Genomic DNA, 57,630 nt, shown 5'->3' with positions numbered 1-57,630 from the left:
ATGGTGGTACTAAGAAACTCTGTGTAAAGCTACATAATTTGTTGTTTCCACTCATAGTTTGGTTGCAGGAGCACTGAATGTCTGAGCTGAGTAATTTCAGGATGCTGCCCTCCTGTCCACTAGGAGGCTTCCACGAAGCCTTAAAGCCACCAGTTACACCAGCAAATTCATCACTTCCCATGGAACCATGGGAGAAAAGCACAATTTCTGCCTTTCTGTAGGCTGTTCCCAATCCCTCTCACAGCCTGGGGCTGTTCCTATTTCAATTCCATGGTCTGGGGCTGTTCCCAGTCCCTCCAACAATGTGGTGTTGTTCCTGTTCTCTCCCACCACCTGGGGCTCTTCCATTCCCTCCCACTACCTGGGGCTGTTTCTCCTCCCTCCCACTACCTGGGGCTGTTTCTCCTCCCTCCCACGGCCTGGGGCTGTTCCTATATTTCAATTCCATGGTCTGGGGCTGTTCCCAGTCCCTCCAACAATGCGGTGTTGTTCCTGTTCTCTCCCACTACCTGGGGCTCTTCCATTCCCTCCCACTACCTGGGGCTGTTTCTCCTCCCTCCCACGGCCTGGGGCTGTTCCTATATTTCAATTCCATGGTCTGGGGCTGTTCCCAGTCCCTCCAACAATGTGGTGTTGTTCCTGTTCTCTCCCACCACCTGGGGCTCTTCCATTCCCTCCCACTACCTGGGGCTGTTTCTCCTCCCTCCCACTACCTGGGGCTGTTTCTCCTCCCTCCCACGGCCTGGGGCTGTTCCTATATTTCAATTCCATGGTCTGGGGCTGTTCCCAGTCCCTCCAACAATGTGGTGTTGTTCCTGTTCTCTCCCACCACCTGGGGCTCTTCCATTCCCTCCCACTACCTGGGGCTGTTTCTCCTCCCTCCCGCGGCCTGGGGCTGTTTTTCCTCCCTCCCACTCCCTAGGACTGTTGCTGTTCCCTCCTACAGCCTGGAAGGCCCTCTCAGCACCACGGACAGCGCTGGTCTCACCCACAGGAATGGTCTCCTGAGGTTGACCGGTGGTCAGGTGTATCTCGTTGCCTTGATCAGGGAGTGCCTTTGGCCACAGTCTCAGCATGGTCCGTCTTCCTACAGACCCTCTGAGGTAGCTGCTAGGTTTTCCCCAGGTCAGAACAGACCCTCTTAGATGTAAGTCAAGAGCGACTTACAATAAGTACAAATACACATACACACACAGTCAGCGATGACTGCCAATAAAGAGCCTAAACAACCAAACTATACCCATGTCAAACATAAAAAGTTTAATCTTGACTTTTTCTCCAACAGCAAAGTGCTAAAACATACCAATAACAAATATTTCACAGTTGCTATGCAAACTCTCCACTACAGTAGTTCTTTCACTTATTCTCAACACATTTTTTCCCACTGAGCATGTGCGAGGGATTGTTTTGCTCGTGCTCATGTAGTTGACACAATAGCCCCCTGAGGCTGGGAAACTGTCAGGCCCAACACACAACACCAACATAGGCTGTTAGTGCAGTTTCAGATGTACACCCACACAGACACACACCCACATACATACACACACAAACATACACACACACAGACACCCACCCACCCACATACACACACACACACACACACACCCTCATACATACACACACAGACACCCACCCACCCACATACACACACACACACACCCTCATACATACACACACAAACACCCACCCACCCACACACACACACCCTCATACATACACACACAGACACCCACCCACCCACATACACACACCCTCATACATAAACACACACAGACACACACCCACATACATACACACACAAACATACACACACACAGACACCCACCCACCCACATACACACACACACACACACACACCCTCATACATACACACAGACACCCACCCACCCACATACACACACACACACACACCCTCATACATACACACACAAACACCCACCCACCCACACACACACACCCTCATACATACACACACAGACACCCACCCACCCACATACACACACCCTCATACATACACACACAGACACCCACCCACCCACACACACACACCCTCATACATACACACACAGACACCCACCCACCCACATACACACACACACACACACACAACCTCATACATACACACACACACACACACACACAAACACCCACCCACCCACATACACACGCACACCCTCATACATACACACACAGACACCCACCCACCCACATACACACACACACACACACCCTCATACATACACACACAGACACCCACCCACCCACATACACACACACACACACAACCTCATACATACACACACACACACACACACAGACACCTACCCACCCACATACACACACACACACCCACAGACACACACACCCACACCCACAGACACGCACACACACACACACAGACATGCACACACACACACAGACACACACACTCACAGATACCCACACACACACAGACACACACATACACACACACACGCACACCCTCATACATACACACACAGACACCCACCCACCCACATACACACACACACACGCCCTCATACATACACACACACACACACACAGACACCTACCCACCCACAGACACGCACACACACACACACAGACATGCACACACACACAGACACACACTCTCACAGATACCCACACACACACAGACACACACATACACACACACACGCACATACACAAAGCAGTATTTTTCAAGGAAATGGCATTATGATTGTGGCAGTAGAGTTTACTTCATTGAAAAAGTTGTAAAATGTAAAATTGCCCCATGGACTCAATGATGCCTTTTATTTATTTACTGTCACCATTTGGGGAGTGTGTTTTTTAGTCTCCATTTTCCCTTGTTTTTCTGTTTCCCCCCTGCTGGCACTGTACAGGGGTTTTAAATAATGTATTTGTGTATATTTGATCAGCTCAGAGTGGTGGTGCAATAGGGGAGGGTCTGCTGCCAGCTTTCAACACCAGCTGTGCTCCAGAACAGAGACATGATTAGCCTGCCAAGCTAAAGGACCAGGGGTCCCCAGCTAAGGGAACTAAACACACTCTTATTGCCTCTCAAGGAGTGACAGCACATTTTGTAGCTGATGCTCATTTGTTAACACGCCTCTGAACGTTATTCTGGAGGACGGTGGACAGCAGGGGGCAATATTACAGGGTAGCAATATTATGGCTTACTGTGGGAGGCTGCTTACTATGGGAGGCTGCTTACTATGGGAGGGTGCTTACTGTGGGAGGATGCTTACTATGGGAGGGTACTTACTGTGGGAGGGTGCTCACTATGGGAGGGTACTTACTGTGGGAGGATGCTTACTATGGGATGATGCTTACTGTGGGAGGATGCTTACCATGGGATGATGCTTACTATGGGAGGGTGCTCACTATGGGATGCTTCCTGTCGTTAACAGACACTTTCTGCTGTCATCCAACAAATCCTGCTGTCAATAGGCACATCTCGCTGTGACACGCCCTCTTAAACAAGATGCAACAGCTCCATAGTGTACAGCTCAACCAGCAGAATTTAGAATTGTGTCTTAGTTTTCATACTTAGCATGATTTTTAAAAATTCACAATAGATGCATGTGATGCTGTGGAAAATTCGGCTGATTATTATTATTTATTATTTATTTCTCAAGACATATATTCTTGAGATGGGGAATGAGATCTGGACCTTAAGGTATGGATTTTACTTTTAGACTGTTTAGGTTGAAGGTGCAGCATTGTTTATCTATTGTCCATCCTTTCATTATCTACTGTATACCTGCTTATCCTGAGCAGGGTCGCAGGGGGTGCTGGAGCCTATCCCAGTGTGCATTGGCCTGTCTATTGCTGTGCACACAGACCATTCACTGACCATTCACCCACACACCCATACCTACGTGCAGTTTAGAGTCTCCAATTAGCCTACTAGCATGTCTTTGGACTGACTGTGGACGAAAACTGGAATACCGGGGACATGCAAACTATACACAAAAAGGCCTAGGCCTCATTTGAACCCAGGACCGTCTTGCTGTGAGGCCACAGTGCTACCCACCCTATTTATCTAATGTAAAAACTGTTATCTAAATGTTAAAAATATGACTTATTTTACTTGGATTATTTAAGGTTTAATTATACAAGGCTACACAGCAATGTAAACATTTCTAGATGAAAGCAAAAACTGACCTGGGTGAGTTGTTTTGTGTTCAAAAATAACTCACTGTTACGAAGGGCTCCATGCTATGAAAATTGACTGACCAAAGATTTATACATGTATTTTGGACTATTTAAAGTCTGTTGGGAGTTTGTTTTCTTTTTCCATTTATATTAAGAACATTTTCTTTTTCTTTTTCTTTTCTTGACTGACAGTAGGGGGGAGGCGGGGGATTCAATTTGTTTTGTGAAAAAGACAGGGCGGTCTGCTTAAGCTAAGCAAAAGGGACACGATAAAGTTCAAATGAACAGCTCGCATCGGAAACCGTAGGGCTCGCGTCGCGGTCCTGCCTGCAGTCGGAACAGGAGGCATTCCGTTCAGATGGTGGTTTTATGAGGATTTATCAGGCAACAGACCCCCGCACTCCGCAGGTCTCCCACAGCCCACAAAACCTGTGAGGCTGAGAGAACAGAGGCCCCCGCGGCCGATATGACAGATTAATGTTTATTTGTTAAACACTGTCGGGCTCCCACAGTCGCCGTTGTGCTTATCTTAATGTGCCCGAACAGCTGCGGTTAGCGGGGGTACAGAGGAGCTGAACTTGCTTACACTGAGCAGAGCGCTACAGGCTAATAAACGCCCACAGCCAATCCCAGAGCACCTCCGCCACATCCATTTATTGCGTTGCAGGAGTGATACCAGGCTTTGTATGTTTCTGTGGCAACCAGGAAATAATGGGGTTATGATTGATGTGTGTGTGTGTGTGTGTGTGTGTGTGTGTGTGCATTTCTTTTTTTTTGTTTGCTTGTTTATGTTCTATGAAAACTGGAATTTTTGTTCTCTGACTTTTCTTTATTTGTTGTTTCTTTAGTTTTGAGAGAGTTCGCTTGTAATTAACATTAGTGGTGAAGGAAAATGGACTAGACTATCAGTTGCAAGAACGTTGTCCCGTTGTACTAAATGCATGGAATAGTTCAAATCTATTCCTGTATCTTACCTTGAGAAACTGTCACCAATTCTATTTTTAGAGTGAACTCCATGTACATGCTTAATCCCCACCTCCCCCGTTTCATGTACTCAGTTCTGTCAGTATCTAATAAAAATCTCTGTGTGAAATTACCGAGGCTGCAGTTACTGTGCTCATATCTCCATGCTCATTAATGAACCCAATGAAAGCAGCTAAGTGGGTGTTGAGGTGTTTTTGAGAATATCATCTGCAGCTAACATACAGCAGTTCCACAGTTAACGCCAGACTAGCCCCATTGACTCTTTCATCTTTGATGTAGGTCTGCTAATTAAGGACAGGATGGTCTCTTTCCCTAAAGTTGAGGCTGCTCAGTTTATTGCAGCTGATCTTTTACTGTGTGTTCTGTGCAAATACAAATGGCTTCATAAAAATGTGCATTTCAAAGCCACTTCAAAGGTTTAGCCTAAGTCTAACCTTGAAGTTTTTCAGAACAGAACAGATTCAATCCATGATCTGTGAGACCCCTATCAAATTAAATACATCTATGGTCTGTAAGTCCCAATTAGATTAAATACATCTATGGTCTGTGAATCCCCCATTAAATTAAATACATTTCCTTTTCTGTAGGTTGGGATTCGCACGCACCCATCCTGTAGCCGTCCAGTCCTGCTCTGATTGGTCTCATTGGCTGGTCTGTTTCGTCCAATGCTGTACTAATGTGCTTTTTGCAACTGATAAAACCTGCAAGCTCACTAAGTTATACTGGGTGAAACAGTGCCCTCTGTTGGACAGCGTTTGTACCATACCCCTAATTCCTCCTTTTTGCAGTTCAGTTGAATTTACAGTAATGTCATTAGTGGTCAGTCTTTTCATTGCAACTGTGCAGCAGAAATAATTCTGTAAATTTGTTTGTCTAAGAAAGAGGCCATGTTCCAAAACATGTGTTTTAGGCTTGGAGAATATGGAGCACTTTGTGTGAGTGATTCAGATGTGTGAGATCGGGAGACTGTGAGTCAAAACCAGTTGCACAGATTAGAACTAGTATGACATCATGAGCTGCAGAAGGTGCTGACAGACCCATTTCTCTGCATGCTGGCTACCTGTCTGTCCTATAGCCTGGGGAATCATGGTCCAGAAAATGTATTCTGCTTGAATTCATATGAATTCCAAACAGAGAGGTGCACAAACACCTGTGCTCAGAGTAACATGCAAATTCCACACCACAACTGAGTCAGAGAACACAGAAATCGGTGCCAATGCAGCAGGATGCAGGCAAACGAACCACCATCATCTCCACTTTGTAGACCTAGCAATGGTGTGAACTCTGTGTTGGCATACTTTAGAAATGTTATGAACCACAGCACATCAGAACCAGGATTTGTGATTTGTATGAAAGGACATCTTGATCTGCACTAACCCTAACCCTAACCCGACTGGCTGTCCACTAACAGTGTTTTTGGATCACTGCCATCCAAGGACTTTCAGTGCTCTGATTTTGAGTTTTACAAAACACCCTTTCACCAAATCATCATATATAACAAATTGACCAGCAATTATATTTATAATAGCAATCACAGAGAAAACCTGGCTCACTGCTCTGGCATGTTAAGATCTGAAAATTTTAGTGTACATTTACAGAGGATGGTCTTATCCATTTTCATCAACGTTAATTTAGACGGCATAAATCAAAGATAGGCTACGTTTGAATTTTTTACTTCTTACATTTTTCGACATTTTTATATAGTTCTCCCTTTCAATTTTAAATAACCTATTATCATGTTTGCCTTTTATATCTGAATCTGTCGTATGAAGTTACGGTGAAATGACCTTGCACGTCATAAAGCCAACATCCGGGAGCCTGTGCGAGGGTGTACACGCATGCGCTGTAGGCTGCGCTTCGACCTCTGTTAACAGCAATTCAGAGAAGAAGGGGAGGTAAATGGAGACTGGAAATTGTGAATATGCACATATAATCCACTCTAATCGACCACTATAAAACCTTTAAATATATTCTAAAAGCACGAGCATTGAATGCTTATGTATTTGTGCGATCTTTCAGTATGTTAGGGTTGCTGTTATGTAATTTGATTGCTGAAATGTTCATTGACCTTAACTGTGTCTTGTAATTTCAGAGAAAGAGCCCGGTGTTTTATAAACTTTTATAATAGCCGGTAATACAGCAGATATAATGTATGCCTGTGCGAAGTTCGTCTCCACGCCTGCACTGGTGAGTTATTCCCCAGATATATTAATGCATATGTGTATTTGCACGGGCCTGTTATATAAAAGCTAGCTATTTGCTAACGAGCGAGCCATATTTAACTGTAGGTAGCGAACATTTTAACTATAGCTGGAAATTATGCAAACATTTTAACATCTATTTGTTGGGGCTTGAGAACATCTACAGCCAAATTGAGTGGAAATAGTTTTACAGTCGGTCTGTTGAATTACAGTGCAAACTATCGCTACTGTCATTCAAACTAATTGTAGCTAGCTAATTGTAGCTAACTGTGGCTAAATAGATGCGGTTTTCGCGATTCCAAGGTCATGAATCATGATCAGTCGTTATGTTCTCTAGAAAGAGGTATATATTCAGAGCAATGGGTGAATGCAGCTCGTTTTTCTCGTTAGATTTTGACCTTGTTTGTAATGGTATATACAGTGCCCTCTAACACAGGACTTGGTTGTGTGGCGAAATTAAATCACTATCTATGACTGCAGTACTAACTAATATTTGGTAACCCTGGTTAATGGTCTTCCGTGTTCGTAAGTTCTACCAATGTCAAATGTAAAGAATATGCTGCAAGTCTGTGGTAGATAAGACATTGAAGGTCCTGACTGCCCTGAAGGTGCCTCTTACTTTTCACCAGTTGTATAACCAGGTGTCCAACTCAAACCAGCATATATGACCCTTAAGCACAAGCTGAACTTTGAACCCTTTACAGATGGATATATGCACAACTATTTTGTCCAGTAGTGAACAGCCTACTGTCAAACAGCAATTCTTTAGTTTTGTTTTGCTAGACTTAAACGTGACTGGTGGTTGATGTTTGGTATGGCTTACTGTGGGGGGCGTGTCTCTTGTTTCTGCAGGTGCGTGCTGGATCCCGGGCTCTGTACAGACCCCTCTCTGCTGCTGTGGTGTCACGGCCAGAACTCCAAGCTGGAGAGGTACAGTTCTGCCTCTTGCTTCACCTTTCCCTTCTCTGTCCCAGGGGGATGTGAGCTTGTTCCCCTCTCAGAGGGACATGGGCTCGTTCCCCTCTTTGTCTCAGAAGGACATGAGCTTGTTCCCCTCTCAGAGGGACATGGGCTCTTCCCCTCTATGTCTCAGAAGGACATGGGCTCGTTTCCCTCTATGTCTCAGAGGGACATGGGCTCTTCCCCTCTTTGTCTCTGAGGAACATGGGCTTGTTCCCCTCTTTGTCTCAGAGGGACATGGGGTCATTCCCCTCACTGTCTCAGAAGGACATGGACTTGTTCCCCTCACTGTCTCGGAGGGACATTGGTCCGTCCCTCTCCTGCTGTTAGTTGATTAGCTACAGCCATTGCATTGCTTATAGAAGGAATCCATGTGCAATTTCACTGTGATTTGTCAGAATTTTCTGACTGAAAAAGTTAAACCCCTTCTTTCACTCATTGCTACATTTACCGTCTGTCTAAAGGGATGTTTCCTTTTTTGTAGATGAGCCCTGTCCTGGGGCCGCAGAGCATGTCCCAGGTTGCACTGCGAGGCTTCCAGACCAGTGCTGTGACCCGGGACATCGACACGGCCGCCAAGTTCATCGGTGCCGGCGCAGCCACCGTCGGGGTGGCGGGGTCCGGGGCCGGAATCGGAACGGTGTTCGGCAGCCTCATCATCGGCTACGCCAGGTCTGAACCATGCCTTCTACTAAGGAAAAACAAAATGCTTCTTGTCTCCGGTTTGAAAACTTGTGCTTGTAAACCTTTCCCGCTTGTGTTTTCTGCGAAAGAAATTGCTTTAAAGGCATACTGTGCAGGATTTCTTAGCCTGTGTTTACAATCAATGGAGTCTCCTCCTCTGTCTTTTACCCCACCCACTCACGGCGAATAGGTTACCCCACCTAGCGTAGCTAGTTGGATAGCTAAAGGTGATGTCAGTAGTGTGAAGTGATCGACCGTGACCGTGAACAGTAAGAAGGCAGATTTGGTGGTGGTTTTATCATTTAAAAAAATTTCAGACCCTTGTGAAAGTCCTTATTGTCGCCAGCTTCACACTGCCAGTAACGTTATTTACAGGTCCAACAGATAACAAGCCAACTCCACGCTGCTTTTAATCCCCTTGGCGAACTTCAGCTGACGCCACAGAGGAAAAGCAATCCCAAGGTTAACTGGTTCTTGAACGAGCCCTGTTGGCTTGTCTTTTTTCACTGTATGTGGACTTCTTTGTTAGCGAGTTCACACCCACCCCTCCCCACACAGAAAAGAGTGCCACGCCCAGAAACATTCCAAACACCTGTTAGAATAACAAATACAGTTAAAGATGCACAAATTCGGTGAAAGTGCATACGGATTGCCAGTGCATCGTAGATATGCCTTAGCATGGTTATTTTATAATATTTTCAAGGTAAAAATCCTGTGTAGTATGCCTTTAAATATAGCACTCGGTGTTTTCTGTCGACGTTCTTTTGGTCGTCTGCAGTGAGCCCAAAGGATTGTCTGTCATCTGAAGTATTTGTTGACTCCATCTTTGTCCCCTCTCTTACAGGAACCCTTCTCTAAAGCAACAGCTGTTCTCCTATGCTATCCTGGGATTTGCCCTGTCTGAAGCCATGGGTCTGTTCTGCTTGATGGTTGCTTTCTTGATCTTGTTTGCCATGTAAAGAAAGGAAATAAAGACCAGCTTCACATGATGGGATTCTAAAGATGTATCTACAGATGTATCTACAAATTTTAGGGTGGCTACCAAAATTGTTCTGTGTTGGTGTCATGAAAATGTACATTTTCCTGGTTTTTTTTGTTCAGTTCTGTCAAAATAAAAAAAAACGTGTTGTACAAATGCAACCAATTACAGAATTAAAATACGTGTCTTTGACCATTTTAAAGATCTTATAGCGGGCATTTTTCTTCTGTAGGACTTGGTTTATATGATCAGCTTTCAAAGGGAAGTCAACTTGGGCATCCACATCAGAAGGTGACTCTGCAATCATCCTGAGAATGTGGATTTATGCATTGAATTTACATATTTCTTTCCATAAATGTGCTGGACTGTTGCAATTGGAAATTATAATAACACAATTTCATAATATAACATTTCCTTCACCTCATCTCAGATCCGCAGTGGATCAATTGCCTCTGTACCAATTATTAAGGTTGACAAAAAACAAAAATGAACGAATGGGGGCACTTTGCATAGATAAGGTTTCATGTGCATAGTTTAATATGTAAAGTGGTTTCTCCAGAGGATGTCCCACTTTAAACACCCCCACATCAGGTTGCTACAGCCAGGGATCGGGTGAAAACAACTGCTTACATGAGCCAACTGCAGACCAAATACATAAAAAGCAGATTACATATCCCAACTAATATTTAAATAAGAAATGCTGGTGTTTATTCTGTCACTAATCGGATGCACGGCGAGGCTGGTTCGGAAGTAGCAACAATGCATCTGAATATCTTTAATCTCGGTGATTAAAAGGGGTCAATCGTATGTCTGACGCGCTGTATTTGGCCGCGTGTCTACAAGCAGAATGCCCCGGTCAACGCATATTATTTGTTATGAGTAAATTGCTTGGGTAAACTTGGGTAACCAGCGAATTCTGTTCTCATTGAGCAGCCGTTGTGTTTTGAATACAGGATTTGTGAAAAAGATTCTGAACAACATGTGGCAACAAATTGTTCATTGTAAAAAAAAAAAGTAAGCTTTGGTATGTAGAATCTAATCGATTATACGAAAAATCTTTGCACATTCATTGTTATGCATTTCTAATTTTTCTTCAAGCAGTTCTACTGTCACCAGCTATACATTGGCTGTTGTGCCTCTGTTCAAAGTATTTTACCATAATTGCTTCAGTCACTATATACTCTGGTGTATAAATTAATAGTATTTAACAATTCAATGTCACTGGATACAAACAAATATGCTAAGCAAATGATATAAGCTCGTTGATTCTGTTCCATAGTATTATCCAGATATGAACGTTAATTTTCCGGAGCTCTAATAATTTTCCACGCTGTAAGACAGTGTGTTTTGAAGTTAGTACACCGACACCTCAAAGATTTGGCTGCAGTGTATCTGTCAAAACACACGTGTGCACAGGGAGATTGATTACGTAATGTGTCTTTACTCCACTGACGATTACGGAAGATGCCCACAGCTTCGAAGCACGCACGTCGCGAGATCTGGGGGCAGTCGTGGGGTTTTGCGCGTGGAAAGGTTGAGCCCGTGGGTAAGTGTAAATACTCCATTTAAATTGATAGCGGTTGGAAACAAAGATATTGTACACGGGTTAAGTGAAATCCTACAGATGTTCGGTATTATCATATGGTGCTCATTCTGAATGATTACTACACGCACGGGTCTGTAGTAATAATAATAGCTTATAATATGGCGACGGTGATTGCAGCCAGCTAGCGGTAACAGTGTGGCTAACATTACCCTCAGCCAAATCCAACCCGTAGGATACCTCAGCAAGAGAGGGGTGCTAACTGGCGAGTCAAAACAATCGATGTGTACGACAATAATTCGTGACATTGTTTGATTGATCGCTAGCATGTTTCCCCGTTAGCATTACCATTATTGCAAGAATGAAAATAATTTGCTTGGTAGTAATTATCAGCAGGCGTAAACGACAGCAGGTAGCTACATGGTTATCGTTGTTTCACCAGCTGACAACTTACCGTAGACAATGTTGCTATGATCTGTCAAGCTAGCTAATGCTAGCTGCCTAGAACTACCAGTATGGAACTGTTGAAACGTGCCATCAAAGCAGCTGTTTTCGCATATGAACAGTTAGCACAAGATCCACAGCAATGTAGCAGACACCTGCATTTGCTTGACTGTATAATTTTGACAGCTCGCACACCTGTTTTGGATGGCGGGCATAGCTAATCGTCGGTGAAATAGAACCAGTTACCTATCTCGCACAGAAAGCCGAATCATTTTAGCGACTCTAGCTGAGAACACTTATCATCCAGCGGGTTCTGAGTAATGTCCTGATGAATCTGGGAACAACAGCAATAAGAGGAAATGGGGGACTCCGAAATAAGATTGTGCGAGGACGATTCCGTAAAGCTGTGCTAATACTATATGTGTACTGCTACTGGCCAGAATGTTGGTCCTGGATCAGAAATGCCAGTTTGGTGAGTAAAGCTAAATAGAAGGCTGCTATGATAATAACGCTGCACATGCATTAATGTAATAACGAATATTGGGTTTATTATAGTTTAGCCGAGATCTGGAGCATACGATGGCCGGTGCAGTGTTAAAATGTGAGTAATAGTGTGCCGGTGTATACATTCACCAAAAAAAAAGAGATGTTGGAAACATGGAAAAGATTTAACGTCTCGTTTAGGAACGTCAATTGCTCTGCTAATCACTGTAATTTGATGAATTGTGATTCCTGTTCCCTTTGACATGTGTTTTTATTCAGGATATAAAACGGATTGACTGAATATGAGTGATGACAAACCCTTCGTATGCACTGCTCCTGGGTGTGGTCAGGTATGCAAGACTTATACATGTTCACGTTCCTTATGCAAGAACTTTTAACCGGACACATTAACTCAATAAAAAACGCACTTCGAATTTTTTATTTTATTTTATTTTATTTTAACAGCGGTTCACCAATGAAGACCATTTGGCCGTCCATAAACACAAACATGAGATGACACTAAAGTTTGGTCCAGCTCGGAATGACAGTGTCATTGTTGCTGGTAGGTCTTCAGTGTGGTCAATGGTTAAGCTGTTTTGGGTGTGAGAAATGAATTTAATTTAATTGTTTAATTTTTTTCAGACCAAACACCAACACCCACTCGCTTTTTGAAGAACTGTGAAGAAGTGGGACTGTTTAATGAACTTGCTAGTCCTTTTGAACATGACTTCAAAAAAGCAACAGAAGAGGACATCAAAAAGGTAATTTTCATTGTTGAGGAATGGCTAGAAATAAAAGCCAGTGTCCTTAAATGTATAAGAATATTAAGGGCTCCATTTTAAATTCAGAATTCCCAAATTCAGATGTATGTTTTGGAGCATTGCAGATTGATATTTTCATTATGATTTTTAGTGGTCGCACTGGTTGGATGAAAAGGGGGCGGGGTTCTTTGTTTGGGATGTGGATTGGTGTACATGGCATAATGTTATTCTGACAAGTTTAAGGAGTCTAAAGATTACACTCCCAATAACCTGGGGCCTGTATAACGAAGCAGGATTACTCAGTTAGCTGGATAACTGCACTGAGAACCCTCCTGAATCTGGAACATGGATTAAAGTAACAAGAGCTGTTCCAGGTTTTACAGTTGTCCAGCTAACTCAGTAAACCTGCTTTGTGAGGCAGGCCCCAGGTCTTAGCACTGAGTCAACCATTTGTGAGCGAGAGTCTTTGATAGGTGGCCTTTTTGCCAAAACATATTTGGCATCCACACATAGATCCATCATAGGACAATAAATAATTATGGTCTTTTCATTGTACAACCATTTTTAATGTTACATTGGGAAAGAAAAGGTAAATCTGTAAACATGCGATTGCAAAGAGCATCAGGACCACACAGGATCAGTCAGTTTTAAGTACAGGTGTGGTAATAATGTCAGTATAGACCTGCAGTTCAACACAGACAAGGTGGCCTAAATGCTATGGGCTCTATGTAGAGTACATAAACAGTAAAATGTTCTACTTGTGCAATATGATGACATGACGGCAAAACTTGTCTTTTAGAACTTGTTATCACTTCTATGTGATATGCACCAGTTATTAATAAAATGAATAAACCAGCAATGACCTCCGTGCCTCCGAGCATCCATTTCTCAATCGCTGGGTTCTGACATGTGTAACTTGAAACATTTTTGCATGATTTCACTTCACTGGCAGTGTAAGTGTGACAGAAGTTGCATTACTCAATACTGAATAATCCCGTTATTAGAATATGTAGAATCTGGGACGTTCCTGTGTCAGCTGGGCTGAAAGCATTTCCTCTCTCTCTGGTGCCCCCTGTGGTTGGCATTCTGAGCTACACACTAAGTGTCTTCCTCCGACTCCTGTCTATGTGAGCCTGACTTGTGAACTGTGATGTAATGTGAAGTGGCAGATGACATCATGTGCTTCAGCGAAAGACGTGTTTCGTTAGTGTCCTAATAATAGCTAAACTGATTAAGAGCTTTATTAATCCATGCCAGTGCTTGTCTTGTGTTGACTACCTATGCATTAAAATGGAGTCCTAAATGTATTACTCACTGTTTCTTGGCGACATTGTCAGTGCAAAGTTAATAACAGATTTTTTTCTGTTTTTCTGTCTTTTTTTCTGGCTTTGGTGTCCTCTGGTGTACCCCAGCTCCCCTTGGACTTGTCCCCACTTGCTACGCCAGTCATCAGAAGTAAAATTGAGGAGCCCTGTGCTGCAGTCTCCCAGCGGGACAGTCCCCTGCCGCACCCCGAGTCCACCACCAGTGATGACAGGGTAAGGTGGAGCTGCCGCAGTGTCTTTAGGGGCTCATGTGGTGGGCCTCCCGACTCTGACTGAAAAACTGACACCAGAGGGAATTACAGCAGCTGAATTTTTTTTTCAAAGTGGATTTACAATTTATTCCAAGGTTCAGGTCCATTTGTCTATGAGGAATTTTCAGGGCTGTGGGAGGTGAGGTGCTCCGGGTGTCAGTTTAGGACCTCTGCTTTTTAGTTAATTTACCTTTAAAAAGACATCAATGATAAGGTATTTACAATTGCGAATGACAAAAAACCTCTTATAGTTGTGTCAAAACATAATTCACAAAAAGGAGTAGAGCATAAGCAATTTCTGGTTGTCAGAGAAATTAAGTAGGCGAGCTTCCAGTCATGCAGTATGAATTTTATTTTAAACACATTTTTAAATAAAACCCACAAAACTCCTACTATTGTCATAAATACCCAAAGCTAATTAAAAAAAACACTGACCAGCATCTGAGACGGAGGTGGCAACACACACCAACAGGTTCCAGAAAGAAACTGTTTGGCGCATGCCATATCCTTCACTTCTAAGCCTGTGAAGAAAGTTAAATATTTGCCATTTTGCAGTACCAGAGTCAACCACAATCTGTCATCTGCTTTCCTTATTGAGTTGTTGGAATGGACTTTTATATGCAGGCTAAGCAAAGGCTGCTGCATAGATACTGTAACTGTTGCCAGGGGGCAGCACCTACCCTAGTTACTGGTTCAGCCGCAGCTGTGGTTCATGGTAATCACATTGGCAGTGGACAACTGTGCCTTTATTAAAGAGGCCTGAGTTTCAGGCCTAGGAGGACTGGTTGGCTGTAACCGGGAGGTATTCTGTGTGCTTCACTTTTGGGTTTCCAATTGTGGACCTTTTTCCTCCAATGGAGTGTTTTCTTTGAGCCTTTTTTCCAGTTCATGTGGGAAGGTTTCGGTGCTCCTTTGTTTGCGAGTTAATAAACTGCGAAACAAGCCAATTATCCCTTTTCGTGTTTCCGCCTGTTCACCACGGGATACAGCGGCCGCCCTAGCCATGACTCACGCTGTTCACTGTTAAAGTTTTCTGGTTCATTTTCATTTTAGTTTAGACTTATTTAAAACTGCTGCCCACACATTAGCTCTTGCTGCTACAGTGTCGTTATGTGGTGTTTAGGTGATTTAGCTGGTTAAGTGGCTAAATTAATGGGACAAATAGTAAATATATGGCTCATCCAAACAAGATGCCACAGAGCGTTTTTCAGTGGGGTAAACTGTGCTGAGCATTGACTGTAACATGTGTGTGCAGTGCTGTTTGGGCCTTCTCTCCTGTTTTTGTTTGTGTGTGTAAAGCAGGGGTGTCAAACTGGATCCCAGTGGGCGGCAGTGTCTACGGGTTTTTATGTTTTCCTTTCAGTCTGCTGCCAGTTAAGGCCTTGAGAAAGTGTGTGGATTCCTTAGCCAATTAATCACTTATGTGAAGCGTGTGCCAAAAACAGCACAGAAAACCGGCAGACACTGCGGCCCGCCAGGACTGGAGTGTGACACCTGTGGTGTAAAAGGAACTCTGGTCTTCCGTCCTTGTGTAGACTCAGCTTCCTCACAGTTCCTCGTGACTCAGTGTAATTGTGCAGTTAAACATTAAAGATGACCACTGCATGCTTCAGGGTACTCAAAAAAATACACTATAATGGCCATGAATTCACTCACTTCACTTATAATTGTTCTCTCTTTTGCTCCTTGCAACTTGAATAACTGAATGTGTAACTTTTGATTTCCCAATATCTAGCCTAATGGTCAGATTAGAGCACTGGTCCTGCAAACCTCTTCTTGGGTAATCCTAGCCAGATCCAGGTATTTGATGCATTCCACCTCAAGCACACCTGACACAACTGTAAATAAAGAATAGAATAAGCTCAGCTGTGCTGTGTTATATGGCTGAATTTAGCAGGGAACCTTGTGGTTTCATGGTTTAATTCCACTTAGCCTTTAAGGACCGAACGTTTTAGCTTTACAGCAGCCCGCAATGCTGCCCTCTTAAACATGGCGCCTGTGTGTTGTAGTTACCTTGTGGTCATTTTTCCGTGCGTTCGTTGGGTTTTTGTAATGGCTAACCTGCTGCTGATGTGTGGGGTAAAAGCTGAGTTTGGGTTGACCTGCCACCATAAAGGCTGCTTTGACATCTCCTGGATGCATGTTGGTGGGCCACACAGGGGGCGGTGGTGGGGGTGGGGGTGGTGGTGGTGGTGTGGGTCTTTATTATTTACATTTTTTTGGTTTTTGATTAGTTTGCATTTGGTCCCTCTTGGTTTAGGCTCAGATCTCTGGCTGGGTTTTTTGAAAGGTGCCTGTCCAACTGCTGCCTGCCTGTGTAGTTATATTGCTATCAGAACTTTAACATCGTAATAAAACACAAGAGGCAGTGATCTGTATTTTGTGAGTTGGAATGTTAATGCAGTTAATCCCCTAGTTAAGAGAATAAAGTTCTTTCATAGTTTAGACAAGTAACAGTCAGATTTTCACAGCTGGTTTAAGCTGCTTTTCTCATGTCTGTGAAAAAACTTGGCAGCAGTATTTATTCTTTCCCATGTTATTATGGTTGTATGCATTATTATAATGCGCTTTATTGAGAAAAATGTTGGTGTACAGATCTGTGACAATGCACAGACAGATATTTCCAAGTGTTTTCTTTTTGTATTTTTTTCTCTTTTCACATCATAACAATAATCATCCAGAATTATTCACAAATTCATTGTTTCGTCGTATATTATCTGGGGTTATGCTTCAGATTTGAACAACCGTTGTACGGATGTGAGAGTGTGTGATGGAGTGAGTTTTTTCTGTTAGTTGAGGCAACCATTATATCCAAAGAATAGAATAGAATAGAATAGAATAGAATAGAATAGAATAGAATAGAATAGAATAGAACTTTATTGTCCATTAAATATAAAATAAAATGGAAAATTTCCTTCAGCTCAATGCTCATTACAAGTGACACAGACAAAGGAATACATGGATTAAAAAACATAACAGCAAACATTGGACAACCATAAGGTCACTATAATGTCCTTCAAGTAACAACACCGTAAGAGATGAAGGACATCGCACTGGTCAGAATAAGATCAAGGTTTGTCAACAGGCCCTCTGACAGTGCATTTTATTTCCTTGCTTTAAACGGCATCAAATCATAAAGCTATTAGGGATGCATGTGTAGACGTTGATGATTTCCATGCTAATAGTGTTCTTGTCTGTTTCTAAGAGATCCTACTGTGTCCAGTTCTCAGAAGATGGTTACTATTGCCTTTGGTCGGAATTTTATGTTGAAAGCTTCTGAAAGCATGTACAGTAATAACAAGTAATAGACAGATAACCTGTAAACAGGAGTGCATACAGTACAGATAGATGGGGCAAGTCTGCCCTGAGGTCTACTACTCTGAAGAAAGCACTAAATTCTTGGCATCCTTAGAAATAAGTAAGGGTCCAAAAAATGTCAATTCTGGAGCCAATCTCAGTGATGAGTATTTATCTGCTCATAAGTGACTATAATTCACGGTTTATATCTTACATATTGGCTAATAATTATACTGATGCCTCCCTGTTTTTCATTAAAAGCACCCATGCAAGTTTCCTCATTCATGGAAGAAGTAGATGAACACAAACTTCAAATAACTCGTATGGGAACAAAATATTTTTATTTGTTTAGCAAATAAAGTTTTTTAAAAACTTTCTTATTTTATAATTAAGCAGAGGTTTTGAGTATAGAGAGCTACTGGGACTCTGCATAGCTTTACCCGTGAATTTGGCTGGTAAAGGGTAAAAAAAAAAACCTTTCTCTTGGTCCCAGGCTCTTTTTCACAGGCTTTTGTCTTGCCCTGGATTAGTTTCAATCTGGACTCTTTCACAAATGATGAAACTGCCCCATTTCTGTCAGAAACTGCCCCAGTGCTGTCTGAAACTGCCCCATTTCTGTCAGAAACTGCCCCAGTGGTGTCTGAATCTGCCCCATTTCTGTCAGAAACTGCCCCAGTGCTGTCTGAAACTGCCCCATTTCTGTCAGAAACTGCCCCAGTGGTGTCTGAATCTGCCCCATTTCTGTCAGAAACTGCCCCAGTGCTGTCTGAATCTGCCCCATTTCTGTCAGAAACTGCCCCAGTGCTGTCTGAAACTGCCCCAGTGCTGCCTGAAACTGCCTCATTTCTGTCAGAAACTGCCCCATTTCTGTCAGAAACTGCCCCAATGCTGTCTGAATCTGCCCCAGTGCTGTCTGAAACTGCCCAGTGCTGTCTGAATCTACCCCATTTCTGTCTGAAACTGCCCCAGTGCTGTCTGAAACTGCCCCAGTCCTGTCTGAATCTACCCCAGTGCTGTCTGAATCTGCCCCAGTGCTGTCTGAAACTGCCCCATTTCTGTCTGAAACTGCCCCAGTGCTGTCTGAAACTGCCCCATTTCTGTCTGAAACTGCCCCAGTGCTGTCTGAAACTGCCCCAGTCCTGTCTGAATCTGCCCCAGTGCTGTCTGAAACTGCCCCAGTGCTGTCTGAATCTGCCCCAGCTCTCGCTGCTTCTGAACCACGTGGTTATATTTCCAGGACGTTTCTCTGCAGCCCACGTCCCAGCCGGCTTCCACCATCATCCGCCCCGCGTCTCTGCAGGTGCCCAGCGTCCTGCTGGCGGGTCCAGACGCCAGCCTGGTGGTCCAGCCCACCCTGCCCTCGCCAACCTCCAGCTCTGTCATTACACAGGTCCCATCCGCCAACAGACCCATAGTGTGAGTAACTGTACACAGGTCCCATCCGCCAACAGACCCATAGTGTGAGTAACTGTACACAGGTCCCATCCGCCAACAGACCCATAGTGTGAGTAACTGTACACAGGTCCCATCCTCTAACAGACCCATAGTGTGAGTAACTGTACACAGGTCCCATCCGCCAACAGACCCATAGTGTGAGTAACTGTACACAGGTCCCATCCTCTAACAGACCCATAGTGTGAGTAACTACACAGGTCCCATCCCCCAACAGACCCATAGTGTGAGTAACTGTACACAGGTCCCATCCGCCAACAGAACCATAGTGTGAGTAACTGTACACAGGTCCCATCCTCTAACAGACCCATAGTGTGAGTAACTGTACACAGGTCCCATCCGCCAACAGACCCATAGTGTGAGTAACTGTACACAGGTCCCATCTGCCAACAGACCCATAGTGTGAGTAACTGTACACAGGTCCCATCCGCCAACAGACCCATAGTGTGAGTAACTGTACACAGGTCCCATCCTCTAACAGACCCATAGTGTGAGTAACTGTACACAGGTCCCATCCTCTAACAGACCCATAGTGTGAGTAACTGTACACAGGTCCCATCCTCTAACAGACCCATAGTGTGAGTAACTGTACACAGGTCCCATCCTCTAACAGACCCATAGTGTGAGTGACTACACAGGTCCCATCCTCTAACAGACCCATAGTGTGAGTAACTGTACACAGGTCCCATCCTCTAACAGACCCATAGTGTGAGTAACTGTACACAGGTCCCATCCTCTAACAGACCCATAATGTGAGTAACTGTACACAGGTCCCATCCGCCAACAGACCCATAGTGTGAGTAACTGTACACAGGTCCCATCCTCTAACAGACCCATAGTGTGAGTGACTACACAGGTCCCATCCTCTAACAGACCCATAGTGTGAGTAACTGTACACAGGTCCCATCCTCTAACAGACCCATAATGTGAGTAACTGTACACAGGTCCCATCCTCTAACAGACCCATAGTGTGAGTGACTACACAGGTCCCATCCTCTAACAGACCCATAGTGTGAGTAACTGTACACAGGTCCCATCCTCTAACAGACCCATAGTGTGAGTAACTGTACACAGGTCCCATCCTCTAACAGACCCATAATGTGAGTAACTGTACACAGGTCCCATCCTCTAACAGACCCATAGTGTGAGTAACTGTACACAGGTCCCATCCTCTAACAGACCCATAATGTGAGTAACTGTACACAGGTCCCATCCGCCAACAGACCCATAGTGTGAGTAACTGTACACAGGTCCCATCCTCTAACAGACCCATAATGTGAGTAACTGTACACAGGTCCCATCCGCCAACAGACCCATAGTGTGAGTAACTGTACACAGGTCCCATCCTCTAACAGACCCATAGTGTGAGTAACTGTACACAGGTCCCATCCTCTAACAGACCCATAGTGTGAGTAACTGTACACAGGTCCCATCTGCCAACAGACCCATAGTGTGAGTAACTGTACACAGGTCCCATCCGCCAACAGACCCATAGTGTGAGTAACTGTACACAGGTCCCATCCGCCAACAGACCCATAGTGTGAGTAACTGTACACAGGTCCCATCCGCCAACAGGCTAATAGTCTAACTGCTTTTCATATATGAAATGAAATGATTTATCTGTGTAGTGTGTCACCTTTACATAGATGTTTCAAATCTTATAGTTTTCCTTTTAAATAAGATGGGACAGCTGCTTGTCAGTATTTTTGGGTGATATGAATCATATGAGTGTTTTTTCCTGTTTTGTCTTGTGAGTGGTGGCTGCATAATTTATTTGTGTAAAGAATATGCTCTTATTTGTCTGTAGCCCCGTGTCTGGAACCTTCCCCGTGCTTCTGCAGCTTCCCAATGGACAGACGATGCCTGTCGCTATCCCAGCATCCATTGCAAACCCAAGTGTGCATATTCCCACTACCATGCCTGTAAGTCTGACTTGTTTCTGTCGTGCACATGCAAGGCCTGTCAAACTCCGACCTAGAAACTGTTTTTATTTGAACCTATATCGCATTTCCTTTCATTACACAGGATTTGGTGGTACTGGAATGTACTTCCAGGAAGAAAAAAAATTGCTCACTTTGATGTGTTCTCTCTCCTTGTGTCTGTTAGCAGCTGGTCAGACCTGTCACCGTAGTGCCTAACGTCCCAGGAATCCCAGGCCCCTCATCACCACAACCCATCCAATCAGAGGCCAAATTGGTAATGCTCCTTCCTCTCGCTGAGCGTGTGTGTGTGCTGGCGGGGCGCGGTGATTGTCAAGTTCGGTTTCATTCACATCGATTGACAGTTTTCATTTAGCAGCTAGAGTTTAAAACTGCTCATACACAGCTATAATATAGAAAGTTCCCTGCTAACTAGCCACTTAACCTGTTTCTAATATATTTCTAGTATATCCGCATTGAATCGTCAAATGAGTCTGCATACTGTGTGAGTAACAGCTCAGTCACTGTGCGAGTCACAGCTCAGTCAATATGAGTAACAGCTCAGTCACTGTGTGAGTAACAGCCCAGTCATTGTGAGTAACAGCTCAGTCACTGTGGGAGTAACACCTCAGTCACTGTGTGAGTAACAGCTCAGTCACTGTGGGAGTAACAGCTCAGTCACTGTGAGAGTAACAGCTCAGTGTGTGAGTAACAGCCCAGTCACTGTGTGAGTAACAGCTCAGTCACTGTAGGAGTAACAGGTCAGTCACTGTGCGAGTAACAGCTCAGACACTGGGAGTTACAGCTCAATGTGGGAACAGTGGTAGTTTATTTCTTCCATCAGGCAAACGTAGCATTAGATGTTGTTGTGTGGCAAACACACAATCTCCAGCTCTGCTCAGGTAGTTTTAATGCCATGTGCTCATTATGCCAGCTGATTTCAGTCCCCTTGCAAAACCTGACTTTCCTGACCGAAATAAACTTTGCTAACGGAAACATGAGCATCAACAACTTCCAGAGCTGGCATGCAAAGGAATCCCATCTGCACATGCTTAGACATCAGGCACGTGAGAGGTATCATACTCACATATCCAGCTCCAAAAGTGTCACACAGCCCACCTGCAGAGGGTGATCCTGCCCTGGCACACAGTCAGAGAGGCCCGCTGTGCCTGCCCTGCCTGCCACAGAGCCTGTGGTCCTGCCCGCTCTCTCCACCCACCCCAAGGTCAGCAGCGTACAGCCCCTTCCCTCTCCCCCAAAAATAATACTGAACTGGGCTGAATCTAGTGGACTGTGCTGTTAAGCAGTTGTATAATAAAGTATATGAAACACCAGCAGATGGTGGAGTAACACCCCTTGGAAGAAGACTGCAATTAATGTTTCTTTCATATGTTTCATTTGTGAATTATGGAGCTTTTGTTTGGGAGAATTATGCCATGTAGCAGAAACCTAATTTGGTGGAAAGATTTAAGTGGCATGAGTGTCTGTTTGAGGTCTCATGTTCCTCAGTGTAAAAATGTTCTCTTTTGTAAGGACGCAGAATGGTTCATTCATCTTCAGATTGTTTATAGCATATATATATATATATCTATATATATAAGTCTATTGCCTTTTTTCCTGAGGTTGTATTCGGGTATGCTGTAACTCAGGTGTATGCTTTGTTTCTGCTGAAGAGATTAAGCATTTCCAATAAAATATTGGGATTATTTTAATTTCGTAGATGAAAGCACTATTTTTATAAACAAAATATTTTACTTACCCATGTAAATTTCTATTAATATTGTGAAGGCTGTGTATTTATGCTGAATGTGGAAGAATAAATATGCAAGTTATTTTCTTCTGTCCAGGTCATTTTCTGTGAATATATTAGTTTTTCATAGTAAAAAGGCAACACTTCGACACGCCCAGGGTGGGGTTTGAACCGGCAACCCTCCGATTGCCAGACAATCGGTCTTACCTCCTGAGCTATGTCGCCCCAGCATGGTACAAAAGCTTCAGATTCCTGCCCTTTTCTAAGGAAACTTCCCAGTGAGTTATCCAAGTCCTCTTTTCCATAGGCACAGAAGGTGGTTAGCAATATTTACATATACAAAAGGAACATTAAGAATTATGCCTTTTGTTTCCCATTTTACCGCATAGACTTAAGATGTATTCCTCTGTTGTGACAGATCTCACTCCCATGATACACTTGACTAAAAATGTTAGAAGTGACTGTAAGCAGTGAACTGAAAAACCACTCACTACTCTTGCTTAATTGATGTCGTAACGGTATTTAATTACACAACACACGGCTCTCTCATAGTTCTCTAGAAAAATTTTGGCTAGTTGGCTTTATACCTTAAGCAGTGTAATTTTATCCTGATAAATCGAGAGTTTGCAATGTAAAGGGCTTGAATAAAGGGATGGGATAGTGTGACCCAATAGGCAGCCATGGATAATAGAGAACTGTGGTCAGGTTTCTCTCAAATCACTGCACCTTCATAAAGGCTTTAGTTGGTAACCTACTGCTTGCGTTTGATTGATGTCTGAGTAGTTTAGTCCGTTATAAATTAAGAGTATTTTAAGCGCAGCCACTGATAATATCCCTGTCTCCTGATGGCTGTCATATTCTGTATGCATCTGCGTGCACATTCTTATGATGTCAGTCATGTTTTATGATGCATCGATGATGGTAAGGTTCAGTACCTTATTGATATTGTTTTTCCAGTACAATAGCATCTATAAATATATGTGTAATATGTGTCCTGTGACCTATGTTGGATTAGCAGTGAGCTGACAGTCTGTCGGATTAATGACAGCATTGTTGGAACACTTCCTACTCCGGGCTGCAGTGCATGCCTCAGGAGCACGGTAGTGAGATGCAGAGATGGCTAGAGAGAGGTATGGAGAGTTGAATAAAAAGAGAGAGAGGTATGGAGGAAGGAAAGAGAGAGGTGGCAAAAGAGAGATAAAGAGAGAGAAAGGTATAGAGAGGTAGACATGGAGAGTGAGGGAGAGAGGTAAAGAGAGATTGGATGTTCTTGTCTTCTCTGATTGGCTGTCCTCATCTCCTCTCTCTGATTGGCTATTATTGTCTCCTCTCTCTGATTGGCTTTTTCCCCCTCTTCTTTCTCCAGAGGCTGAAAGCGGCTCTGACTCAGCAGCACGCTCAGGTACCTAATGGAGAGGCGGGAGATGCCCAGACCAGTGCTGTCACTCATACTAATACTCCGCCCCCTGCCCCAGCTGAGGAGCCCTGTCCACAGTCTCTGCAGCAGCCTGCCACCTCTACCACAGAGACACCTGTGAGTGTGAGTGTGTGTGTGTGTGTGTGTGTGTGTGTGCGCGTGTGCCACCTCTACCACAGAGACACCTGTGAGTGTGAGTGTGAGTGTGTGTGTGTGTGCCACCTCTACCACAGAGACACCTGTGAGTGTGTGTGTGTGTGTGTGTGCCACCTCTACCACAGAGACACCTGTGAGTGTGTGTGTGTGCCACCCCTACCACAGAGACACCTGTGAGTGTGAGTGTATGTGTGTGTGTGTGCCACCTCTACCACAGAGACACCTGTGAGTGTGTGTGTGCCACCTCTACCACAGAGACACCTGTGAGTGTGTGTGTGTATGAGTGTATGTGTGTGTGTGTGTGCCACCTCTACCACAGAGACACCTGTGAGTGTGTGTGTGTGTGTGTGTGCGCGCCACCTCTACCACAGAGACACCTGTGAGTGTGTGTGAGTGTGAGTGTATGTGTGTGTGTGTGTGCCACCTCTACCACAGAGACACCTGTGAGTGTGTGTGTGTGAGTGTATGTGTGTGTGTGTACCACCTCTACCACAGAGACACCTGTGAGTATATGTGTGTGTGTGTGTGCGAGTGTATGTGTGTGTGTGCCACTTCTACAAACAGAGACACCTGTGAGTGTGTGTGTGTGCCACCTCTACCACAGGGGCACCTGTGAGTGTGTGTGTGTGCCACCTCTACCACAGAGACACCTGTGCGTGCGTATGTGTGTAGTTGTGTCCCACCTCTAACAGAGACACCTGTATGTTTGTCTGTGTGTGCATGTTTGTACATATATGTTTGTGTGTGTATGTGGGTGTGTACGCATGCATGTCTATGTGTGAGAGTGTTTAAGTGTGTGTGTGTGCTTGCAGGTGCGAGTGTATGTGCTTTGTGCATGCATATGCTTGTGAGTATGTGCATGCATATGCTTGTGAGTATGTGCATGCATATGCTTGTGAGTATGTCCATGCATATGCTTGTCAGCATGTGTGTGTAAGTACTCGCGTGCATATGCACCGTCAGTACACTAATGACGCGTGGAGACTCGAGGTGACGTGGTGTGTTTGTGGCAGGCCTCCCCGGCGCCCCCCGCCCAGCACACCCCCAGCACGGGGGGGCGGCGACGCAGGGCCATGAGCGAGGACCCCGACGAGAAACGGCGCAAGTTCCTGGAGCGGAACCGCGCGGCCGCCTCCCGCTGCAGGCAGAAGAGGAAAGTGTGGGTCCAGTCCCTGGAGAAGAAGGCCGAGGACCTCAACTCCCTCAACGGGCAGCTACAGGTGGGCTAGCGGTAACCCTAACCCTCAACGGGCAGCTACAGGTGGGCTAGCGGTAACCCTAACCCTCAACGGGCAGCTACAGGTGGGCTAACAGTAACCCTAACCCTCAACGGGCAGCTACAGGTGGGCTAACAGTAACCCTAACCCTCAACGGGCAGCTACAGGTGGGCTAACAGTAACCCTAACCCTCAACGGGCAGCTACAGGTGGGCTAGCGGTAACCCTAACCCTCAACGGGCAGCTACAGGTGGGCTAACAGTAACCCTAACCCTCAACGGGCAGCTACAGGTGGGCTAACAGTAACCCTAACCCTCAACGGGCAGCTACAGGTGGGCTAGCGGTAACCCTAACCCTCAACGGGCAGCTACAGGTGGGCTAGCGGTAACCCTAACCCTCAACGGGCAGCTACAGGTGGGCTAACGGTAACCCTAACCCTCAACGGGCAGCTACAGGTGGGCTAACGCTAACCCTAACCCTCAACGGGCAGCTACAGGTGGGCTAACCCTTACCCTCAACGGGCAGCTACAGGTGGGCTGACCCTAACCCTCAACGGGCAGCTACAGGTGGGCTGACCCTAACCCTAACCCTCAACTCCCTCAACGGGCAGCTACAGGTGGGCTAACGGTAACCCTAACCCTCAACGGGCAGCTACAGGTGGGCTAACAGTAACCCTAACCCTCAACGGGCAGCTACAGGTGGGCTAACAGTAACCCTAACCCTCAACGGGCAGCTACAGGTGGGCTAACAGTAACCCTAACCCTCAACGGGCAGCTACAGGTGGGCTAACAGTAACCCTAACCCTCAACGGGCAGCTACAGGTGGGCTAACAGTAACCCTAACCCTCAACGGGCAGCTACAGGTGGGCTAACAGTAACCCTAACCCTCAACGGGCAGCTACAGGTGGGCTAACGGTAACCCTAACCCTCAACGGGCAGCTACAGGTGGGCTAATCCTTACCCTCAACGGGGAGCTACAGGTGGGCTGACCCTAACCCTAACCCTCAACGGGCAGCTACAGGTGGGCTAACCCTTACCCTCAATGGGGAGCTACAGGTGGGCTGACCCTAACCCTAACCCTCAACGGGCAGCTACAGGTGGGCTAACGGTAACCCTAACCCTCAACGGGCAGCTACAGGTGGGCTAACAGTAACCCTAACCCTCAACGGGCAGCTACAGGTGGGCTAACAGTAACCCTAACCCTCAACGGGCAGCTACAGGTGGGCTAACGGTAACCCTAACCCTCAACGGGCAGCTACAGGTGGGCTAATCCTTACCCTCAACGGGGAGCTACAGGTGGGCTGACCCTAACCCTAACCCTCAACTCCCAGAACGGGAAGCTACAGGTGGGCTAACGCTAACCCTAACCCTCAACGGGCAGCTACAGGTGGGCTGATCTCCCAGCCTGGACATCCGTACATCATCTGTTTCAGTGCATCCCCCTGTTTTAGTGAGAATTTCATGCACCCCACCTGCATGCACATTAATGCACCCACCTTTGTGCACATGAATGCACCCTACCACATTAATGTGCCCCACCTGCATGCATATTAATGCACCCCGCCTGCATGAACATTAATGCACCCCACCTGCATGCACATTAATGCATCCCACCTGCATGCACATTAATGCACCCCACCTGCATGCACATTAATGCATCCCACCTGCATGCACATTAATGCACCCCACCTGCATGCACATTAATGCACCCCACCTGCATGCACATTAATGCAGCCCACCTACATGCACATTAATGCATCCCACCTGCATGCACATTAATGCATCCCACCTGCATGCACATTAATGCACCCCACCTGCATGCACATTAATGCACCCCACCTACATGCACATTAATGCACCCACCTGTGTGCACATGAATGCACCCTACCACATTAATGTGCCCCACCTGCATGCATATTAATGCACCCCACCTGCATGAACATTAATGCACCCCACCTGCATGCACATTAATGCATCCCACCTGCATGCACATTAATGCACCCCACCTGCATGCACATTAATGCATCCCACCTGCATGCACATTAATGCACCCCACCTGCATGCACATTAATGCACCCCACCTGCATGCACATTAATGCACCCCACCTACATGCACATTAATGCATCCCACCTGCATGCACATTAATGCATCCCACCTGCATGCACATTAATGCACCCCGCCTGCATGCACATTAATTCACCCCACCTACATGCACATTAATGCGCCCCACCTGCATGCATATTAATGCATCCCACCTGCATGAACATTAATGCACCCCACCTGCATGCATATTAATGCACCCCACCTGCATGCACATTAATGCTCCCCATCTGCATGCATATTAATGCACCCCACCTGCATGAACATTAATGCATCCCACCTGCATGAACATTAATGCACCCCACCTGCATGCACATTAATGCTCCCCATCTGCATGCACATTAATGCTCCCCATCTGCATGCACATTAGTGCTCCCCATCTGCATGCACATTAATGCACCTCACCTGCATAATGATTAACTTGTGGGTCTGTGGCCATTAAAAGATCATAATTATCTCCCAGACAAAGCATAATTGAAAAAGTGCATTGTATTTGTTTATTTTTTTAAAATTTTCATAATCTTATAAACTTTGGCTGAAAGAATTTGAGTCGTTTTGGGTCATTTAAAAAAATCTTGCATGGTAATCGGGACCTTGCCTATACATAGTTATGGAGTTCATTAAATATATCAAAATAGTTGTGACATTCAGGTGCATCAAGACAAGTGTAAGACACTTTAAGTAAGTCCAAGGATGCATACACGTCGATCAAACCAAAACAGACCTTTCAGAATTAATCTGGCACCTCTTCTCCAAAGTTTCAGTTTTTCTCAGTGTTTTGAGAGACATTGGAAGAGGGCAGAAGTTCTGGCCCATAAAAAATGAGTCTTCACCATGTGGTTGACACAATGGGTTGCATCTGATTGGTCATGCTAAAGGTTTCTAATTGGGTTTTTACTTTATAGTATGCTGTGTTAGTACTTCAAAGTGACTTTCTTGTGCTGTGCTGTGTCTCCACCTCTGCAGAGTGAAGTCACCCTGCTGAGAAACGAGGTGGCTCAGCTCAAACAGCTCCTCCTGGCTCATAAAGACTGCCCTGTGACCGCCATGCAGAAGAAATCTGCCTATCACAGTGAGTGTTGTTACCTTACCTACACCCTCAAGCCAATCACAGTGAGTGCTGTTACCTTACCTACACCCTCAAAGCATTCACAGTGAGTATTGTACCCTTATCTGCACCCTCAAGCCAATCGCAGTGAGTGTTCGCTTAAACGCACCCTCAGGCCAATCGCGCTGAATGTTTGCTTACCCACACCATCAGGCCAATCATAGTGAGTGGCGTTCCCTTACCTGTAGCTTCAGGCAAATCACAGGGAGTGTTCGCTTACCCACACCCTAAGGCTAAGTAGAAACAGGAAAGTGTTGAATGCTAATATGAATCCCAGAGTGATTTTACCTGTTTTTCCTGCTTTTACCTACGCTGTGCCCTACTCTCGTATTTCATATGTGCCACACTGTGCCGTACTCTCATACTTTATATCATTATTTCCTACCTGGGGTTCTGCATTCTCAGAAGCTCAGCTTCAGAGTCCAAAGACAAAGTCCACAAGGAAGAACACTGTTTAAAAACACAAGTCACACACACAGGTGTAATAGATTACATGCAAGGAAAAGTCATTCATAATTGCTGTTCTTTTTGGTGAAACATTTGAACATTCTCAGTCACTCCTGAATATTCATGCTAGGCCATTTCCAAATGTGGCTTACCACAGCAGAATGTAGAACAATCACCACTCCACTCAGTATAACTTAGGTCTTGAAAACAAAGTTGGCAATAACTTCGTATTTTTATTTATTGTATTGCATTTTGGTGTTAGATCATCATATCGAGACAATATCGCTTTATAATATGATGCGAGAAGCCTTAAATGCCATTTTCCATTTACTTACAGTAGCATAATGAGTGAGACATTGTATGTGATCACAGTTCATGATGGCAGAAATTGTTTCAGCTCTACAAAAAGTTGAATATTGTACGTTTTACTTCAGCTACAACTGCTCGCTGCAGTAGCTTAGCACACGCCCGACAGACTGATGCAATCTCAGTCAAATAAAACCATCGTTTTCCCTCAGGACATACCTATGAGTCCGTGTGTCCATACATAATTTGGTAACTGTGAAGGGAATTTTTTTTTTTCAGATTATTCTCATTTTGTGTATATTGATTACATCTCATACACAGAACAAATTTGAGCTGTTTTAAATTCATGAAAAAAAGCATACATTTTGAAACTCACAGGATGTTTTTTTGGAATTTCAATTTCATTGTATTTAGTCGAATATAAAAGATGTAAATATCGCTAAACTTCCTTGGTAAGGCGTGACATGCTAATGCCTTTCATGCATATTTAGTTGGTTTTTCTAGGGTAAATGTATCTTGATGTTCCATTTAAGTACATGTAATCTTTTAATCCATGGTCCAAAAGCATCAGATAAGGGTGTGTATGAGCACTATATAGCATGTACAGGACAATGCATCAGTCAAGGGTGCTTATAAGCACTATACAGCATGTAAGAATCAGATATGGGTGCTTATAAGCACTATACAGCATGTAAGAATCAGATAAGGGTGCTTATAAGCACTACACGGCGTGTAGGAATCAGATAAGGGTGCTTATAAGCACTATACAGCATGTAAGAATCAGATAATGATTATAAGCACTATACAGTGTGTGAGAATCAGATACGGGTGCTTAAAAGCACTATACAGCATGTAAGAATCAGATAAGGGTGCTTATAAGCACTATACAGCATGTAAGAATCAGATAAGGGTGCTTATAAGCACTATACAGCATGTAAGAATCAGATAAGGGTGCTTATAAGCACTATACAGCATGTAAGAATCAGATAAGGGTGCTTATAAGCACTATACAGCGTGTAACAATCAGATACGGGTGCTTATAAGCACTATACAGTATGTAAGGTGTGGGTGCTTTTAAGTACACATAGCAGAGTGAGAGTTTTTTCCAGCGCATATATGGCTGAGCACTTTAAAGGATAGTCAAGAGAGGGATGGGTCCCCTGGTGAGAGAAAGAAAGAGAGAGAGAGAGAGGGAGAGAGGGAGATGCATGGGCCTCCCTGGTGGTGACTGAGGCCAGGGCTTCTCCTTGTTCCAGACGCCGAGGAGGACAGCGAGGTGATGTCGGTCCCCGGAAGCCCCCAGGCCGAGGCCATCCAGCACAGCTCCGTAAGCACCTCCAACGGGGTCAGCTCCTCCTCCGCGACCCCGGCCGGCCCCGCCCCCGGCCCCGCCCCCGCCCCCGCCTCCCAAGCGGACCACAGCACGGAGGAGAGCCGACCGCCGGCGGGAGGCGACGCGCCCGCCCAAACCCAGCCGTCGGGAAGCTGATCGGACGAGCCGCCGCGTTCCTCACACGACCGCTGGGGGCGGTGCCGGAGGACCTGTCACTCATGCCCGTGTCAGAGACTGCTGTATTTATCTTTCCTGTTGATTTTCTGTTTAATTTAATTAATTTTTTTAAGGTGTTATTGTTTTATTTATGTTACTTAAATGCCAAATCCGTCTTATTTAAAAGGAATGGACACTCGGGACGACGTGAAATCCGGACCGATTTCTCATTTCTGTTTCCCGTGGTTTGCCGTTTACCGTTGATTGTATTTATTCGATTATTTAAATAATTCCATGCGCTTGATTTGTGGAAGCTTTTGAGCACCGTAAATGTTTTGCGTGTCACTTTCCAGCGGACGAGGCGGTGATTTGTTAATGGGACATTCCTACCAAAGTGTGTCCGCGAGCTCATTGGCTCATTCACTTTATGATTTTCCGTCGGTTTGAAGCACTATCAGGAGGCGTGAGGAGAAGACGTCACTTTCGTTTCGTTGCCTTCTTTCATTTTGCACACGAGGAAGAGAGGTTTTACATTTTTTATTTTTTTTAACAGATTTTGGCTGTATAGCAGTTTGAAGTCCTGGCTTTTAGAATAGGTTTTGATACTTGTCTTGTTACTGAACCCCCCCCCATCAATTTGAACTGAAATGGGGGGGGGGGGGCGAGGCAGGATATTTTGTGTGCGTGAGTAGTGTGGCTGCCTTTGCAGTGGCGCGGTGTCGTTTGAATGTCGCCGGTTGCCTCCACTTGTAAAATAGTCTGAAAGGAGCAGCTTGGATTAGAAACGTGTGTTTTAAGAGCATTGCGTCGACTAACATTCCCTGTGTAGTCTGATTGTCACAGATGCGCTGATTGTAGGGTTGCAGTAATTCTTTTCTCAACGTTTAGACATCTCCTCGATGTTGACTTTACTAAATGTGCCATTAATATTTATTATTAAACGACTAAGACTTTATTTTGACTTGTAATGCTTAGACAGCCGTGTCCATTCAGTGTTGCAGTCGTGAAGGTGTCCTTTGTACATAATGAATTCATTTGAATATCAAATATGTTTTATTTACATTTGCTATATCATTTCTGCTTACTCACAACTTTTGGGTTTGGCAGTTGGTGCAATGAAAATTGTACTTTATTTAATTTACTTTTTTAAGTGTGACATTTTAGGAAACATTGTAAATGGCATTATTGATGATACATTTTGTTAGAGCCTTCCAGAGAATATGCACATTGTTTTTAATAGGATCGTTTTATTGCTGTACAAGTCCCACAAATAAGCTGTGTATATATGTGTGTGTGTGTGTGTATATGTATATGTGTGTATACACACACACACACACACACACACATGCACACACACACACTCATAAAAAATCTAACCTTAAAGTGAGAACTCCACATCCTAGAAACCAAGCAGAATACATGATTGCGTATTTTATATCAATAATCAGAATAAGATCTCATGCTGCTCAGTAAATTTAAAAAATGTATAATGTATTTATCAGTTAATGCAATTACTGACAATAGCCAGAATTAATTGTAGGTTACAGATCACTACATCATTATTTTAAATCCATTAAAATGTATTTGCTTACTACTGTGTAGTTCTATGAGACATTGCAGCATTATTTTAATCTTCTACTGAAAATTCTCACATTTAAGGTCGTTTGTACTTTCATTGTTTTGTGCTTTTTGCATGTGTAAATTCTCTGAGAGAATTAGACCAATATTTAAATAATGTCTCAGTTAAAGAAGTAAAATTGAACATGTTGTACGACCTTGGATTGTGGCCAGGTGATCCAAGCTTCATCACTGGTCTTGTAAGTAGTTAATCCTGGTTAACTGCATTAAAAGGGTGTGATACTGTTGTGTTGGCAGTAAACTTGTAACTTGTGAAAGTTCTGTATAAAATATAAAATGTTGGAATAAATCTTTTAATATCTCTTTAAAGTCTATTTTGGCTCGTTATGAAGTCTTTTATGGACTGTGAAAGTTATGCTGTTGAATCTGCCCTATGTCTCATATTGCATATATAAGCCTTTTTTTTACTGCTGAATAGGCACAGTATAGCTGAAATTGCTGTAAGAATCTTTTCTGATGCGCTCTGCCACCCTGTGGACAGTAAAGGAACACTTTACCAGCGCTATGATCTCAGGTCCATTGCTTTGTCAAGTGTTACCAGGGAAAGATCAGCTGACAGACTTTGACTGTCTTCAGGGCAAAACGGATTTTTCATCCAAATTGAGAGATTGTAGTTTAGATGGAGTCACTGAAGTGGGATGGTGGACAGCAGGGCACGGCTGTAATATGGAGCTACTGAATGCGCTGTGCTGAAAACTGGAGGAACGTCTTACATGGAAAATAAACTCCATCAACCTCAACTCTTCACACAGGATGCCGACAGAAAATTTCCAGAACGTTTACAGGTTAAGATGTATGTGTGAAATGGGCTTGTGTGGGCAAGACAGGAGAGGAGCTATAGCAGGTGTGTCCTTTAAAATGTCCGACAAGGGGGCACTTAACCAGCAAAATAACCAGGAAAAAAACAGACAAATTTCCTGTACGTTTTCTGAATTCCCTGTGCTTGTGGTGGATGATTGTGCTTGTGGTGAATTCCCTGTGCTTGTGGTGGATGATTGTGCTTGTGGTGAATTCCCTGTGCTTGTGGTGAATTCCCTGTGCTTGTGGTGGATGATTGTGCTTGTGGTGAATTCCCTGTGCTTGTGGTGGATGATTGTGCTTGTGGTGAATTCCCTGTGCTTGTGGTGGATGATTGTGCTTGTGGTGAATTCCCTGTGCTTGTGGTGGATGATTGTGCTTGTGGTGAATTCCCTGTGCTTGTGGTGGATGATTGTGCTTGTGGTGAATTCCCTGTGCTTGTGGTGGATGATTGTGCTTGTGGTGAATTCCCTGTGCTTGTGGTGGATGATTGTGCTTGTGGTGAATTCCCTGTGCTTGTGGTGGATGATTGTGCTTGTGGTGAATTCCCTGTGCTTGTGGTGGATGATTGTGCTTGTGGTGAATTCCCTGTGCTTGTGGTGGATGATTGTGCTTGTGGTGAATTCCCTGTGCTTGTGGTATTGTGAGCTGTTCTTCTCCATCATCCACTTCAGGACAACCTCTCCCCCCCCCCCCCCCAACATCATCGGTTACCTGAAATAAATCCTACAGCACCAGGAGATTAACAGCGAATACAGGAACAGGTATTATACATCCTACAGCTTCATGAAGCACCAAGAGATAAACAGCTACTACAGCAACAGGTATTATACATTCTACGGCTACCTGCAGCATATCAATTGAATGTCTAAATAACTTTGATCACTATTTTTTCTTCTTTGTTTTGGTATCTCCGGATGGGATTGAACCAGATGAAGCAATGTTAGAAGATCATCGACTCCTCTGTTCCTTTGGTAGGCAAACTGTACTTGGTCTGCTCTGCTCGGCTATGCTTGCTTAGATTTGTGAAAGAACCAGGTGCTCAATACACTTAATGTTGAAAGATGTTAATTTCACTGGTCGAAAGTCATAATGATCCCTTGGGTTGTTCTTCTTTGGCACAGGGAATGTGATAGATCTCTTCCATAAGTTTGGTACAGTGTGCTTTTTGAGTGACTGATTATATTTGATATAATTTGATATAAGTTGATATCATATATGTGCTGCTGTGATGTTTGTTGGCCTTGAAATGTCTGCTGTGAAAATAATCTTGATTGGATGCAAAAGCATGAATGATTTTTCTTTTTGTCACGGTTTACAGTTTTTACACTCAAACGTTTACCCCATCGAGTGCACCTTTCAATTACCAAACGTAATCTGTTACATTGCATTACAGGCATTTAGCAGATGCTCTTATCCAGTAAGAAAAAGCCTTAGAAAAATGTATGCAATCGTCCTGTTTATGGTTCTTCTAAAATGAATGATAAAAATTATGTTTTTCATTTGGTTTTTGCAGATGATGTTAATAATCTTGTCGGCTGGTTTCTGGTCTGTTTGGGTTAAAAGGCAGTGTTTGAAAAACCTTGTTTATGAGGAAGTGGTTGGTTTAATGCCATGGTCCGCAACCCTGGTCCTGGAGAGCTATAGGCTCTGCTTGTTTTTGTTTATACTCTTCGCTTAATTAATCAATTAGAACAACTGATTACGCAGATAACACTCTTCCCCTGGTTACTCAGGTCAGAACTGGCTGCTGACTTTTTAGTGAGAACAAAAACCGGCAGAGCTTGTGGCTCTCCGGGACCAGGGTTGCAGAACTCAGGTTTAATGGAAAGAATATGCATGAAGTCTATAGCGGGTTTTCTAAGGTGATTTGATTGGTATGATGTTAGAGCTACGGTACAGTATAAATCTATTTTCCCTTAAGCCATTTAAAGGCGTTAGATGTGGAAGTTGGGTTGTAACATTGGAAATGGCTATGCTCACCTGCTTGATCCAAATGATACCAGAGGAATGCATTCAAATTTAAATTCATAAAATTAATTCAGTAGGGCACGTTTAAACTTTTCCTTTTTATAGCACTTTTAATTGAGCAGAACAGAAAATGTAGACTAAAACTCCCTGCGTCGTAGTTGTTTGTGGTTTACAGTAGGTCTTTGGTCAAAACATTCCTTATGTTGCACTGTGGCTGTGAATTTGTAATTCTGATGTTGTGGGTTTGATTTCTAGGTGAGACACTGCCATTGTACCCTCGAGCAAGGCATTTCACCTGTCCAGCCGTATAAATGAATAGTGTAAAAAAATGTAATCTGTGTGGATAAGAGAACCAGCTAAATGCCTGTATGTGAGATAAATATATTATCACCTGTCTGAATGAGACCCACTTATGTCAGTTCATGAAGAGGACCTCACTTAGGTCAGGTCATGAAGAGGACCTCACTTAGGTCAGTTCATGAAGAGGACCTCACTTAGGTCAGTTCATGAAGAGGACCTCACTTAGGTCAGGTCATGAAGAGGACCTCACTTAGGTCAGGTCATTTCATGTAGGGCAGAAATCACAGTGGCAGAGGTTAAGTTCACATCATCCCCAGAATCCATGTTCAAGGTGATTGACGTATGCTTGGCTGACGTCTGATGTTGTACGACAAAAAGAGAGATGCTTAGAGAGAAAGAGATCACTGTGCGGTGAAAATAGAGCTCAATTCAAATGCATTCTGTTGACTGTCAGTTCACAATAGCATTTTCTGTCCCGAAGACTGCTAGACAGTAGTAGATGCTGAGTTTTATTTTTATTTTTATTTCAGTAGACTGTATGATAAAGATATTAATTAATAGGCAAAGGCTCACTTCAGCATGATGGTTCAGAATAAATGATTTGGAGTGATGGTTTATTCATTCTGTATGTTAGCGTTCGTAAATCAGAAAAAAAACAGAAGGGTCTGTAAAAGCCATGGGCTCTCAGTCCCTGTGTTGACTAATGAAGGAGATGCACAGGCTCCTGGGCATTGATATATATATATATATTTTTTTACATAATCACATTTTCATAACAGCCACTCACAGTGATTGATGTGTCTGTCTCAGAGGGGCTGTGGGAGTTAAGGTGCTTCAAATATTTAAATAACCCGTTCTTCATTCACTGGAGTCACATCCATTTATTCATTCAGTCATTTAATTGGATAAATTGTTTCTAATTTTCTGTAAAATCCTTTAATCTTTATATTATTTAAAGTGATAGAATAACAGCTTTTAGTGTGGATTATTAAATGCCAAAAATCAGACCAACACCTGGGTACACCTGTGTATCATGTGTATTAACCTTACCACTACTGTGCGTGTGCTGAGAGAAAGAAGCACATGGGAGTGCATATTCCTACTTTACAAAACCAAAGGAGCTTTATATATATATCAGCATTATCAGTTTTAATGTTGGACGCTACAGTATGCATTGCTGATAAAAAATATATGGATTCTGATAAAAGGGTCCATAATTAATCCTGTCTGGCTGGGTTCAATAGCTAAACTGATTGTATTCCTAAATGACATCATACGCATTTCTGTTTAAACTAAATTGAGTTTTGAACAGTTAGCCAACTTGTTTTATAGTCTGGAATTATTATCGTAAATCAAATCCATCAAGTTACTTTTTCTTTGAAGTGCACAAGTGGATGCACCGATTAGGGGTGTCCTCGCCATTGAGATCTTTCATAAATGCGGACTGACAAGATGAAAAGCATCTAGGTCTATCTTTCTCTCAAATTGTTCGTGTGGACTTTCATTAGACATATTCAAAGAGAACCCGCATGCTAGCAGTCGTTGAGAAATAAAATACAGGAATAACCAAATGAATGTATCGTTATATCGAAGTACTGCAGTTCATTTCGTTCACCTAAAATAAGATATCGTTCGCGAGCGACCAACCACGACTCTTAACCCAATGCCACACGCTAGAAAATGAAGAAGGGCTGTACGGCATGATATCGTTTAATTTACATTTTAATCGGTCCACATTATACATAGGACCTATTCTTTTCACAGGGACATGTTTTCAATCTGACGAAAAAGAAAACGCTTCCCTTTCTTTCTACAACCAAGGGGAAAAAAACATAACACTGGGTTATTCGGTCGTGGAAAGTTAAATGAATAAGTCATCTGAACTTATGTACAGCATTGCCGGAAAGCTGTGGTTTGAGAGTGGTAAAGAAATACAACCTTATTTAAAAAAAAAAAAAAAACGCTGCTACAACATTGCCAAACTTATACAAATGTAGCCTTATGCGACGTTGAGAAAATGTTGCTATTTCGCGCTAGTTTGGATATATTTTATGATGCTACGTATTTCTTTTAAATTGGCAAACTAACCTGGTGAGGTCAAACTTCCTAAGCGATATGAATAACATAATGATGAAACATTATCCCTTAGATAACTGCACGTGTAAAAGAAGAGAGAAACGTCAGCTGCTACACTGGAACACAACAGTGCCGTTGTTCCTGTCACTCAGCCGCGAAGACAAACACGCAGGACTGTTCGTTTGTAGCCTGCATTCATGTTCTTGCCTTTCACCGCCATCGGGATATTTCCAATACCGCAGAGTTAAACTTCTGAAATAACAGGATTTGAAATCAGATCTATGGTGTGAAAGTACGCAATGAATTATCTAAGTCTACTCTCGCAACTTCTGCCACTTATTAGTATTCTAACAGGTAAGATTTTATGGCTTTCATCTCCGTGATCTGTTACTATTTGTGAAATGTATACCGGTAAATTTCCTGAATGAGACTCATCCGGATGTCACGCTTATTCTGGAATTTTGCTTTTACCGGAGAGTATCAGTCTGCTTTTTTTTTTTCTTCCTGTATATAGGCTAGGTGTAATGCTAAATTGCTTTCTTTGGCTGGAACCTCACAAATGAAAGATAAATCATCAGATAGCTTTAATTCTCGTACAATATTTACCCTATAGTTTCCCACTAAGACAAAACTCCACGTTTCCATTGATTTAAAATGTATTTGAAACAGATGGAGATCTGGGTAAACTTTCGTGAACATTGAGGATTCACTGCTCCTAGGGAAATAATTTATAATAAAAAGTTTTTCTGCAGCCGAGGAGGTAGTTTCTTGATTGACAGAATTCTGTTGTAAGAACAGGCAGATGTATTCCCTGTCTGGTCCGTTGACTTTAAATAAAATCAAGGCTTTTGGTGCGTTCATTTAATCTTCACTAATTTTCTCCTTTGGATTTGAGAGCAATCATTAATTAATCTTTGGATGGAGTTCTGTGCTTAAATTTATACTTCAAGGTCATTCATAGAGTAATGGGATAGGGTCAAACCTGCTTGGGATTTAGGGGGTACTTTTCTACAATAATAATGACTTACTCAGGAGACCTTAGTCAAGCACATTATGAACCCTTTAGACACTCAGATTTGAAGTGATGAAATCATATTTGACCCTACCATGTTTACAGGCATCATCAGCTAACTCGGGTGGGACAGGTAGCACACACCTCTTGTACAGGAAGAGTAAGTGGGGCAATTCAGACTGAGGGATGGTCATATTTAGGATGGGTTGTAGAAAAGACTACAGCTGAGAGATCAGTGGGTTTAGCTTGTATTAAGGGGCAGGTTTCTGCTGTGCTCTATACTATGTGTTCAAACAGCTACAGAGTATCATGTAATAACAGTGTGCGGCCATCCAGCCTGCTCTTTGTTGGGCTTTATGACTTCCTGTATGTAGCCTATATAAGGAATGCTGGCCTATACATGCAATGCTGAATACTACTGGGGGATGAATGGCAGCATCTTGTCTCTAGTCCTGTAGTCTTTTCCTGTTGTGATGACGGTAGGCATTGGCGAGAACACACAGACCACCTATTACACAGTGACTGGCTGTATGCGATGCATGTGGGGCATGCCTGGAATGGCCTCCTCTCTTACCAGCTGTCTGTACAGTTGCTGTCTCCCATCAGCTGATTGCTGTGCACAGAGCACATAGCTGTCTATTCAAACATACTGTGCACAGAGCACATAGCTCTCTATTCAAACATACTGTGCACAGAGCACATTACACTCTACTCAAACATACTGTGCACAGAGCACATTACACTCTACTCAAACATACTGTGCACAGTATGTAGCACTCTAATCATAGATACTGTGTGCAAAGCACATAGCACTATACTCATATTGTGCACAGAGCACATGACACTCTACTCAAACATACTGTGCGCAAAGTGCGCAGCACTATACTCAAACACAATGGGATTAGAAGGAGACAGGCGCAATCTTGCGCAGTTTTGACAGTGATGTTAAAATGGCAGTGTCATCAAATGCTCTGCATTCCAAAAGCCAATTCTGGGAAGACCCATTGAATAGTTTAGCCCGTCAGTTTTGCCTGGTGCCTTGCAGGTTCTATCTGGTGCCCTGCTGGTTCTATCTGGTACCCTGCTGGTTCTATCTGGTGCCTTGCAGGTTCTATCTGGTGACTTGCAGGTTCTATCTGGTGTCCTGCCAGTTCTATCTGGTGCCTTGCAGGTTCTATCTGTTGCCCTGCCAGTTCTATCTGGTGCCTTGCAGGTTCTATCTGGTGCCCTGCCAGTTCTATCTGGTGCCTTGCAGGTTCTATCTGGTGCCCTGCCAGTTCTATCTGGTGCCTTGCAGGTTCTATCTGGTGCCTTGCAGGTTCTATCTGGTGCCCTGCCAGTTCTATCTGGTGCCTTGCAGGTTCTATCTGGTGCCTTGCAGGTTCTATCTGGTGCCCTGCCAGTTCTATCTGGTGCCCTGCCAGTTCTGTCTGCTGCCTTGCAGGTTCTATCTGCTGCCCTGCCAGTTCTATCTAGTGCCCTGCCAGTTCTGTCTGCTGCCTTGCAGGTTCTATCTGGTGCCCCACCAGTTCTGTCTGCTGCCTTGCAGGTTCTATCTGGTGCCCTGCCAGTTCTATCTGGTGCTCTGCCAGTTCTATCTGGTGCCCTGCCAGTTCTATCTGGTGCCCTGCCGGTTCTGCAGGTTCTGCCTGGCCTGCAGACGTGACTGTTGTGTTCTGCAGGTTCTGCCTGGTGTTCCGAGGACGAAACCCGCCTGGTCAAAACCCTCTTCAAAGGCTACAACAAGGTGGTACGGCCCGTCAATGACTTCAAGGATCCGGTTGAGGTTACCGTGGGCCTTCAGCTCATCCAGCTCATCAATGTGGTATGAATAAACGGACCCACCACGCACTCCTCCTGTTTATTCTCTTTCACGCCGTGGTTTTAATCCTTAAATGCCTCCTTCTCTTCATAGGATGAAGTCAATCAGATCGTGACCAGCAATGTGCGGCTGAAACAGGTGTGGATTTCTGGAGTGCAGCTCAGAGTGTTCTGGGAACGGCTTGCTACTTCAGGGATTCCTGCAGTGCATTTTGGGAACAGTTCGCTAATGTGTCACATCGTTATTTCCAGTGCTGCTGGTTTTGAGTTATATGCAGATGGTCAAGCTGACACTTAGTCATATAAGTGTCTTTCCCTGAAAAATATAAATGTTTTTATGAACAGTGACATGATATATTAATTTATGGACGTATGCTTTTGTGTTTGTTTTTTTTTTTTAATCCAGACGTGGAAAGATGTGAACTTGCACTGGAACCCATCTGATTATGGTGGAATTAGAAAGATCAGAGTCCCATCCACTGACATCTGGCGTCCTGACTTTGTTCTCTATAACAAGTAAGAATCAGGACAGAACGCTGATTATTAATCTTACCGATGCATGATGGTCAGCCCAGTCCTCAGCCTATCTGAGTATGCAGATTAAATCCTCCAGTCAGAGGACTCTCCACCATTTGTCCTGCTTGAATAGAGTTAATTGCCTTACAGCGGAAGGTGCTTCAGTTTACCAAAGGCAGACCCCACATTTTTAATTGAAAGGTTTTTTAACCTGCAATTCCATTGAAATCCACAGTGTGTGGCTGTAGCTCCTGTTTCTGAAAGCATTGTAAGTGCCTGTGATCAAGGTCTGATTATGTAGACAGAAATGGGAGGAACAGGGAATGCTCCATTTTCTATTTTAAGAGCTTTCTTGACGTATGTGGAATGTGTATTTTTTCATAATTATTTTTAGTTGTGTCATAATAGGAGATTATGGGTGATAGAAATACTCATCAAGTGGCTTCAACAGGCTGTACGATCTATTTTGAGGATATAAAGTCTCAATGCTGGAGAAAGCACTGGCACAGTTAAAGAAAAAAGCATTTTATAATGGTATGACCACTTAAACCCTTTTGTTTGAAAGCCACCTTTTCTTATACTACAAAGGCATAAATTGGATTTTCATTCTAGTATTCAGTTTCAGTTTTAAAGAGTGTAAATGCAAGGTGTCAACGACATTGTTTTGAGTAGATCTTAGGGCTTAAATTTCACAGCAGCCATATAGATGTTACCATGGATGTCCTGTATTTTGGCCTTAAAGCCCTCTTAAATGTAACTACCTGCACTGAAATTTGTGTATACAGTATATGGCTGTGGCATATACTGTAGGAGAAAAAAGTTGCCGGTCTTGACTTGTGGAAATAATTCTGTGTAGTGTAATTATTTACACTGCTTGTTAGTGGTGCTGTTTAGCAGTAGTTCCACTACCCCGGACATTAGAACAAAGCTCTGTCAGAATGCTAAGAATGTCAGGGGTATAAGTTATCCTAGGTTGCATGGTGTGTTTTCTGATCGTACCACACAGTGGATAGACAGGAATGCTTTTACTCCTAAATAATAGCTGGTCAGGATGGATTAACATCCTCTGTTTCTCGGTGGGCGAACATTAAAGAAATGCATTTTGAAACATGTGCTATGAGTTATTCGTACCCGCTTATAAATAGACGTTCCTGTTACATCATTTTACTGGTGCCGTTCTTAATCTTCTCGGGTGACCACTTCCCACCCTGTAAATGAGGGCAGTGATCCGGGAGAAAGTCTGACAGCTGTTTTCCCTGAAAGAGTTTGACAGAGATGGCCTGAAAATACATTTTGGGGGGGGATGGGGTGGCAGGACAAAAGAATCAGCAAATCGTTAGCCAAATGAGTTAATGTGAATATACATGAAAGTGTAACTTTTTGAAACTTTTTGTTGTTTTGGCTCTGTACTCCAGGACATTGGATTTGAAATGGAGCAACGGCAGCAACGGTTAGGGTTAGGGTTCTACCTAAAATGGGGGAACTATCTATAAAAAAGGGCTGTAATTCCTACTCAAAAATAAAGGTGACATTCTGAACCTTAACCTCATAGCCATTGTTTCATTTCAGATCCAATGTGTGAAAACCAAGCACTGCCTACCACCACAAGAGCCTTATGCCAACCATCAAGTACGGGGGCGGACGGGTGATTATTTGGATCTGTTTTCCAGCCACAGGACCTGGACGAGTCCAGAGCCAAAACAACAAGAAAATTTAAGTTATAAAAGTTAAATACATAAGAACCTAAGAATAAATAATGAGGAGAACAGGCTATTGAGCCCATCTAGAACATAAGAACATAAGAATAATGAGGAGAACAGGCTGTATGGCTCGACATTTACCCAGAGTATTGTTTGTTTTTCCTGGCAGTGCTGATGGTGACTTTGCCATTGTGCACGAGACCAAGGTGCTACTGGAGTACACGGGCATGATCACCTGGACGCCACCCGCCATCTTTAAGAGCTACTGTGAGATCATCGTTCTGCACTTCCCCTTCGACCTGCAGAACTGCAGCATGAAGCTTGGCACCTGGACCTATGACGGAAACCTGGTGGTGATCAATCCGGTACTAATGCGCCAAACTCACCATCCCTTTAAAGGACTCTGTACTAATGCGCCAAACTCACCATCCCTTTAAAGGACTCTGTACTAATGCGCCAAACTCACCATCCCTTTAAAGGACTCTGTACTAATGCGCCAAACTCACCATCCCTTTAAAGGACTCTGTACTAATGCGCCAAACTCACCATCCCTTTAAAGGACTCTGTACTAATGCGCCAAACTCACCATCCCTTTAAAGGACTCTGTGCTAATGCGCCAAACTCACCATCCCTTTAAAGGACTCTGTGCTAATGCGCCAAACTCACCATCCCTTTAAAGGACTCTGTACTAATGCGCCAAACTCACCATCCCTTTAAAGGACTCTGTGCTAATGCGCCAAACTCACCATCCCTTTAAAGGACTAGTGCGCCAAACTCACCATCCCTTTAAAGGACTCTGTGCTAATGCGCCAAACTCACCATCCCTTTAAAGGACTAGTGCGCCAAACTCACCATCCTTTTAAAGGACTCTGTGCTAATGCGCCAAACTCACCATCCCTTTAAAGGACTCTGTGCTAATGCGCCAAACTCACCATCCCTTTAAAGGACTCTGTACTAATGCGCCAAACTCATCATCCCTTTAAAGGACTCTGTGCTAATGCGCCAAACTCACCATCCCTTTAAAGGACTAGTGTGCCAAACTCACCATCCCTTTAAAGGACTAGTGCGCCAAACTCACCATCCCTTTAAAGGACTAGTGCGCCAAACTCACCATCCCTTTAAAGGACTCTGTACTAATGCGCCAAACTCACCATCCCTTTAAAGGACTCTGTACTAATGCGCCAAACTCACCATCCCTTTAAAGGACTCTGTACTAATGCGCCAAACTCATCATCCCTTTAAAGGACTCTGTGCGCCAAACTCACCGTCTTTGGAAATGACTCTGTTGGGATACTGTTTGGTCAATTTTTAAATTTGCCTCATTCACTTGATCCCATTTACATTCTGTTTATGTGTTTATATCGTACATGCTAAAATTATTAGGTCACCTGTGGCTCTTAAAAAAAAAAAACATCAAGTAGAGAAAACTTCAGCTAATTTATGTGCATTTATTGAATAACAAACCATTTTCCCATGTCTACCTACAATAACACAAAAATATGTGTTTTACTTAAAAACAATCTTAGACATGACTTTCCTTAAAATAGCCTAATTTGGCTTTAATTACAATTAAACAAATTACTGGAAGTCTTCTTCTACTGTTTACATCTCTGCCCATCAGCTGGACCTTCCTGAGTGTGTACTGAACACTGCACCTAGAAATCTTAAGTTTCTTTTCAATTTCTCACTGGGAGTAACCTTCTTGCTACAATATGTTTACTTGGTTGCACACATCTAAGCATAACTCCTTCTTCTTTGCCATATTTCTTGCAACTTTAGTGCGTTTTAATTGCGCTACAGGCTAAATGTTTTAGGCTACCTGTGGCTTAAGAAAACTTAAAGGTAGATAAGAATGCACTCAATTCAATTATCCTGAATAGCTGAATAGTTCAATTTGCTGAATAGCTGAGTATATACACATATTTGGAAACAGGGTTTTTAATTTACTTGTGTGACTGAATGCCTGTGGCTAGTGTACTCATCTCCATGAGATGATCTGTTTGCCCACCAGGACAGTGACCGTCCTGACCTGAGCAACTTCATGGAGAGTGGCGAGTGGGTAATGAAGGACTTTCGCAGCTGGAAGCACTGGGTGTTCTACGCTTGCTGCCCGGAAACACCCTACCTGGACATCACCTACCACTTCCTCATGCAACGGCTGCCACTGTACTTCATTGTCAACGTCATCATCCCCTGTATGCTCTTCTCCTTCCTCACTGGCCTGGTCTTCTACCTGCCCACTGACTCAGGTATGGCTCCCTGGACGCCTCACAGTCATTGAGTCCACTGTGAATTCCTCTATACCAGCGTTTTCCAGGGGAAAATGTGAGGCTGTCTGTCTGACAGCTAAAGCAGACCGTACAGGACAGTGCAACGGTCCTAAGCACAACAGTAAACCTACAATTCAAAGTCTGAAAAAGAAAATATTTAGGATTTTGGTTTGGGCAATTTTTTCACAGAAGGCTTCGGCATGTTGGGTTATTATTGATTGTATAAATTATAACAAAGTAAATCTGTTGTTTGTGTGATTTGTCAAATGAGGTAAGATTTATTTACTGTTAGGACTTGGTGAGGACCAGAGGAGGGTTAGTTATGTCCTAATATGTAAGACCATGGGATTGAAAAGTATACGTTCTATATATTCTGTATACTCAGTGTATATGATGTGTGTGTGTGTGTGTGTGTGTGTGTGTCTCTGTGTGTGTCTGTGTGTGTGTGTTTGTGTGTCATGTGGGCTTGGTGGGGCCTTGTGTGTCCCTCAGGTGAAAAGATGACTCTCAGCATCTCTGTGCTGCTGTCCCTGACTGTGTTCCTGCTGGTCATCGTGGAGCTCATCCCATCCACCTCCAGCGCTGTGCCGCTCATCGGGAAGTACATGCTCTTCACCATGGTCTTCGTCATAGCCTCCATCATCATCACAGTCATTGTCATCAATACCCACCACCGCTCCCCCAGCACCCACACCATGCCACAGTGGGTCCGTAAGGTGGGTACAGCTAAACAACCCAGCCCCCTGTGGGTACAGATAAACAACCCAGCCCCCTGTGGGTACAGCTAAACAACCCAGCCCCCTGTGGGTACAGCTAAACACCCCAGCCCCCTCTGGGTACAGCTAAATAACCCAGCCCCCTCTGGGTACAGCTAAACAACCCAGCCCCCTCTGGGTACAGCTAAAGTACCAAGCCCCCTGTGGGTACAGCTAAAATACCAAGCCCCCTCTGGGTACAGCTAAACAACCCAGCCCCCTCTGGGTACAGCTAAAGTACCAAGCCCCCTGTGGGTACAGCTAAAATACCAAGCCCCCTCTGGGTACAGCTAAAATACCAAGCCCCCTGTGGGTACAGCTAAAGTACCAAGCCCCCTGTGGGTACAGCTAAAGTACCAAGCCCCCTCTGGGTACAGCTAAAGTACCAAGCCCCCTCTGGGTACAGCTAAAGTACCAAGCCCCCTCTGGGTATGAGCTAAAGTACCCAGCCTCCTGTGGGTACAGATAAACAACCCAGCCTCCTGTGGGTACTGTTAAATTACCCAGCCTCCTGTGGGTACAGATAAACAACCCAGCGCTCTGTGGGTACAGCTAAAGTACCCAGCGCTCTGTGGGTACAGCTAAAGTACTCAGCCTCCTGTGGGTACAGATAAACAACCCAGCGCTCTGTGGGTACAGCTAAAGTACCAAGCCTCCTGTGGGTACAGATAAACCACCCAGCCTCCTGTGGGTACAGCTAAAGTACCCAGCCTCCTGTGGGTACAGATAAACAACCCAGCCTCCTGTGGGTGCAGCTAAAGTACCTAGCCTCCTGTGGGTACAGCTAAAGTACCCAGCCTCCTGTGGGTACAGATAAACAACCCAGCCTCCTGTGGGTACAGCTAAACCACCCAGCTTCCTGTGGGTACAGATAAACCACCCAGCCCCCTGTGGGTACAGCTAAACACCCCAGCCCCCTCTGGGTACAGCTAAATAACCCAGCCCCCTCTGGGTACAGCTAAACAACCCAGCCCCCTCTGGGTACAGCTAAAGTACCAAGCCCCCTGTGGGTACAGCTAAAATACCAAGCCCCCTCTGGGTACAGCTAAACAACCCAGCCTCCTGTGGGTGCAGCTAAAGTACCTAGCCTCCTGTGGGTACAGCTAAAGTACCCAGCCTCCTGTGGGTACAGATAAACAACCCAGCCTCCTGTGGGTACAGCTAAACCACCCAGCTTCCTGTGGGTACAGATAAACCACCCAGCCCCCTGTGGGTACAGCTAAACACCCCAGCCCCCTCTGGGTACAGCTAAATAACCCAGCCCCCTGTGGGTACAGCTAAAATACCAAGCCCCCTCTGGGTACAGCTAAAATACCAAGCCCCCTGTGGGTACAGCTAAAGTACCAAGCCCCCTGTGGGAACAGCTAAAGTACCAAGCCCCCTCTGGGTACAGCTAAAGTACCAAGCCCCCTCTGGGTACAGCTAAAGTACCAAGCCCCCTCTGGGTATGAGCTAAAGTACCCAGCCTCCTGTGGGTACAGATAAACAACCCAGCCTCCTGTGGGTACTGTTAAATTACCCAGCCTCCTGTGGGTACAGATAAACAACCCAGCGCTCTGTGGGTACAGCTAAAGTACCCAGCGCTCTGTGGGTACAGCTAAAGTACTCAGCCTCCTGTGGGTACGGATAAACAACCCAGCGCTCTGTGGGTACAGCTAAAGTACCAAGCCTCCTGTGGGTACAGATAAACAACCCAGCCTCCTGTGGGTACAGCTAAAGTACCCAGCCTCCTGTGGGTACAGATAAACAACCCAGCCTCCTGTGGGTGCAGCTAAAGTACCTAGCCTCCTGTGGGTACAGCTAAAGTACCCAGCCTCCTGTGGGTACAGATAAACAACCTAGCCTCCTGTGGGTACAGCTAAACCACCCAGCTTCCTGTGGGTACAGATAAACCACCCAGCCTCCTGTGGGTACAGCTAAACCACCCAGCTTCCTGTGGGTACAGCTAAACCACCAAGCCCCCTCTGGGTACAGCTAAACAACCCAGCCTCCTGTGGGTGCAGCTAAAGTACCTAGCCTCCTGTGGGTACAGCTAAAGTACCCAGCCTCCTGTGGGTACAGATAAACAACCCAGCCTCCTGTGGGTACAGCTAAACCACCCAGCTTCCTGTGGGTACAGATAAACCACCCAGCCCCCTGTGGGTACAGCTAAACACCCCAGCCCCCTCTGGGTACAGCTAAATAACCCAGCCCCCTGTGGGTACAGCTAAAATACCAAGCCCCCTCTGGGTACAGCTAAAATACCAAGCCCCCTGTGGGTACAGCTAAAGTACCAAGCCCCCTGTGGGAACAGCTAAAGTACCAAGCCCCCTCTGGGTACAGCTAAAGTACCAAGCCCCCTCTGGGTACAGCTAAAGTACCAAGCCCCCTCTGGGTATGAGCTAAAGTACCCAGCCTCCTGTGGGTACAGATAAACAACCCAGCCTCCTGTGGGTACTGTTAAATTACCCAGCCTCCTGTGGGTACAGATAAACAACCCAGCGCTCTGTGGGTACAGCTAAAGTACCCAGCGCTCTGTGGGTACAGCTAAAGTACTCAGCCTCCTGTGGGTACGGATAAACAACCCAGCGCTCTGTGGGTACAGCTAAAGTACCAAGCCTCCTGTGGGTACAGATAAACAACCCAGCCTCCTGTGGGTACAGCTAAAGTACCCAGCCTCCTGTGGGTACAGATAAACAACCCAGCCTCCTGTGGGTGCAGCTAAAGTACCTAGCCTCCTGTGGGTACAGCTAAAGTACCCAGCCTCCTGTGGGTACAGATAAACAACCTAGCCTCCTGTGGGTACAGCTAAACCACCCAGCTTCCTGTGGGTACAGATAAACCACCCAGCCTCCTGTGGGTACAGCTAAACCACCCAGCTTCCTGTGGGTACAGCTAAACCACCCAGCCTCCTGTGGGTACAGCTAAACCACCCAGCTTCCTGTGGGTACAGCTAAACCACCCAGCTTCCTGTGGGTACAGCTAAACCACCCAGCCTCCTGTGGGTACAGCTAAAATACCAAGCCCCCTCTGGGTACAGCTAAACAACCCAGCCCCCTCTGGGTACAGCTAAAGTACCAAGCCCCCTGTGGGTACAGCTAAAATACCAAGCCCCCTCTGGGTACAGCTAAAATACCAAGCCCCCTGTGGGTACAGCTAAAGTACCAAGCCCCCTGTGGGTACAGCTAAAGTACCAAGCCCCCTCTGGGTACAGCTAAAGTACCAAGCCCCCTCTGGGTACAGCTAAAGTACCAAGCCCCCTCTGGGTATGAGCTAAAGTACCCAGCCTCCTGTGGGTACAGATAAACAACCCAGCCTCCTGTGGGTACTGTTAAATTACCCAGCCTCCTGTGGGTACAGATAAACAACCCAGCGCTCTGTGGGTACAGCTAAAGTACCCAGCGCTCTGTGGGTACAGCTAAAGTACTCAGCCTCCTGTGGGTACAGATAAACAACCCAGCGCTCTGTGGGTACAGCTAAAGTACCAAGCCTCCTGTGGGTACAGCTAAACCACCCAGCCTCCTGTGGGTGCAGCTAAACCACCCAGCTTCCTGTGGGTACAGCTAAACCACCCAGCTTCCTGTGGGTACAGCTAAACCACCCAGCCTCCTGTGGGTACAGCTAAACCACTCAGCTTCCTGTGGGTACAGATGAACAACCCAGCCTCCTGTGGGTACAGCTAAAGTACCCAGCCTCCTGTGGGTACTGCTAAATTACCCAGCCTCCTGTGGGTGCAGTTTAGCTGTTGGCTGCGGTGTGAAAAAAGCAGACTGGTGACACCATGTGTTCCAGAGGAGAACTGCGGATGCCTACACACCTCCCAAATTGGCATTCGTAGCAAATAGCTAATTGAACATTCCAAATGTCCTCACTTCCTCAGTGGATTGTAAAATATATATTAGAATATGTCAGTCATTTCAGGGAGACATCCTGTTTCTGAAAAAAAGTGAAGTTACAAGGGTAGGCTATTTTAAGTTTAAATATAGGTAGTGTTAATAGCGGGACGGATATTTGAAGCAACTGGATATTAACATGGTCCTTATAGGTCATTTGAATGTATTTATGTACATAGTACATGAGTGATATTTACCATGTGGTAAATGTGCGTGAGTTTGTAAATGCATTCCTTCCTTATTGCTGCAGGTTTTCATCGACACCATTCCCAACATCATGTTCTTCTCCACCATGAAGAGGCCTTCAAAGGAGAAGCAAGCAAAGCTCGTTTTTGGAGCCGACTTCGACATCTCGGACATCTCTGGCAAGCCGACTCCAGAAGCTGTCGTCTTCCAGTCCCCCATAACCAAGAACGCTGACGTCCGCAGAGCCATCGAGGGGGTCAATTACATTGCCGAAACCATGAAGTCTGATGAGGAATCCAATAACGTAAGGCCTTAAGCAACAGGCTAGCATTTTAGGAGCCTTCGGCTTTTCCCAAACAAAACAGAGCCTGTCCTGTCTCTTAAATTATGTCAATCACCTGAGGAAGAGTTGCTCTTCTGTTCTTCCTTACATATCGCACTAATGCACAAGCTTCCCAGTCATCGAATGTGCACTTTCGATCACAGTTTCTGACCCTATTTATTGAAGTCTTTCTTATAGATCTAAATGCAGATGTCACTTCAGTCACTGTTCCTGTTGAAACATTAACTAGTTAAGTAGTCTTTGTGACTGCAGCTACTGCCATCCGTGCCCCTCTTTCAAAGTTACTTAGATCTTTTGTCCTCTTCATCCAAAATTTAGGTCAGCTGGGCCTGCTCAGTATTTTTATACATGCCACAGGGCATGACTGTATGTTAATTGCTTAATTGTATCATTGTATCATGCAGTACACCAGTATGGAAACATCTGCATTTGTTATGTTTCTTCACTCATTTATTCAGGTTTTTCCTCTAATTTGCCACCCGTCTGTAGTTCCCCCTATTTTTTGTAAGTTTGTCCAGTTACTTTTGCTCCCCTAAAATAGGGTGACTATGTATAAAAAGATCCATTGATCTGTACTGTCTGACTCTCTTCTTTCCTTTGCTCTCTGCAGGCAGCTGAGGAGTGGAAGTTTGTTGCCATGGTACTGGATCACATTCTCCTGTGTGTATTCATGGCTGTGTGCATTATCGGCACTGTGAGTGTATTTGCTGGTCGCCTCATTGAGCTCAGTATCCAAGGATAGAAGCCCTGAGACCCACAGTTCCCTGGTCATTACAGTTCAACTGTCCTACAGGAGGTTACAGTTCTACACCCGCACCCACCCAGGTTACAGTTGCACACCCACACTCGCCCAGGGTACAGTTCCTGACTCACTCATTTTCAGTTAATTTTCAGTCTTCACAACCAGTTTGCCCTGTATTTCTTGCACACAATTTAACTACAACAAAAAAAAATTATGGAGATGATTGTATACTTGCCTGATTGCCTGATCATTTAAGAAATTTTGAATTTTGAATACTAGTTTTTATCACATTCAGAAAATCTAATGAGGAACTTTGAGACACAAATCCTTGGAATCTTGAATGAGAAATGACCTTAATTTCACTTGGGTTTCAATGCAGACATTCCCAGTGAGGTAGAGTTTTGGAGGTTTGCAGGTTTAGATTTGCTTGCCTTGTTCTGTTTTGCTCCGGTGTTGTTATAGCGCCCAGTCTTCTTTGCATTTAAAACTGGGGAACAAATCAGCTGGTTACTCTTAAAATATTGAGGTATTCGGACCTTTTTAAATACTGTAATTATAAAAAAGAACAATTAGAAGTTTATTTAGGTGTTACCTTTCATACATGGTTTTCAAAGTTCTTTACACATTTTTAAAAGTAAAAATGAAATTAGTAATGAAATAAAAGAAGCTGGTGTTTGAATACACTCAAGATAAAAGTAATTAAAATGAAAACTAGTGATCAAAGTTCACTTATTTATTCAGTTACCCTTTGCTTTTCTGAATGAATGATTATATTTACTGTGATTCTATAGGTTCATTTAAAAAAAGATGAATAACCTGAACATTAGTTAAACATGCTAAGGGGGGAGGTTTCTCGGTTTCTATGGGTTTCTAAAAACTTCTGTGTACTCGTTAGTGAGTAGTAGGCTGTGAGGTGGGTGAAGGAGGTGTTGTAAATACAGTTTAGTCTGGGTAAAATGAACTCTTAACTAATAAACTCATCATGTAAAGACTAGTCAAACTGTGGGAGATGCAAGGATAACCAGAGGCAAACATAAGTTCACAAACGTAGGCAAAAGTGACTTTTTTATATTTCCAAGTGGAAAATAATATGAAATGTTCCTGTATATTTAAACTGACAGTGTTGATAGTAGAGAATAAGAGAATAAAATCATTTTTTGATTTCACTGTTCTTTTGAGCTTGTTCATGTATTTAGTTTTATTCTCCTTGGCCTGGCAAGAGGAGAACATAGACACATATTCATTTACCGAAAGCCATTTCATTTTCAATAATATACAGAAAGGTCAAATGAAGTGTAGTTTGATTTCTACCTAGCTAACTAGCTCATTATTTGTTTAACTTCTTGTTAAAAAATGCTCTTTTTTTTTTTTTTTTTTTTTTTTACATATGCACCAGTGTTATTTTGGGATCAGATGTGTGCCTGTGTGAAATATGGTGGTGTTTTTTTTGTTTCTGAATTGTGCTGCATATACAGATCCTGGAGCACATATAAATACTGTACCGGGACATTTTGACCAAAGACTTAAAAGCCTGTGCTGCAACTATCTCTGTGCAGTGATGGCTGAAAATGTAGTGACAGCTGCCCACTTAAACTAACATTAAACAAGACAAGGTCAAAACCTAGTATATGGCTGGACCTAACACATGTGATCCGGCCGACCAATGGTGTAACTTCATAACTCAGCCGACCAATGGTGTAACTTCATCACTCACTCAGTCACTCAGTCACAGACATTCGCATTTGTATGGCTGGCCCCGCTGTTGCAGTCCAGCCAAATACTGCGTTGGTTTTGACAAGCCTCTGCACAGGCTTCCTCAGCTGTGGTCTTCAATGTACAGCCAAGTCCACATTATTGGCACCCTTGATGAAAACCTGAGGAAAGGGCTGTGTACACTAAACAGCACCGAAACCTGGGAAAACTATGTACATTCATTCTAATAAAATTATTATTTGAAAAAAAATAATTGTTTTGCTGACAATTTTTTCTGGAAAAAAAAACTGACTTTTAAAGAGCTTATTCAGTTCAATCAAATGCATGTGGACTGTTTAAGGGCATATGAAATTCAATCAGATGCTTTTGGACTGTTTAAGGGCATATGAAATTCAGTCAAATGCACTTGATCTGTTTAAGGGCATATGAAATTCAATCAAATGCTTTTGGACTGTTTAAGGGCATATGAAATTCAATCAAATGCACTTGGTCTGTTTAAGGGCATATGAAATTCAGTCAAATGCACTTGATCTGTTTAAGGGCATATTAAATTCAATCAAATGCACTTGGTCTGTTTAAGGGCATATGAAATTCAATCAAATGCTTTTGGACTGTTTAAGGACATATGCAGTTAAGTGAAAATGCACTTCCATTGCCCTCCAGAATTGTTGGAACTGTTGTTCATCTTTGGTAAAAATGAAAACAGGCTATGATAAAATTACATTCTTTATCAGTTTGATTTTGAACTCAAAATATAACAGAAATCTAACCTTTAACTGAGGTCAGATTGTTCAAAGAAAATTATTCATCAAGAAATAAGCATTTTACAAAAAACATGTGTCATAATTATTGGCACCCATAGAAATTCTTATGAACTAAAAGAAGTATGTTGCCATTTATATTTTACTTTTTTTAAAGTCTTGGTAAACTCTTAAGTGGTCATCGCGACGTCCTGTTTCACTTTAGTAAAAATATGAGTTGACACCCACACGAAAATCCTTTCACCATATGTCAACACGGAGAAGGTCAGAGAATACCTATCAGGATTTCCGCCAGTGTATTGCAAGCCCGGCGTTGACCCCCGCCGGGCCTAAGCATCGGGGAATTTTATTTTATTTCTTTAATGTATTTTTAATGTGTTTTTTAAACTACAGTTACAGTGGGGCGGCTCGTTTGGAAAGCTCCCCAGCGACATCTGTTGGTTAAAACGTGAACGCACTATAGGAAAACAGTAGGCCTGAGACATAGACGTATGTCTGTGGTCTGAGATCAGTGTTCTTTACCCTCATTGTGCGTAGAGTGACGTTCAACACTTGACGCTTCCAGCTATCACAAGCTAACGTTACATAGCAAGCCACCATTTCTTCTTTAGTAGGCTAACTAACCTCGTTACAAACTGCGTTATCACTTCATCTCGTCGGTAAGTACGTTCTTTTTATATTAACTTATGCAGTGTGTAGGTAACGTTAAAATAATAGCATGAATGTAACGTTCGATACACTGTAACATTACATTACATTAATCGCCATAGAAATAATGACTTCACTTGCTTATTAATAACGTTAGCTTGATGACATTGATGTGCACGACAACATGGTCATTTAGCTAACTTAGCTAGCTAGCCAAACAGTCAGTAACACAGATAGCCTACATAGATATTTTGTTGTTGTTGAAATGTGCCCAGGATTCCAATGCTGTACATTGTTGTAAGATTCAGTAGCCAATAAGTAGGCAGTGTTGTGCATATCCCACTCTTACAGCTCGTTTCCAGCCCAAACCACTGCAAAGAGAGCAAAAAAAAATGTATGTTTTTTTCCATACATTTTTAACAATGACAATGCAAAATTTTAAATGTAGAATTAAAGATAAAATACACCCATTACTTTTAATTATTATTGCAATATCCAATACAACATTACATCAGTACATGAGTTTAACTGAATGGTAAGGGAAGAATTAGAGTAATTTAAAATGCATTACTTCAACATTCTGTGCTACATTGTAACATCAACTATGCATCTTAAAACAAATAAATATGAAAATGTGGTTGGATATTGCACTAGTATGGGAAGGAGAATAGGACAGTATTAACACTTGTTTGTAAAGGTGAAAACATCACACACAGAATATCATGGCTGGGGTATAAGCATGCAGTACATTGGGTGAATTTCATTCAATTAAGTCCCAATTGCTTTCTGATCCTATAACAGATAACATGCTCTGCTGCCTCCCCTGGACATGTTGTCTCAATGATATGGGGGTGTTTTGAAAACCTTGGACCCTCCACTCTTCAGATATGGTGTCACTTATATCAAATAGGCGTCATAGAAAATGTAGCTGGGGTTTGAACATGCAGTACATTGGGGCAAATTTAATTCAATTAAGTCCCAATTGCTTTCTGATACTATAACAGATAACATGCTCTGCTGCCTCCCCTGGACATGTTGTCTCAATGATATGGGGATGTTTTGAAAACCTTGGACCCTCCACTCTTCAGATATGGTGTCAATTATATCAAATAAGTGTCATAGAATACGTTGCTGGGGTTTAAACATGAAATTTCTCGGCAAATAGTGTATTCCTATCTTCTGCTAGTACTGTTGAATACATACAGTTTTTAACAAGTGCACATACAAGTCAAACAGTCTTGAATAAATTAAAATCTCTTTATGAATTCAGAATATGACACACATAGTCATTAGTCATGATACATTTCATAGCAGGAAACAGCCAGTATTGGACACCTGGGCTTGTAACAGGATGTAAAGTACAACTGGCCTTCACATTAAGCAATAACAATAATCAGTGAACAGAATTTTTGTAGTGACATTTTTTGTGTGACTTACAAAAGCAAAACTTGTTGGCTTAATTCATAGTGCAGATATGTCCTGAATTTATTTTCAGTTCATGTACCCATTCCATGAATGGATAAATTAAATCTAATGGGTCATTTTGGTTGTTGAATGGCAGTGACTGAATGCAGGAATTTAGCTCTATCAAAACAAGATGAATTTCATTGGGTGAAAATGAATAACCAGGGGTTTGGACAGCATGGTGTAGCATTTCAGAAAATTTCCGTGGAATTCTTGTCATGTATTGTGGACCTATTGTTTTCAAGCAGAACTGTATTGATTTAAGATTCAGAAAGCTTTGCAGTGAGGAGTTAAACCAACAGTTTGAGTACTTATTAGAAAATGTGCATATCTTAGACAGTAAAGCATTAGATGTTGCCAATTCTTTGGTCCTTGTATTGAGGTAAAACGTTTTGTTATTTTTCTGCGGTGGCTTCTGGAAAGACCTTCAAAGGTGTTTTGGGACTTTTTTCTTTTCATCCCAGGCTTCTTCTGGCTCTTTAAAAAAATGTCTCCTTTTTCTTGTTTTTATTTTTATTTTCTCACAGAATTCCCGTTCTCTGGCTCTATACAAATTGTATAGCTTCTCTATGCATTCATCAAGCCTGTGTTTTTTGTTGTTTAAGAATAATGATTTTGTATTCTTTAATGCGACCTGACCAGATTGCAATTACTGGGAGGAAATCTTTCAAATGTTTATCCAATAGAATAGGCCCATGCACCTCTTTTGTTGGCTTCGAGCCCAAAATGTTGCCATATTGGCACAGTTTTCATTTTCTTTGACACAAAACTCTGCCATCTCATCTTGTCACCCCAAAAAACACATGAACTTTCTAGTTAACAACACACCGTGCGCCGTGCGCATCGTCTTCCCCCCACCCACATTTGATTGGTCTACTGAAATCTGATCTCCTTGCTGCTGGCCTCGGCACTAAATTGTGCACGGCCTGTCAATCTTTTTTTTTTTTGCACTCAGACACACTAGCTCCGTTTATAAACAAATATAATATTATGTTAATCACGTTGTCATATTGCTTATTACTAATGAAATACAAGTTGGATTTAGCACCGTCGGCACAGGTTTCTAATGTAGGCTACTTTTTAATTTGCCAGAACATCTCATGCCGGTTCAGTCGGTTCACATAAAATCAAACCGGTTTAAGCTTGTGGACCGGACCGGACCGGCAAAACCGGAAACCGACCCAACCCTAGTCATATATTGTCTTGGACAATCCGTTTGTGAAATATACGTGCATTTGTGATGCCTGGGTACCTTCCAAAATAGCTGTGCGTAATACCACACGTGTTTTCCGTTTCCGGTTCCACACGTGCTTTCCGGTTCCGGTGCGCCGTGGAAAGGCTGCACTGACAATGGCTCCGCAACCAACTCGTAGCTATTTGTTTACTATCTTGTTAATTATTATTTTTATTGTTTTTATCTTTGCACATACTGCACTGTCGCTCATACAGTATGATCGACAAGCACTTTTGGGAGTTCGTTCGACACTGGACACGAACTTTTTTTCAACTTACCGGAGTACGTGCTGCGACCCCTTTGTCCTGCCGCCGCCGTGTTTACCAATACGCCGACGAAGGAGAAAGAAAAGAGGCAAACGTGCTGGTATCCTATGC

General features: G+C 43.7%; 3 protein-coding genes across 8 annotated transcripts; all 3 read left to right on the top strand.

The window, feature by feature from the left end:
* Positions 1 to 6,941: 6,941 nt before the first annotated feature.
* LOC118214265 (ATP synthase F(0) complex subunit C3, mitochondrial-like) lies at positions 6,942 to 10,178 on the top strand. Of its 2 annotated transcripts, none has more exons than XM_035394093.1 (5): positions 6,942 to 7,040; positions 7,238 to 7,332; positions 8,199 to 8,276; positions 8,791 to 8,978; positions 9,835 to 10,178. In XM_035394093.1, the coding sequence occupies exons 2-5, from the start codon at positions 7,294 to 7,296 to the stop codon at positions 9,947 to 9,949; spliced, it is 420 nt and encodes a 139-aa protein (XP_035249984.1). In that variant the 5' UTR covers positions 6,942 to 7,040; positions 7,238 to 7,293; the 3' UTR covers positions 9,950 to 10,178. The 2 variants fall into 2 exon arrangements, with proteins under 2 accessions (XP_035249984.1, XP_035249985.1); XM_035394094.1 differs by having other exon boundaries at positions 7,036 to 7,060.
* Positions 10,179 to 11,367: 1,189 nt separating this feature from the next.
* Positions 11,368 to 33,385, top strand: LOC118214264 (cyclic AMP-dependent transcription factor ATF-2-like). Of its 5 annotated transcripts, XM_035394088.1 has the most exons (13): positions 11,377 to 11,515; positions 12,512 to 12,557; positions 12,719 to 12,789; positions 12,905 to 13,001; positions 13,082 to 13,200; positions 14,613 to 14,738; positions 19,311 to 19,489; positions 21,333 to 21,447; positions 21,632 to 21,721; positions 24,561 to 24,734; positions 25,781 to 25,987; positions 29,050 to 29,155; positions 31,201 to 33,385. In XM_035394088.1, the coding sequence occupies exons 3-13, from the start codon at positions 12,742 to 12,744 to the stop codon at positions 31,431 to 31,433; spliced, it is 1,494 nt and encodes a 497-aa protein (XP_035249979.1). In that variant the 5' UTR covers positions 11,377 to 11,515; positions 12,512 to 12,557; positions 12,719 to 12,741; the 3' UTR covers positions 31,434 to 33,385. The 5 variants fall into 5 exon arrangements, with proteins under 5 accessions (XP_035249981.1, XP_035249978.1, XP_035249983.1 ...); XM_035394090.1 differs by lacking the exon at positions 12,512 to 12,557 and having other exon boundaries at positions 11,368 to 11,515; positions 21,635 to 21,721; XM_035394087.1 differs by lacking the exon at positions 12,512 to 12,557 and having other exon boundaries at positions 11,370 to 11,515.
* Positions 33,386 to 38,436: 5,051 nt separating this feature from the next.
* LOC118214430 (acetylcholine receptor subunit alpha) lies at positions 38,437 to 51,991 on the top strand. Its single transcript, XM_035394355.1, has 9 exons — positions 38,437 to 38,570; positions 40,911 to 41,053; positions 41,144 to 41,188; positions 41,456 to 41,565; positions 43,435 to 43,630; positions 45,277 to 45,514; positions 46,028 to 46,251; positions 50,413 to 50,652; positions 51,302 to 51,991. The coding sequence occupies exons 1-9, from the start codon at positions 38,516 to 38,518 to the stop codon at positions 51,431 to 51,433; spliced, it is 1,383 nt and encodes a 460-aa protein (XP_035250246.1). The 5' UTR covers positions 38,437 to 38,515; the 3' UTR covers positions 51,434 to 51,991.
* The last annotated feature ends 5,639 nt before the right edge of the window (positions 51,992 to 57,630 follow it).

The sequence above is a fragment of the Anguilla anguilla genome, chromosome 15 (genome assembly GCF_013347855.1).
Source record: "Anguilla anguilla isolate fAngAng1 chromosome 15, fAngAng1.pri, whole genome shotgun sequence".
NCBI classification, from domain to species: Eukaryota; Metazoa; Chordata; class Actinopteri; order Anguilliformes; family Anguillidae; genus Anguilla; species Anguilla anguilla.
The sequence above is the reverse complement of the archived record's forward strand: the minus strand, read 5'-3'. Positions and strand labels throughout refer to the sequence as shown.

Excerpts from the sequence above, each read along its gene's own strand:
- LOC118214265 (XM_035394093.1), top strand. The coding sequence starts at position 7,294 with ATGTATGCCTGTGCGAAGTTCGTCTCCACGCCTGCACTG. Across the intron at positions 8,277-8,790 it reads CAGAACTCCAAGCTGGAGAG|ATGAGCCCTGTCCTGGGGCC; the intron begins GTACAGTTCTGC and ends CCTTTTTTGTAG. Across the intron at positions 8,979-9,834 it reads CTCATCATCGGCTACGCCAG|GAACCCTTCTCTAAAGCAAC; the intron begins GTCTGAACCATG and ends CCTCTCTTACAG.
- LOC118214430 (XM_035394355.1), top strand. The coding sequence starts at position 38,516 with ATGAATTATCTAAGTCTACTCTCGCAACTTCTGCCACTTATTAGTATT. Across the intron at positions 41,566-43,434 it reads GACTTTGTTCTCTATAACAA|TGCTGATGGTGACTTTGCCA; the intron begins GTAAGAATCAGG and ends TTTTCCTGGCAG. Across the intron at positions 43,631-45,276 it reads ACCTGGTGGTGATCAATCCG|GACAGTGACCGTCCTGACCT; the intron begins GTACTAATGCGC and ends TTTGCCCACCAG.
- LOC118214264 (XM_035394087.1), top strand. The coding sequence starts at position 12,742 with ATGAGTGATGACAAACCCTTCGTATGCACTGCTCCTGGGTGTGGTCAG. Across the intron at positions 12,790-12,904 it reads CTGCTCCTGGGTGTGGTCAG|CGGTTCACCAATGAAGACCA; the intron begins GTATGCAAGACT and ends TTATTTTAACAG. Across the intron at positions 24,735-25,780 it reads CCACAGAGACACCTGTGAGT|GCCTCCCCGGCGCCCCCCGC; the intron begins GTGAGTGTGTGT and ends TGTTTGTGGCAG.